At 36.6% G+C, this 70,855-nt stretch overlaps 7 protein-coding genes across 8 annotated transcripts in view; 4 read left to right on the top strand and 3 right to left on the bottom strand.

Annotated features, from left to right (window-relative positions):
• The first annotated feature begins 11,435 nt into the window (after positions 1-11,435).
• Positions 11,436-23,285, top strand: LOC139941484 (E3 ubiquitin-protein ligase Siah1-like). The gene is made up of 5 exons (XM_071938016.1): positions 11,436-11,574; positions 15,550-15,766; positions 16,221-16,460; positions 16,989-17,181; positions 17,702-23,285. The coding sequence occupies exons 2-5, from the start codon at positions 15,571-15,573 to the stop codon at positions 17,877-17,879; spliced, it is 807 nt and encodes a 268-aa protein (XP_071794117.1). The 5' UTR covers positions 11,436-11,574; positions 15,550-15,570; the 3' UTR covers positions 17,880-23,285.
• Positions 22,941-31,024, bottom strand: LOC139941478 (adipocyte plasma membrane-associated protein-like). The gene is made up of 10 exons (XM_071938003.1): positions 30,895-31,024; positions 30,028-30,223; positions 29,392-29,493; positions 28,754-28,869; positions 28,330-28,425; positions 27,294-27,404; positions 26,781-26,964; positions 25,811-25,945; positions 25,144-25,339; positions 22,941-24,048 (listed from the first exon to the last, which is right to left on the bottom strand). The coding sequence occupies exons 2-10, from the start codon at positions 30,168-30,170 to the stop codon at positions 23,812-23,814; spliced, it is 1,320 nt and encodes a 439-aa protein (XP_071794104.1). The 5' UTR covers positions 30,171-30,223; positions 30,895-31,024; the 3' UTR covers positions 22,941-23,811.
• Positions 31,025-32,297: 1,273 nt separating this feature from the next.
• On the top strand, positions 32,298-41,074 carry LOC139941461 (uncharacterized). Its single transcript, XM_071937979.1, has 3 exons — positions 32,298-32,589; positions 34,075-34,221; positions 35,997-41,074. The coding sequence occupies exons 2-3, from the start codon at positions 34,138-34,140 to the stop codon at positions 37,263-37,265; spliced, it is 1,353 nt and encodes a 450-aa protein (XP_071794080.1). The 5' UTR covers positions 32,298-32,589; positions 34,075-34,137; the 3' UTR covers positions 37,266-41,074.
• A 1,210-nt stretch (positions 41,075-42,284) lies between these two features.
• LOC139941455 (uncharacterized) lies at positions 42,285-48,560 on the top strand. The gene is made up of 10 exons (XM_071937965.1): positions 42,285-42,496; positions 43,158-43,472; positions 43,771-43,975; positions 44,417-44,476; positions 44,970-45,013; positions 45,382-45,465; positions 45,824-45,884; positions 46,093-46,254; positions 46,976-47,069; positions 47,546-48,560. Exons 1-10 carry the CDS (start codon positions 42,402-42,404, stop codon positions 47,875-47,877), a joined length of 1,452 nt encoding a protein of 483 aa, XP_071794066.1. The 5' UTR covers positions 42,285-42,401; the 3' UTR covers positions 47,878-48,560.
• Positions 48,561-48,694: 134 nt separating this feature from the next.
• LOC139941449 (uncharacterized) lies at positions 48,695-64,519 on the bottom strand. Its single transcript, XM_071937952.1, has 19 exons — positions 64,324-64,519; positions 63,421-63,534; positions 62,883-62,945; positions 62,455-62,548; positions 62,226-62,305; positions 61,506-61,606; positions 60,890-61,052; positions 60,079-60,161; positions 58,816-58,898; positions 58,425-58,655; positions 57,766-57,958; positions 57,268-57,475; positions 56,507-56,940; positions 56,219-56,318; positions 55,165-55,876; positions 54,877-54,927; positions 52,842-54,419; positions 52,370-52,516; positions 48,695-51,882 (listed from the first exon to the last, which is right to left on the bottom strand). The coding sequence occupies exons 1-19, from the start codon at positions 64,324-64,326 to the stop codon at positions 51,824-51,826; spliced, it is 4,497 nt and encodes a 1,498-aa protein (XP_071794053.1). The 5' UTR covers positions 64,327-64,519; the 3' UTR covers positions 48,695-51,823.
• Positions 64,520-64,774: 255 nt separating this feature from the next.
• LOC139939694 (uncharacterized) lies at positions 64,775-69,044 on the top strand. 2 transcript variants are annotated; one of them, XM_071935771.1, is made up of 7 exons: positions 64,775-64,896; positions 65,183-65,241; positions 65,621-65,743; positions 66,032-66,139; positions 66,632-66,754; positions 67,384-67,518; positions 67,936-69,044. In XM_071935771.1, the coding sequence occupies exons 2-7, from the start codon at positions 65,194-65,196 to the stop codon at positions 68,011-68,013; spliced, it is 615 nt and encodes a 204-aa protein (XP_071791872.1). In that variant the 5' UTR covers positions 64,775-64,896; positions 65,183-65,193; the 3' UTR covers positions 68,014-69,044. The 2 variants fall into 2 exon arrangements, with proteins under 2 accessions (XP_071791872.1, XP_071791880.1); XM_071935779.1 differs by lacking the exon at positions 64,775-64,896 and adding an exon at positions 64,910-64,965.
• A 1,591-nt stretch (positions 69,045-70,635) lies between these two features.
• LOC139941432 (sprouty-related, EVH1 domain-containing protein 2-like) overlaps positions 70,636-70,855 on the bottom strand; it is a 25,809-nt gene continuing 25,589 nt past the window's right edge. Inside the window, exon 5 of the mRNA XM_071937927.1 lies at positions 70,636-70,855. This exon is cut by the window's right edge and continues 8,334 nt beyond it. The gene's annotated coding sequence lies outside the window, so the exon portion shown is untranslated.

The following is a 70,855-nucleotide window of genomic DNA, read 5'->3' as shown; positions in this document are numbered from 1 at the left end:
ATCTGTAAAGAGAGGAAAGATCGAGCTGACCAAGCCTCAGCAGGTCAGATGTTAGTACATTAGCTTCCTTACATCTTACCCACAATTAAGTCCAGATGACACTCTAGTATCTTCATCCAAGAGATAAATCTGTAAAGAGAGAAAAGAGCTGACCAAGCCTCAGATGTTAGTACCTTAGCTTCCTTACATCTTACCCACTATTAAGTCCAGATGACACTCTAGTATCTTCATCCAAGAGATAAATCTGTGAAGAGAGAAAAGTGCTGACCAAGCCTCAGCAGGTCAGATGTTAGTACCTTAGTTTCCTTACATCTTACCCACAATTAAGTCCAGATGACACTCTAGTATCTTCATCCAAGAGATAAATCTGTAAAGAGAGGAAAGATCGAGCTGACCAAGCCTCAGCAGGTCAGATGTTAGTACCTTAGCTACCTTACATCTTACCCACTATTAAGTCCAGATGACACTCTAATATCTTCATCCAAGAGATAAATCTGTAAAGAGAGAGAAGTGCTAACCAAGCCTCAGCAGGTCAGATGTTAGTACCTTAGATACCTTACATCTTACCCACAATTAGGTCCAGATGACACTGTAATATCTTGCATCCAAGAGATAAATCTGTAATGAGAGAAAAGTGCTGACCAAGCTGGTCAGATGTTAGTACCTTAGCTACCTTACATCTTACCCACAATTTAGTCCAGATGACACTGTAATATCTTGAGATAAATCTGTTAAGAGAGAGAAGTGCTGACCAAGCAGGTCAGGTGTTAGTAAGGCCCTACTCATTCTTACCATATACAATCGTAACTCCAATAAAGCTCTGAGGAACACGACTCGATCTGAAAAGAAAACTGATAATCTAGGTCAGTATCATGGCTTTTCTTTCAACCTTACCACATCTTACTTTAATAGTCACTTCTAGATCTACTTAGCACTAGGCCTAAGCTATTACTCATTAAGATTATTAATGAGTAAATTTTGCCTTACCTTTAAAAAGTAGATGTCCTTTATTCAACATTTTACTGTCAACGCATGAAGGACTTTCCCTGATTCAAGGTGTTGTACTGTTCGTTCCAATTCCAAACTCCTTTACCCGTCTTTAACCAAAGGTGGTACACAGCAGCCTTTTAGTCAACATTTTATTGTTGATACAGGTTGGTCTTCACCTGATTTACAAAATTTATTCCAACTTTTCCAGGAAATTTGATTTTAAGCAGTTCTTAATTTTTTTTTGAACAATTAAACAGAACCCCTTCAATCAACATTTACTGTCAACACAGGCGGGACTTTGCAAGATTCACCAATTGTTACAATCCACATTTCAGACTTTTTCATGTAATTCCTGAAGAAAGTGGGGGGATATCTTTAACATTTATACAGAGGAAGCCTTTAGTCAACGTTTTATTGTCAACACAGGTGGGACTTTACCTGATTTACAAATGTCAAATTTAATCAAGTTTCAAACTCCTTTTCCCTCGAAACTGGATACCATTACCATCTATTACAAAACATTGTACACAGCAGCCTTTTAATTAATATCCGATTGTTGATTCATGTGGAACTTAACTCTTTTTAATCCACTCCTTGTTACAGAAAATCAAATAACATTTCCTACTTTTTTATAACCATAACACACAGAAGCCCTTTAGCCGAGACTTTTCCTGATCACAAAATTAATGTTGGAACGTGTTTCAATTTCAATCTACTATTTCCTATTCTTGCATTTAACCTGTACACATATGTCCTTTAAACCAACATTTAATTGTTGTTACAGGTCAAACTTTACCTGTAGTGGTCAGATTTCACTTATGTACTTTCCCCTGGAAACTTCATGTTTCCTATTCTTGCAATAAACATGTACATATATTGGTGATGTACACGTGCAACTCTACTTATTGACTATAGTCAACGCGTGGGAGACTCACAACTTTGACTTATAACCTAACTTCAGATCCATATTATAGTAGTAAATAAATATAAAAAGGGCATGTTTTTAAAGAACATGTACACAGAAGCCTTTTTGTCCATATTTTAATTTCAACACAGATGGAAATCACCTGATTTACAATCTGTTCCAAACTCAATCTCATATTCCCTGGAAATTGCTTCTTTCCTACTTTTACATTAAACCTGTACACAGAAACCCTATGATAAGTATTCCGTGGCATAATTGAACACAAATAAATAAACTTTACACAGAATCCCAATAATTAATCAATCGTCAAATTTATAAGGCGCCAACGCATCGCTCCTTGCTCATAGCACAATACAATCTCATTTACAGTAAAGTTTTTAAGATGGCTACTGCGAGAGATTAAATCAACATGTTATTGTTGATACAGGTGGGACTTCACCTGGTTTACAAGTTGTTTATTTTATTTCAATATCAACGTCCTACAGGCTGAAATTGTTATCTTCTTCACTGTCTGCATACCCTCTTATTGAGAGGGACTTTACTGTTCTCCATGTATTACTTGTTTTTCTTTTCATTGTTAAGTAAATTGTACATGTATTTCTGCAATCAGCATTTTACTGTACATACAGATCAGACTCGACTACCTTGGCCTAAATTCACATTGTTGTTAAGAAGAAAATATCGCTTAGCAAATTCATTTCCCAAGCAAAAATTGACTTGGGCACGAGTTGCGCAATGTAAGTATTTAATAAAATTGGGCTTGTTAGCCATTTCTGCTAAGAAAAAGTGTTCTGAGCTTACCAACTCTTTACCCCGATCGCACATTATCAATATTTCCCTATTAGTACAGGTGTGACTCAACCTGATTTACAAACTTCAGTCAACTAATGTCTTCACGATTCCTTAAAATGGATCAATCCTCTCAAAATAAAATAAAGCCTTATTTATGACATTCTCATTAGACAGTGACATATATGGCTAATTATTCACAGTAACAAAATGAGTTCCCTGAAAAGCAAAATTAAATTGAACATTTGATACACAAAATGACTTTTCCTGAAAAGCAAACAAATAAAAACAAACAAGCACAACATATAAAATGCATCAATATTATTTTTGTATTGGGGAAATAAATGAGACAACACACAACATTAAATAAAACTTTATTCCAGTGGGGGGGGGGGGGGTATTGTTTTCTTTAAAAAGATCATTCCATGGCTGTCACCACAAACTTCATCACCCAGAGGTACCTTTTTTTATTACATTACAAGTTTTACCTCTTAACAAGAAACTAAATTAAAGCCTAGCCGATGTGATAATGAAGTTTCTTATGCCCTACCTTCCCCTTAGGATCCATATATCAAACACAGCTGTCCACCACAAAGTTTCAAATTTCCTTGATATATGCAGCTAGTTTAAATCCAGGACTTGGAGTTTCTGCTTTTGCACTAAATTTACTTTCATAGAGTTCAAGGTGACATTCTCGTTGAGCTCCAGATGCAAAGAGTCTTGAATGTTCATTATCTGTATTTATAAGTTTAGACACTCGCGGTGGATATGAGAAGCCGACTCAGATGAAGATGGTGTTGTTGAAAAATCACCTTGAAATGAAGAAGCTCTATTCATGAACTTGATTTGAAGATCTTTTTGTATGCAAAGGAATCCACCATGTGAAGACGGAGAAATGGGTTGCTATTTTTTAAAGACAGGAAACATTTCTGACCAAACTTGTTGTCTCATGAATGTTGGTGTTTGAAGAAGATGAATGATGCACCCTGGATGCGATTTACTGAGATGCGATTTACTGAAGATGAGCTTCAAGTGATGGAGACATTTTTGAAGAGGACATTTGGCCGATAACGATGAAGACTTTTGATTGTTCCATCCTTTTTAGTAATCTGCATATTAGCAAAAAAGAAACTCTTTGAAAACCAGTGCTATGACATTGCACCGAAGAGTCAAACATCTATGCAACAGACACTTAAAGAGGAGGAGCGACAGAGACGTCAGTTGTTGATTTTTAAGACGGGCATCGAATATTGAAGTAACCGTGGGAAAAGTCGACCCATCAAACCTGTTGTCTCAAGAATGTTGGTGTTTGAAGTAGATGAATGATGCAGACTGGAGATGCGATTTACTGAAGATGAGCTTCAAGTGATGGAGACATTTTTGAAGAAGACATTTGGCCGATAAAGATGAAGACTTTTGATTGTTCCATTCTGTTTAGTAATCTGCTTTTTTGCAAAAGAGGAACTCTTTGAAAACCAGTGCTACAACATTGCAGGGAAGAGTCAAACATCTTTCCAACAGACACTTAAAGAAGAGGAACGACAGAGACGCCAGTTGTTGATTTTTAAGACGGGCATCAAATGATGAGGAAACCGTGGGAAAAGTTGACCCATCAAACTTGTTGTCTCAAGAATGTTGGTGTTTGAAGTAAATGAATGATGCAGACTGGAGATGCGATTTACTGGAGATGCGATTTACTGAAAAAAGCTTCAAGTGATGGAGACATTCTTGAAGAAGACATTTGGCATAAAGATGAAGACTTTTGATTGTTCCATTATATTTAGTAATCTGCTTATTTGCAAAAGAGGAATCTTTAAAAACCAGTGCTACAACATTGCACCGAAGAGTTAAACATCTTTCCAACAGACACTTAAAGAAGAGGAACGATGGAGACGCCAGTTGTTGATTTTTAAGATGGGCATAAAATGATGAAGAAACCAGCGAAAAGTTGACCCATCAAACTTGTTGTCTCAAGAATGTTGGTGTTTGAGGTAGATGAATGCTGCAGACTGGAGATGCGATTTACTGAAGATGAGCTTCAAGTGATGGAGACATTTTTGAAGAAGACATTTGGCCGATAAAGATGAAGACTTTTGATTGTTCCATTCTGTTTAGTAATCTGCTTTTTTGCAAAAGAGGAACTCTTTGAAAACCAGTGCTACAACATTGCACCGAAGAGTCAAACATCTTTCCAACAGACACTTAAAGAAGAGGAACGACGGAGACGCCAGTTGTTGATTTTTAAGATGGGCATCGAATGATGAAGTAAGCGTGGGAAAAGTCAACACATCAAACTTGTTGTCTCAAGAATGTTGGTGTTTGAAGTAGATGAATGATGCAGACTGGAGATGCGATTTACTGAAGATGAGCTTCAAGTGATGGAGACATTTTTGAAGAAGAAATTTGGCCGATAAAGATGAAGACTTTTGATTGTTCCATTCTGTTTAGTAATCTGCTTTTTGGCAAAAGAGGAATTCTTTGAAAACCAGTGCTACAACATTGCACCGAAGAGTCAAACATCTTTCCAACAGACACTTAAAGAAGAAGAACGACGGAGACGCCAGTTGTTGATTTTTAAGACGGGCATCGAATGATGAGGAAACCGTGGGAAAAGTTGACCCATCAAACTTGTTGTCTCAAGAATGTTGGTGTTTGAAGTAAATGAATGATGCAGACTGGAGATGCGATTTACTGGAGATGCGATTTACTGAAAATAGCTTCAAGTGATGGAGACATTCTTGAAGAAGACATTTGGCCGATAAAGATGAAGACTTTTGATTGTTCCATTATATTTAGTAATCTGCTTATTTGCAAAAGAGGAATCTTTAAAAACCAGTGCTACAACATTGCACCGAAGAGTTAAACATCTTTCCAACAGACACTTAAAGAAGAGGAACGACGGAGACGCCAGTTGTTGATTTTTAAGATGGGCATTAAATGATGAAGAAACCAGCGAAAAGTTGACCCATCAAACTTGTTGTCTCAAGAATGTTGGTGTTTGAGGTAGATGAATGCTGCAGACTGGAGATGCGATTTACTGAAGATGAGCTTCAAGTGATGGAGACATTTTTTAAGAAGACATTTGGCCGATAAAGATGAAGACTTTTGATTGTTCCATTATATTTAGTAATCTGCTTATTTGCAAAAGAGGAACTCTTTAAAAACCAGTGCTACAACATTGCACCGAAGAGTTAAACATCTTTCCAACAGACACTTAAAGAAGAGGAACGACGGAGACGCCAGTTGTTGATTTTTAAGATGGGCATCAAATGATGAAGAAACCAGCGGGAAAAGTTGACCCATCAAACTTGTTGTCTCAAGAATGTTGGTGTTTGAGGTAGATGAATGATGCACCCTGGAGATGCGATTTACTGAAGATGAGCTTCAAGTGATGAAGAAATTTTTGAAGAAGACATTTGGCCGATAAAGATGAAGACTTTTGATTGTTCCATTATGTTTAGTATTCTGCTTATTTGCAAAAGAGGAACTCTTTGAAAACCAGTGCTTCAACATTGCATCGGAGAGTCAAACATCTTTCCAACAGACACTTAAAGAAGAGGAACGACGGAGACGCCAGTTGTTGATTTTTAAGCTGGGCATTGAATGATGAAGAAACCGTGGGAAAAGTTGACCCATCAAACTTGTTGTCTCAAGAATGTCGGTGTTTGAAGTAGATGAATGATGCAGACTGGAGATGCGATTAACTGAAGATGAGCTTCAAGTGATGAAGAAATTTTTGAAGAAGACATTTGGCCGATAAAGATGAAGACTTTTGATTGTTCCATTATGTTTAGTATTCTGCTTATTTGCAAAAGAGGAACTCTTTGAAAACCAGTGCTTCAACATTGCATCGGAGAGTCAAACATCTTTGCAACAGACATTTAAAGAGGAGGAGTGACAGAGACGTCAGTTGTTGATTTTTAAGACGGGCATCGAATGATGAAGAAACCGTGGGAAAAGTTGACCCATCAAACTTGTTGTCTCAAGAATGTTGGTGTTTGAAGTAGATGAATGATGCACCCTGGAGATGCAATTTACTGGAGATGCGATTTACTGAAGATGAGCTTCAAGTGATGGAGACATTTTTGAAGAAGAAACTTGGCCGATAAAGATGAAGACTTTTGGTTGTTCCATCCTGTTAGGTAATCTGTTTGTAGCAAAAGAAGAACTCTTTGAAAGTCAGTGCTACGAAACATTGCACCGAAGAGTCAAATATCTATGCAACAGACACTTAAAGAGGAGGAGCGACAGAGACGTCAGTTGTTGATTTTTAAGACGGGCATCGAATGATGAAGAAACCGTGGGAAAAGTTGACCCATCAAACTTGTTGTCTCAAAGAATGTTGGTGTTTGAAGCAAATGAATGATGCAGACTGGAGATGCGATTTACTGAAGATGCGATTTACTGAAGATGAGCTTCAAGAGATGGAGACATTTTTGAAGAAGACATTTGGCCGATAAAGATGAAGACTTTTGATTGTTCCATCCTGTTAGATAATCTTTTTGTAGCAAAAGAGTAACTCTTTGAAAGTCAGTGCTACGAAACATTGCACCGAAGAGTCAAACATCTATGGAACAGACACTTAGCAAGGAGGAGCGACAGAGACGTCAGTTGTTGATTTTGAGACGGGCATTGAATGATGAAGAAACCGTGGGAAAAGTTGACCCATCAAACCTGTTGTCTCAAGAATGTTGGTGTTTGAAGTAAATGAATGATGCAGACTGGAGATGTGATTTACTGGAGATGCGATTTACTGAAGATGAGCTTCAAGTGATGGAGACATTTTTGAAGAAGACATTTGGCCGATAAAGATGAAGACTTTTGATTGTTCCATTCTGTTTAGTAATCTGCTTTTTTGCAAAAGAGGAACTCTTTGAAAACCAGTGCTACAACATTGCAGGGAAGAGTCAAACATCTTTCCAACAGACACTTAAAGAAGAGGAACGACGGAAACGCCAGTTGTTGATTTTTAAGACGGGCATCGAATGATGAAGAAACCGTGGGAAAAGTTGACCCATCAAACTTGTTGTCTCAAGAATGTTGGTGTTTGAAGTAAATGAATGATGCAGACTGGAGATGCGATTTACTGGAGACGCGATTTACTGAAAATAGCTTCAAGTGATGGAGACATTCTTGAAGAAGACATTTGGCCGATAAAGATGAAGACTTTTGATTGTTCCATTATTTTTAGTAATCTGCTTATTTGCAAAAGAGGAACTCTTTAAAAACCAGTGCTACAACATTGCACCGAAGAGTTAAACATCTTTCCAACAGACACTTAAAGAAGAGGAACGACGGAGACGCCAGTTGTTGATTTTTAAGATGGGCATCAAATGATGAAGAAACCAGCGAAAAGTTGACCCATCAAACTTGTTGTCTCAAGAATGTTGGTGTTTGAGGTAGATGAATGCTGCAGACTGGAGATGCGATTTACTGAAGATGAGCTTCAAGTGATGGAGACATTTTTGAAGAAGACATTTGGCCGATAAAGATGAAGACTTTTGATTGTTCCATTCTGTTAGGTAATCTGTAGCAAAAGAGGAACTCTTTGAAAATCAGTGCTATCGCCTTGCACCGAAGAGTGTCACCTCTATGCAACAGACACTTAAAGAGGAGGAACGATGGAGACTACAGCAGCTGTCTGTGGAGAATATTTTCATGTGAATGGTACACTGAAGTAGAAATGATGAGCACATAGATGCAAGATATTGAAGCTATAATTAATTGGAGATCTTTAATCATGGGAAGAAAATTTGCAGACATGAAGTTTGTTTCTTTTCTCAGTTATCCGGTATTTTGATACTTTGTCCCATCAGCAAGCAGTTTAGTTTCCATTAACTTAAGTTTAATTAAAATAAATTAAAAAGATTAGAAAAACCATGCAAACCTGCTTCCCCTAATCCCTGATCACCCTGCTGTTGTGTTGACAGGCCATGGAATGAAACCTCTAAATAGTCTAGCTCTCGACTTGTAAGTTGACAGCCTTTTATCATTTTTAACAAGCTTTCATTGACTGTTACTCGTTGGCCAGAAAATTGGATATGAATACAAAGACGAAAGGTCACAAATAGGTCAACAACAGGTAGTCTATGGTATACAGCCATAACAAAATACCCCATTCCAGAGGGCTTTATAAATACTCTAGGTAGAAGTAAACCACAAAAGGCGTGGTATGCAAACATGTGTGTGGTAATAAGGTGTTGAACAATGCAGGACACGCGCAGCCTAATTGTTCTGACTTCCAGGCTCTTTTTGTAAGATTTTAGACATTCTTTTAGACAGTCAGTTTAATTCTATGAAATTTATCTCTTGGCTTTTTGTACAATGGTAAACCCTCTTTATCTTCGTGGCCTCGTTTATTGAACAATTGGAGATTGAGAATTTTTTCTCTGTAATTTCCCCGGATATGTTTTGTAGGTCTAGACTAATTCAGGAAAAAAGGTAACTTCATAATCTTTTAATTGAACCGAAAGCTTAAGCACTGACAAAAGTGTTTGCGCAGCGTTATGCAATTTTGACTTTGGACAACATAAATGAAATGAAACCAACGTTTACATGAAAAACATTTCACTTTTTGACTCACGAATGACGACCTCTTCAGGGCGGGCCCTTGTGGCCTCCAACCGTCTCAGTCATTGGACAAAAAGATGCAATTTTCAGTCCGCAAAAGTTTAAGACCGAACGTTAAAAGTTTGTGACATGTCTTTTGATACTGCAAGTTTCGGTGCGAGCCTCACAACATCCACTCCAACGCCGTCATTCCATAGAAAATTCTTCATTTTCGGCAGAAAAATTCTCCTCCAAGTCACAAAACAACCGTTTACGTCACTAAGTTAAACAGAAAAACTCTAGAACACATTTTTAGTTAACAAAATGTTGTTTCTAAAATGTGTAAATTGAGTTTTGGTGGAGCAAAACTGGCACAGGTCCTCCCTCGATGAAATTCAGCTAAATTATGGTAAAGGCGGCAGGAAAAAGTGTCCAAATTGTCAACCTCATTGTTTACAGGTGGCGTAGGTATATGTGTGAAGAAAACATAAAAAGTAATGAATTCAAATTAATCCGCGTCCTCAACTTTGTTATATTCCTGACTATATTTGGCAATAATATTGCGACTAATTGTTTAATAATAATAAAAATTATTTAAAAGTAGAATGATCGAGGTTTTTGTCCTGAAATGTGACATTTGAGTGTGTTTCCACCGCTCTATTTTTGTTTCGGTCAGAAAGTAGTGATGCGGTCATTCTGTCAATTTCGTTGAACTTGATTGGTTGAAACTTGTGACGCGTGCCAATGACGTAATAAGAACGGCAATTAGCAGACGATAATATTGTCACTTGGTGGGAAACAGGTTGTCTGCGCAGACGAAGCGGTCGTCTGCGCAGACAAACAGGTTGTCTGCGCAGACAACCTGTTTTAAACAGGCTAGAGATAAGTTTTGTCTAAGATTTTTGTATTTTTTTCTCGATATGATCATACATAATTGAAGCTAAAAGTACTAAGCACAAAACAATTTCCCTTACCGGAATAAAATTAGCAGCCAAAAGCCTGTTAATTAAGAACTTGCTAAGAACGGAATAGTTTTACCAATAATCATTATCAATAGGTTACCAGCCAAAATTACATTAAGTTTACATTGTTGTGACTGGTGCCCCACAGTGAAATTTTACTTAGCAAAGAATTTTGTCAAACAAAATGTAAATGAGGCCCAGGTTGTCTACACTTGTCTCCAGAATAATCTACTTTTCAACCCTTCCCACTCCAACAAAGAAAAGCTGGCAGCAGCAGATTTTTTACCCTGCTTAGCAGCTTTTCAAGTACAAAAAAAAGTAGCTGAGCACAATAATTTCATTATAGTTAATAATTCCGTTATCAGAATAAAAATACCATGTCACACGTCACTTTGTGCGGATTGGCAAGTTCTGCTAAGCTGGCAATTTGTTCTGCTTAGCAGCTCTAAAGTTGACTAATACCATTAAAAAAAAAACGTGTCAGATGAAAGCTTTGGTGAATGTGGTATTTTCTTTAGGCAGAAAATGGTTGAGCTCTATTTTCTTCATAGAGCCAAGTAGTACAAAAACCTGCTAAGCACAGACAAATCTTGCTAAACAGAAATAGGTTACTGGCAACATGCTGGCAACAATTCCATGAAGTTTTCATTGTTGCGACTAATAGTGGCCACTATTTTATTCGCTTAGCAAAGAAATATGCTTAGCAGTATTTTCTGCTTAACAGTTTTGAAAATGGGCCCTGAAAGGAAACAAGTTTAGTTTAAAAGAAAAAAAGCTGCATATTCAACTTTTAATTTTGTCTATCTGTTGTATTTCTTTTGTTTTTTTCTGTTCAGTTTTCCTTATATCAATTCGGAAGCTGTATGCCCCGGGCCGCACCCGGGCCCTTCTTGGCATGTCTCTCTAAGACGGCGCCTGACAAAATTAAGATGCAGCAGGCGGCCCAGACAAAACGCATTCATCGTACATGTACATGTACATTTACATGTACATGTACATGTACTATGTTTATGTACAATACATGTACAGTACATTTGCGTATACTTGTGTATGTTTATGTATGAACCAACAATGTACACGCACACATACCTGGTATGTACATGTACATTACATTCGACACTGTATAATAGCAACAGTGTGATGAACTTCCTTACTTAGCTGGTTCGCGGAAACAGTGCTGTATTGCACACACTCATTGGTACCCAGTGCGTTGTATTATTATTACACACACACAGAGGCTGGTGGTGTGTCTGTCTCCGAGATCTCTCCTCTGGCTCTTGTTCCAACTTTGTTTTTCCACTTTATTTGGCCTACATGAAGCTGTTGTGTTTCTCCGCTTTTTAAAACCGCTTCAGTTTTGTAAGTAGCTTATGTTAGTTCACTCGATCGTCATAATAATGTATGGATTAGTGGTAATGTCGCTTGTAACACTATGGGAATTGTCCTTATTTAACGTGCAATGACTATGGCATTGCGATTTGTGTAGTCTGAAAAACCCATTCAATGTTTATGAGGGTCATGAGCTTTGCTCCTTGGGTACTGGGTGTGCTTGGGTTGCCCATACCCCATGCCGACAGACTGCCGACTGTGATGTAATATTTTAGTAATCATTCCAATATTCATCATGTTATAGCTGCGCTTTTAAATATTTTGTTTACTAAGTAAAGTATGGTAAAGAAACCAAATTAATTACTCTAAGTCTAAGTATAACTAAAAAATGTAATTACTTATCTTTAAATATTACCATGTTTATTCATTTGCATATAATGCCTCAAACATATTTTAAAGGTCTATCGCAACCTTGTTGATTTTGCATGGTCGAAGTTGGGAAGGGAAAATGTGTAGACTGTGTTTCCTTTTGTTCCCACGGCGCCTTTCAAACACTGGTAAAATTAGGCAAGAGGTTTCTGCTATTTAGCGTTTAAGGTGTAGACCTCATTGTTGTTGGTAGACTATTTATTTATCAGTATGCATTTTTGAGAGGTTTATATGATCAGGGATTCTGATTATCATTGAATATTACTTGTATGTTGCTCATTGACAGTGTAGTGTAGTTCAGAACTTTAACTGATGGTTTTTTGGTAAGCAGAAACAAACGGTGACAAGAGAAAACTAGTAGAAGCAGTAGAAAGACAGCTGTCTACAGCAGCCTCTGTTTCATGTTAGTTACAATCTTGTTGTTTACAAGTGAAACTTAGCATGGTGGCATCTTTTTAGTTTTCTTTCACACAATGGCTGACAATGCTCTTAACTCTAAAGCATAGAGGTACAATCCTTTTGCGATAATCATAACCCTCCAAGTCCATCCTCCCAATGGTCGCAGACTGAGTTCTGCGACCATCGGGAGGATGGAGGGTTACGATTATCGCAACTTTTCTACATCTTGCACTTGCACAATGTTTTGATTCAGTTCTATGTCGGGGTTAGTAACCTACATTTCAGAGGTAACAGTAAATACATTCTTTAAATTCATTTCATTTGTTTACTAAGGCAGTGTACACATGTACACTGGGAAAAAAAATCAATTAATCAATCAATCAATACAAAGTATTACGTACAATTGCAGAGGTAGTGAATGCAAACATATGTAGTATTCCAAGGTTTTTTATAACGAAGAAAGCTTGGCATTTCAACAGATTTATTTGTTCTTCATTGATCAAATAAATGGTATGTAAATGATGTCTTAAATACACAACTGCTCTGTGGTAGATGGGTACTCGAACAAAAGATAACAAATAAGTTTGCTGTAAAATATTGATTCAATACTTAAAAATTCTCCCTGAAAATAAGAAAATGGCTCAAACAATTAAATCCCTGATTCAAATGTGTCTCAAAATTTTGTGTTTCAAATAACCAACTTACTTTCAAGTGTTCTTTGCATAGCTTTCAAAATTTAAAAATTGAGAAAGTGATGTATTTTTAAAAGTATGCTTAAACATTTAAGTAAATACATCACTAGCACTCTATAGGGGTAAAACTTTAACATAATTTCAGTTTGTTTCATTAACATCTCAGGGAAATAAATATTATGAGCTTAGATTTTTCCTGTTTGTGTAATTTAACACAGTTTATTTTTAGCTGAGCTTCTTACTTCCTTTTCCTTAACACAATAGTATTTAAACTAAATGGCCTTGTCCGTTTTTTGTTTTGGTTGTAACTAGGTTTATTTGAAACCAAACAAGGCATCATATTTCATTCTTGTTAAAGGCAAAGTAGTGTTTCCTTTGTAAAGAAGCTACATTTGAATTTAAACAGGAAATTTTTTAAGGGCACAAAGGCAATAACATGGGGTACTGGAGGTGCGGGCAATTGCCTTTACTGCCACTGAATCTGCAAACCTGACACAATTAAAACATATTTTATTGGCTTAACTTTAGGAACTATATTAGTTTATTTGTTTCTCTGTCAACTGGGTTCTATTTTATAAAGCTGATTTTAAAAGTACATAGCTAAGCACACAAAGTAGCTACTAAGCACAAAGTAATTTTGCTTACCAAAATAAGATCACTCAGCCACAACACCATCGTAATAATAATACCATCTTTTTCATGCCAAAGTTAGTATCCGAAGCAGAAAATGTTGAAGTTAAGTTTTCTGCTTTAAAGCAGCTTCATGAAATAATTGGGGTCTTTAGGCTAATTCTTAACCATAATCCTGGACACTTTGTGTGGTAGTCATCAAAGTTATTTGTAAAAGATAATGGCTTTTGAGACTGGCTGCTTGACTGCTGAACATAATCTGTTTATGATTTCAGAGTGTGACAGTCTGAGTCATAAAAACCACAATCAGTCAAAGCCATGTTACCCAACTTACACAGCGCATAATGTCATTGTTTATAGCTTACATTTTCTTGAGAATTAATGTCCTGTTGCACATGTGTATGTACTGCATTTAACAGGTTGGGTTAAATAAATAAAATAAATAAATAAATACTTGTAATGCGCACATATCCACCCTGCATGCTGGGTGTAGCGGAGTAAATTAAAAAAGACCACAACAAAATAAGTCCTTGAAAACCTGTGATGTAAGACACGTTTTGAGAAGAGATTTGAATTTTTTGGGTACAAAGACAAGATCTAAGATCAAGTGGCACCATCTTATGAATCAAACATATTGGATTGAATATTTAGTAGCTAGTTAACATACAGTGTGACTCCTGCAGTCAGAAGCTGCATGTTTGTACCTGAATATGATATGCAAATGATTTGTCTTCTGACCCAGTGACCCTTAACGGGTGCACTCCTTAAAAGGTTACTTATTATGGTCAAGGATGCTGACTCAGTGTCGTTACTCACAACTGTCTGAAATTCTGACTTCACTTCACACAATTGCAATATTTGTTCAGGTTTCAAGGTTCTTGTTTTCAATCAGTTTAGGTTTCATATTTCAATGCCAGGTTTTTCATTTGTGTTGAAATGTGACCGTATTACCACACTTTATGGCAAGATTGAAACGGATCTGAAGGCAAGAAGTTGATGTCCTAATTATAAAACCGGAAAGTGTTTTAAAAGATACTATCGTTTAAAACAACCAAAACCATTTGAGTGGACAGTAATGTCATCAGAATGCACTTGTATAGTAAGATTCAAGTAAGACGGAAAAATAAAGTGTTAGGCAGGGATGATGTCACATGTACATGTACCGGGAATTGTACTCAGTGTGTAGCCGTGTCTAGTATTGTATGGATTATATGTGTCATCGGCCATGCTCCACATGTACCAATTACATTTAATGTTTTACTCTCAGCTTGGGTGGTCAATGTTGTGGTTACCTGCTGTCATTTGTCATTGTCACTCCCTGTCTAATGGTTATTTATATCGTACATGCAGTAACTTTGATTCATGTGGCAAAGTTCTTAGAATCACAGGTCATGACTATGTATGCTTTTCACTGAGTATAATTTTACCGGTCTGGAATTTTGTTTTGTTCCATTGGAAAATTTTAAGTCTATAAAAACTATTGAAAAAGCACCAAGTTCAAGACCAGGGCAATGGAGGTCATTGTCTCTTGAGCCTTGCTGTGTGATTATTAAGCATATAGACAGGGTCAGGCCTGTCACTTCATTTTTGAAAGCATAATGGGCAGCAATGCTTTTCTCCTTGGTAAAGGGCACCCTATGAGGAAGTTGTTAATTTGACGCATTTCAAGGGCATCAAGGCAACAACCAGAGGGCATGGAGGCAATCGCCTTTGTTGCCTCTGTGAAGTATCAGGCCTGTAGAGTAGCAATAAGACAGTATGCCATGAACATTTTGCAGTCTTGATCCGATTTTGTCAACAGGATCTCCACAATTACTCTCTGATTAAATATTTCCTACTGTGTTCTCCTTCGTAGACCCAGGCTGAATTGACAACCATGAGTGGTCCAACGACGACCAGTAAAGCCCGTAGCCACACACCCACCACCAACCAGGACCTAGCGGGGCTATTTGAGTGCCCCGTGTGTTTTGACTATGTGTTACCACCAATACTTCAGTGTCAGAGCGGCCATCTTGTCTGCTCAACTTGTAGACCAAAGCTTAACGGCTGCCCGACTTGTAGAGGGCCTCTTGGTAAGTAAAATCTGACTGATTTTCTTTTGAACTATTGGGATTATCTTTCTATAGGCTTGATTCTTTAGGTAATACTTGGGCTAAAGACTACAGTATTTTCTCTTTTGATTTTTTGATTAAGTAGCCTAAAGTGTACAGTTTCTCTCACACCAGACTCTCATCAAATTGAAAACATTTATGGCTTGTATTGGTTGTTTTGTGTAGAAAATACCTTTAGATTCAACATGTTGTATTTGTTTCGAAATGAACTTCTTCACAAATTGCTGTACAAATCAGTTTAAAACAAACATTTCATCTGTTCAGATATTTTCCCACTGTAGTTGATCTTAGTATAATACCTTTAAAGTGTTGTAATATTTTAAACATGTACATCATTTTAAAACTCAAAAGAATTTAATAAAAAAATCTGTCTAACTTGAAGTGAACCAAGCGATCCTTCCATTGACCATTACAGGTAGTATACGAAACCTAGCAATGGAGAAAGTAGCTCAGACAGTGATGTTCCCGTGTAAGTATTCCTCCTCAGGATGCATGGCCACCATGTCCTACACAGATAAACCTGAACATGAAGAGACCTGTGAGTTCCGACCTTACTCCTGTCCATGTCCTGGTGCATCTTGTAAGTGGCAAGGAGCGCTGGAGCGTGTCATGCCGCACCTTAACCACGCCCACAAGAGTATCACTACACTACAGGGTGAGTCACATTCACCATTTATCCTCAAGTGTTTCAATATTTTCAAAATGTGATCAGAAATAAATTTTTTTTATATAAAACTAATTTTGTTTGAATAGTGGTTAGCTATGACAACCTTCACTTCACATGATAGCTATCTTTCAAAACCACAGTGGATGAAATCAAATGGTCAGACAGTAGGAGGGTTGACTGTGTATTGTGTGCATGCATTCACCACAGGTTATATTGCAGGCTGGCAAAGTTTATCATTCAAAACCATAATGGATGATATTGAATGGTCAAACAGTAGAAGGGTTGACTGTGTACTGTAGACGCATTCACCACACGATGTAATATTGCAGGCTGGCATAGTGTATCATTCAAAACCACAGTAGATGTTATCAAATGGTCAGACATGTGATTTACCAACAGGCAAAATGAGAAAGATAGCGTCAAATCATGGAACATCCTCTGCAGAGTTATCAATCCTTTTTCCATTGTTTCAAAAATCTAACTTCTTGCATTTCTGTCCTACATCTTTGCCAACAGGTGAAGATATAGTATTCCTAGCAACTGATATAAACCTTCCAGGCGCTGTCGACTGGGTGATGATGCAAAGCTGCTTCGGAAACCACTTCATGTTGGTCTTAGAGAAGCAAGAGAAGTTTGACGGCCTTCAACAATTCTTTGCTATCGTTCAACTCATTGGAACTCGTAAACAGGCTGAAAGCTTTGCATACAGGTATGTCGGATATAACTTACTCGGTTTATTGAATTAAACAGTAGTTTATAGGTTGCTTGCAACTCAGCAAGAATTTATTGAGTGTGAAAACATGTAATTTGAATCGTCAGCAGAACATCTTCCAAAGAAAATCATTTCCAGTCAATTGATAAGTTGTAAAAGTAATGTGGCACCATTCCAACAGTTGGTAACTCAAATCTACATTGTACATCAAGCTCTGATAAGAGGTTGCCATAAAGTTCACTTTAGAATGCAAACTGTAAAAAAAAAGCTCTTTATGCAATTCAAATAAATGAACCGATTTCATTGGCCACTTTTTGATGCTAATCTGAATGATTAGGTGAAGTTTGCAATAAAGCCATGTGAAAATCTCTTTTAAGTAATGTTGGTTCTGAAAAGAACCAGTGGTTGACAACTCAACGCTTCGATAGTATGCTCTGATCATCTTCACCTAATTATACTTCCACCATGCAAAGTTTCAAATCCTGCTAAACTAAATGATGTTCTGTTTTATATTTAGACTTGAACTGAATGGCCACAGAAGAAGACTGTCTTGGGAGGCCACACCCCGCTCCATCCATGAAGGCGTGGCAGCAGCAATTATGAACAGTGACTGTCTAGTCTTTGACTCAAGCATTGCCCAACTCTTTGCTGAAAATGGCAACCTTGGCATCAATGTAACCATCTCTATGTGTTAAGTGATGCTAACGAGATAGACTCATTCAATGAGACGGATTATGGGATGTATTCTTTCTGGACCATCCAAAGCTCATGTGAAAGGCAGTTCAATCTTTCTCATACTGCATGCATCTCTTGTAAATGCAAAACTGGAGTCTACAACCTCAAATCTCCTACTGGATCAATGCATGTAAAGGAAAGTGTTCGGTCTCCATGTTGGAATATTGTTGCTTCAGTGTTCTGCAATCAACTCACTCAGCAGTGACAGAAACTTCTCAACAAGAGCTATGACGATATAGTTGAATATGGATATAGCTGTTGAATTGAAATGAGAAATACATGTGTGGAATACCATGATGGAGTGCAAGCTATTCAGACATTTTTAGAGATGTCTGGGGCGATTGCAGCTACCTCTGCTTTCTGTGTTTGGATTCAGACTGGGTGTATCCACAGCCTGTGCTGTTTTGCAAAGCCAAACAAGGTTGGCTGACGACAAGCAACCAACAACAATGTGGCCTTTATGATAATGAGGAACTGGCCATGACCCATACTTCTTCTGAAAACCACAGCGTGGTTTCAGTCACACATGAAGGAATGTTCACCTAGAGTGAACATTGACGGTAACAACATTGACATGGGGTGTGAATATTTGTACAGAAACCCACCAAGACTAATGACAAGGAGATTGTCAATGTGAATACGGAAGCACATTATCAAAGATTTGCGTACTTCTTCTTGGTAAATAAAGTAATTAAAGTGAAAATATAGTCGTCACAAAACTGCACTGTTTTTTTTTTCAATGAATCCAAACAAAAGGATTTTTTAATTTAATATTAGGCCCTAAACATGCAATGTCCCAACCAACATTGCAATTGTGACATTCATGTAGTTCAGCTTAGAGTTGTTCTTCAGATACACACGATATGGAATGGGCTTTCATGGCTGATCTAATCCAATTTGATTACAATTATATGTGAAATTTCCAAGAAAAATCTCAGGTTCAGTTTGACATAGGGAAGATACAAATTAGATTCAGATAGAGTTGTACATGCAAGGTCAAAGGTCAAAATTTATATAAGAGGCTATACATATGGATCACACTAGTCTTGTGCTGGCATATTCAAACAGTTCCAGGAACCATGGGTTTCACAAACAAAATTATACTCCCGAGTATTGAGTAGAAGTGTAGGACTTGGGCAAGTCTATTGATAGCTTTGGTTGTGGCTGTGGCTAGGCTGCTGCTTCTTTCAGTACTTTTGCATTGCTAGTAAAGCCAGTAGTCCTAACCATTGCCTTAGGCCGTGTCCGAATTAGCGGCTACTGCTACGGCTACGGCTACATTTACGCATCACCATGCATTGAGGTACAGGACGTCCTCAGCAACACACTTAACAACAGTCGTAGCCGTAGCAGCCAATTCGGGTACTGCATAAGATGTCGTTTGCTACAATGGAGATAGATGCAGTAATCTAGCCACCACACAGCTTGAGCCAATGTTTACAAAATGGTTGACCAAGAATCTATTTCTGTCCCATTGAGCTGGTGAGCTATGATCATCATTCCAATACAAACTGACAGATCAAACCTGCATGGTGCTACCCATCTTGATATGTACAAATGTATACAGCTAGCTCACTATTCATACATGGTGACAAGAGTGCTTGTGATTATTTGTACAGCGTATTTGCATAATGTAAGGATGTGACATCAAGGGGCACCAGGGCAAGGGAGGCAATGATCAGGGGCACCACGCTTGACAATACCGCGGGCACCATGCATGGCAATGACCAGGGGCACCAAGGCAGTGACCAGGGCAACAGACGCAGTTGCCTCCGTGAAGTATCCGGCCTGGTATTATGCAACTCTTCTACAAATAAAAACTCTTCACAATATAGTTATGATATAGGTTAGTGACAGGGTCAGATCCTTGTGAATATAGCACTATTCAACACACATTGTTTTCAATTTCATTGCAAGCTTTATATACAAAGCAGCGGTGGTCTACAACACGCCAGCATTGGCAAGTTTTTGTTTTTTTACTGAAAATGTCAGATGTATACAATTTGAATGAATGGACATTTTTGTTTTGAATGGTGTACAAAGTTGACAACTCTGTACTCTTTTATAGCATGCTGCCATTTTATATTTGGCCTGTGAACTGTGTCCCAGTTTCTCTCTTGTTATAGAGAGGGAGGTAGGGCACCAGACATTACCATTTACAAGATGAATATTTACTTATTAATTATGCAAGAAGAAATGTCACTCAAGTTGTATGACCTTTGAACCTCATTTATGTAACAGCCAATTCATTTCCAAGTTTGCGTTGAATCTGTGAAGTTGAATTCTTCCGCAGTGGTTTTTATGTTGTTTGGAACCAATTAAGTGCACGGTTCAAAATGTGGTAAATAATTATGTCCACATGTCCTTTGTTTGTAAATGAACCTTGAAATTATGAGAATAATTAGTGTTAAAAACATGTGATGTTGCAATGTATTCAAGGTATAATAAAAGCTATATAGCTTAGACTGTGGGTCTCTTGTTTAATTTGTTAACCTCTAAAATAATCTAAAATCTAAAACAATCTAAAATAAATTTGAAAACTATGAAACTGTTTGCTTCATAACCAAAAAGGAAACACTCCCATAAAATAATAAATGATTTATTTTGATCATCATAACATATTCTAGTATTGTCTGTAAGCAATTATTGTGTAATAAACAATGTCTGACATTGTTTTCCTGAAGGTATAAAACCCTGTTACCAGAAAATGTTGTGTTATCATCAAAACATTCATATTCATGAAGTGTATAAACTGTGAATGTGTTACAGTCATTACATTCTTATTTTCTTCCAATTAATTGCAATTTATTTTTTAATCCGTCTGGACAACCTAGATTCTTTTTAGTCAAAACCTATTTCTGTTTATGCGTGGAGTAGCAGCAGACGGGCATTCAAGTTGTTGGGTTTGATCAACCAGAATGAGACAAACAAATGCATAAAAAATACGAAGTGGTTCAAGTGGTACACATTACTGCCATTATGGTTACAAGTTCAAACCATTAAATGTGTTTACTTTCATGTTGGATGGTGAATAGTGATGTTAATAGACTGTTTAAGATTCAGATAAACTCAAATATTTGGTGATTTGGATTTCTTCACTTGCTAATACAAAGTACAAGTTTTGGATGTGTTTAACTACACACCGGACTTGTGCAGACAGTAGACCTCAGCTTAAAGGCCGTAGATTTTTCTCAAAACACCCGACTGTCATATTAAACCAGCGTCATTGACACGACACGCCAAACTGCACTAGAAGTAAAGTCAGTATACAGAAATAAACATCAAATTTGGACATAATCTGCGCATATGTTAGTGAAACTTGACACTCTTGTCTGAGATCCAGGAACAAACTCTTCTATTTTTAGCTATATCTCAGTGCGGAGTGCAACTACTACAGTGTGATATTGTGTGTATAGCAGTCATCAGTTGTATGTATCATTTCAAGGCCATCTATTGAAGGGTTTATGCTTAATGTTTGTTTGTTTTCATTTCAATCATTTCTGTTATTTCATTCCTTTGCTTTTTGCAATCAATACATGTAGGAACTGATTCCTGCCTGGGGTTTGCTTGTTGATGAAACTAAACTTGGATCAATTATTCAATAGTTTTATTAAGTATTATATTCAATAAGCCAAGCATATAACATTGTTCTGTTTTTTTGTTTGTTTTACACTTAATATGTAAACATAGTCACTCACGGAAATGTTCCCCTACATGTTCGTATACACTGCATAGTTTATTTAATGTCTGAAGAAATTCCATTTTTGAAATGACTTGCTCACGATTGAATCATTCGTATGGAGGAAAAATGTTTGCACCTATTTATTTCAATTTTCCCATGGAATGTAATGGTTCCTTAGTGAATTATAAATGTAAATTGTATCATAGAAATGCTTGAGTTAGAGCAAAATTATATTTTGCCTGTTTTGACAAAAAATAAAAATCAGTAAATTGAGTCAGCTTTGTCACATGTCATTTTGTTTGTCATCTAAAATGTGTGGTTTACATTGTTGGATTATGGAAGAGTCTATAGTTTCAGAGCAAGGATGCTGATTTCAAAAGATACACACTGCAAGAGTGTAAACTCTGAAAACGATGTTTTGGGATGTTTGTATAATAAGGTTTTTCTTGGATTGGAAATACACAAGATCTACAACCTTGGATAATTGCATTTTGGAAGGAGAAAAAAAAACAAATTATAATATTATTTGTCATAATCACAAAACGTCATTGGAAAGAAGTCACTCCCTGTTCAAATGTGTGACCATTACACTTCAAACAGATAGTTATATAACACAGGATTCATTCCATTAGTTGATGAGCGATACATAAATTAAAGGCCCTCGGGTCTTAATTGAAAGCTTCTATTTCCTATCAATTTGTTGAGCAAATAAAGTGAGTTATGACAGAGAGTGACTAAAGGTTTGCCATCCAAGTTGGAACCTAGATCTGAATTCTTATGACCTTAACAACCTTAACAAGACTATGGGCAATTTCAATGGCTGGTTCATCACATCTTGATGTCAACTCCATCTGTTACTATGTCCACAATCTATCCAAGCTAGCATTAATATGCCCCAGAGCTATAGAGTGATGATTTACATCTGACAAGTAATGATGTTATAAAGAACATGTTGAAATGGCTGCGGCCAAACTGATGATTGAACTACATGAACTCACTGGTACTCTCTGGACAACACATTCCAGTCATCTCATAAATTAAAGCTTGAGCAAAACCAGGACAGTTCTTTTCAGAACTAAAGAAGTCTACTTCATGGTAGTAGAATATAAAGCAAGACACGTTCTCAAAAGATTACGATCTACCTAAACAAGTAGATACACACATGGTCTTAACGAAACAAAATATACAAAAACAAAAGAAAAACACAAGTGCATGAAAAAGCCTGTTGGAAAAGAAATGTTTTAAGTTGCCGCTGAAGGAGTGAGATATTGTTTGTTTCTCTGATGTGATCGGGGAATACAATTGGAAAACAATTATGACCTATCAATCGTGGATAATACTTAACAATCACTTATTTCAACTTAAATTCATTTTTATTCAGAGAAAAAATACACACAAAGTACTGAGGGAAATAAGGAAATCAAGTCACTCTAAATGGGGCGAATTCCACTGTTCAACAAGGGAAACTTCGATTTTTTGTAAAATTATTTTACAATTGTCGTTCTTTAAACATGAAACTTTTTAATTATAAAACAATAAGAAAACACTTTGGACATAATATTGTCCAAGTGTTTTTCTGCCGCACCGACAAATTCAGGAAAGAGAGGAAATCAGCTAATCTGCTAGAAGTTCAGGAAGTTGCATGCCTGCTTAAACTCATTATTCTTAATACTAATAGTAGTACTACACTAAAATGATTCTGAACTTTTTCTAAAACAAAAATAACAAACTTGTTAAATAAAAATATAAAGCACTGTTAGTGTTAACCATTATTGCAATATTTAGTACAAAAAGTTGGTTATTCAAGACCCACTTTATCTTCATGAAAAACTTGTTTAACAAGACGTCTTGCTTTCAAAAATATATAATTCATGTAGAAAAAAATTAGTACAAAATATGATAATATTTAAGTCACAATATTCACTTTTATTCAATTAAGCTTTTCACCAAAATAGATTTTGTCTTTTCATATAAAAGTCCTTCCATATAAAATGTTGTGTATCAAAGCGAAAAGACAAACTGATTTCAAAATAATTATTTCAACAAAAAGAAATTGTACACACAAGGAAAATTGTTCATACACTGTATATAGATTTTGGTAGGCATTTTCGGTGTTTGTGTTCTATGGGAAATCCCATAATTTAACACTCAAACTAACATGGCCAGATTGATATAAAAGAAACTACAAACTTAGAAGACTTGATTAAAGACTACGCTTTTGTAGACTTGCCCATCTCCTTTCTATCTTTCATCCCTATTTTCAAAATGTAGTTCTTATCCTCTGAGCCAAGATACAATGCATCACCTGTATCAAGTACACTGCTGATGGAAGAAACCATTTCACCAGTAGGGTCGTGCAAACTCTGTACTATTTTACCCTTCTGGTCGAGTTCTATGATCATTCCATAATTTGGAATCCATTTGGTGAGGGTAACAGGATCAACAAACTAGAAAAACAATCAATAAATATCATATTAGTCAATGCATAGAACTGCAATAAAATTAACTTTGGCCAAACTGTTTTACTGTTATAAAAAAATCAAAATGAAACACACATTTTTGTTTATAATGGTAGATTGATGTTACATTTTTTATGCCTACTCTAATGACAACCTAACAGAAGTAAATGATTTAGTAAGCTCTGTGCACAGTTAGCTTTATGCACAGTTAGTTCTGTGCACAGTTAGCTCTGTGCACAGTTAGCTCTGCGCACATTTAGCTCTGCGCAGTTAGCTCTGTGCACAGTTAGCTCTGTGCACAGTTAGCTCTGTGCACAGTTAGCTCTGTGCACAGTTAGCTCTGTGCACAGTTAGTTCTGCGCACAGTTAGCTTTGTGCACAGTTAGCTCTGCGCACATATAACTCTGCGCAGTTAGCTCTGTGCACAGTTAGCTCTGTGCACAGTTAGCTCTGTGCACAGTTAGCTCTGTGCACAGTTAGTTCTACGCACAGTTAGCTTTGTGCACAGTTAGCTCTGCTAAGTTAGCTCTGTGCAGTTAGCTCTGTGCACAGTTAGTTCTGCGCACAGTTAGCTTTGTGCACAGTTAGCTCTGCGCACATTTAGCTCTGCACAGTTAGCTCTGTGCACAGTTAGCTCTGCGAACAGTTAGCTCTGTGCACAGTTAGCTCTGTGCACAGTTAGCTCTGTGCACAGTTAGGTCTGTGCACAGTTAGCTCTGTGCACAGTTAGCTCTGTGCACAGTTAGGTCTGTGCACAGTTAGGTCTGTGCACAGTTAGGTCTGTGCACAGTTAGGTCTGTGCACAGTTAGCTCTGTGCACAGTTAGGTCTGTGCACAGTTAGTTCGATGCAGTTATTTCTGTAAAGTCCACCTGCAGAATTGAATGGTTGGAAATGGTAGTCAAAAATCAAGAGAAACATATGAAATATTAGTACATCATTGACAGTATGGTTCTACACCCACAGTGCCACCATACACAACTTGTGTAAATGGAACGTTTCTTTTACTAAGAGATGAGCCAAGTCTAGCGAACTTAGCTGGTAAAGTCCTACTCTATAAGACCAGAATGTCTCTATATCTCACCTTAGTTATAAGACTCCTCAGCCATGGTCTTGCATAGAGAATATCTATGATTGGCAATGACCCCATACGACCTCCGACATGAGATAAACCGACCCAGTAACCTCCACTTGCACTAGGACGAATCTTCATAGGTGCACCGGGTAGGTTCTTAGCGAAGATTGTAAAATCACCGCTCAGAGGGCCCTTAAAATAGTACCTGGTGAGATATAAGAGTTGATAAGGAAGTTGAAGGAGTGGTTAGGATTGCTGATACCACTAGGGCCACTTTGTATGTTCAGGGATCAATTTCATAGGGCTGCTTAAGCACATAATATTGCTTAATATTGCTTAACAAATTTCTACTAAGCAGATATAAGCAGGATACCATTTATAGATTGTGGATGTGACACGGTAGTTTGGCTGGTAACCACATTTTGGTAAATTTGTAAGCAATATTTTCTGCTTAAGCAGCTCTATGAAATTGGGCCCTAAATAAACAAAAGTGCACTGTGACTGTAAAGAGTAATAAGTACAACAAAAATCTGAGTTGACCAATAATAAGATAAAGTTTATACTATTAATAAAATGAAATGAAAGGTTTATATTTCTAAATGCACTGACGGGAGATACTACACAGTTTCAAATGAGATACAATGACATGATGAACTGATGTTAAAGACGATCTTACTTGAGGATACGGAAGCGAGTTGCCTCTGAGATAAGCAAGAAGTCTTCATCGGGTGAGAATTGTATTCCAGTTGGATAAAACAGCATCTTGATAGCAATGTTACTCATCTTACTAACTGGGTTATACCACATTAATCTGAAAGCAACAAATCAGAAAATAAGGAGAAAATAGTAAGTTTCTCTTTTGTACTATGGTTAAAATATTAAATAATACATAATAGATAGTAAACTTGGTTTCTTTAGCGCACATCTTCCGTGCTCATGACACTTTACAAATAAACAAACAGGCCTGTATTAGAACCAAAATTAGAAAATTATAACAATAATAATAATGAAATAATAAACTTCTTTTGTATAGCCACAACTCCTTTACTCATGGTGCTTGATAAATACACCACTAGGCCTATATAAAAATAAAATTAACAAGAAGCACATTTTCAACAAATATGATAAGCAAAATTGTGATTACATAACACCTTGAGATGATTATACTTGCTTATCTATAAAACAGAATCTATTGACACAATCTGACAAACTCACAAACTCAAACACTGCCCTCATTGAGGTAATTTAAGCTCAGCAATGGTGGCACATTGTTCGAATGTTTTATTTGCGGACTCACAAAGGCCGGACAGCCACTTCAACTGATTTGGGCTTTTGACCCAAATCAACTGTCACCAGGGACACGCTGCCACCTACTCCTGGGGCTGAAACAGGGCTACCCCATTCACAGTCCATAAGGATGTAGGCTTAGGTGTCATCCACTAGGAGCCTGGCTGGAAGAGCACAATGCTCTATCTTACAAACTTTTAACGAAGCAATATGGTTAAGTGCTTTGCTTTAAAGGGCACAAATATCATGACCAGGATTAGAACCCACTCTGCTGCTGACCACATCAGAGCTTGGGTCCGGTGAACTATACCGCTTGGCCACGAGATATATCCCCAGAGCAAGAACTACGTCTATCTTACCTTCCACAGCCTTCTGCTTCCCATAAGATGTAATCTTGCTGACGATAATCTCGATTCTTACAGGAATCAATGAAAAATAAATCTTTACTTCCTCCAGGGTTTTTTAATTTCTCCATGTCACTCCCATACTTGATTGGGAATTGTTCATATGTACGATCACTGGGAACAAGGTTGTCAACTTTTCCTGATGATGAAAGTCAAGTTCAAAGTCAGTCAAAAGATCATAACTAATGTCATCACATTCCATTTAAAAAGTCAATGTAACACAATTTGAATGTAGAATTTGAAACTTTGCATGGTGGAAGTATAATTAGATGAGGTTTGTGGTAGCAACTGGAGCATAATGGCCAAAGCATTTAGTTATCAACCAACGGTTCTTTTCAGAACCAACACTTCTCCATCAAAAGAGATTTTCACATGGTGTTACCGCAAACCTCACTAAAACCTAAAATGCTAGTTTTTAAATCTTGTCATCTATGTTTGTCCCTGAGGTCATCGAACCCTTGAACTCACCTCTAGTTGATATCTGGAATAGTCCCTTGTACCCATCCATGACGTAGATTTCATTACCAATAACACGGAGCCCTAGAGGGCGCCCACAGCTTGGCTCATTCACTGGAGAACCTTGTAAATAAACACAGAAACAAAATATACTTTATTTTCACTTCAAAGTGAGGGGTACATTTAACTGATTTTGGCTGTCAACCAAATCAACTGTCACCAGGGGCACGTTGCCACCTACTCCTGGGGCTGAAACAGGGCTACCCCCTTCACAGTCTGTAAGGATGTAAGCATGGGTATCATCCACTAGGAGCCACCTACTCCTGGGACTGAAACAGGGTTACCCCCTTCACAGTCTGTAATGATGTAAGCATGGGTATCATCCACTAGGAGCCACCTACTCCTAGGGCTGAAACAGGGTTACCCCCTTCACAGTCTGTAAGGATGTAAGCATGGGTATCATCCACTAGGAGCCACCTACTCCTGGGACTGAAACAGGGTTACCCCCTTCACAGTCTGTAATGATGTAAGCATGGGTATCATCCACTAGGAGCCACCTACTCCTGGGACTGAAACAGGGTTACCCCCTTCATAGTCTGTAAGGATGTAAGTGTGGGTATCATCCACTAGGAGCCACCTACTCCTGGGGCTGAAACAGGGTTACCTCCTTCATAGTCTGTGAGTCCACTGTAGTAGAGCAGAATGCACTACCTTCACAACTCTTTATGAAGCATTTATGGTTAAGTGCCTTGCTCAAGAACACAAGTGTCATGACCAGGAATCGAACCCACACTCTGCTGCTGACAACACCAGAACGCCATGGTCTGGTGCCCTAGAACGCTCAGCCACAACTCCCTACAATGGTCTGTGGACACTTGCTGATCGTGCCTGCTCAGTGTCTAAGGGCCGCAAAACAGTTGTACAAATGCACTGGACTTCAAATACCAACTACCACAAGAAACAAAAATCAATACATTGGTAGTAAGTGTTATTTTGAGTTGACAATAAACAGCTACAAGGGGGGGGGGGGGTGGGTTTATATTCTTACCACATGGTCTGGATCCAAGTCTAGCCACACTCGTCATTTTGGTTTCATTTGTTATTCTAACTATTGCACCATCATATGTCCCTGTGTAAAGTTTCCCTGTAATAAAAACAAACAAAGAGTTATTACAATCTGAAATGAGCTATAATAAATATTATTAAATATAAATAAATATTATCATTATTAACTGAGCCATGAAATTTTGCCAAAGTCTTGAACTGTGGTCTCAAGCTTCAAATTCAAATGATGCAAGGCAAACCAAAGTTAACACTCAAACACAAGTTACAAAAATAACATCAACAAAAATGTCTTGCTCCAGTATAGCAAGAACCTTATTACATTTGATATTTGATATTTCATCCGCAATGTCTGACCTTTGACCTGTTGTCTGATAGACTTCATTGACCCTCGTATTGTTGAAACTCACCTTTATACTCAGCTAGACATTCAGGACCTCGGATCTTTCCTTCCAGAATCTTAACACCATCTAGAAGCCTTGTGTTTGGTTCAAGAGCGCCCTCTAGTGGTCTAGGACTTGGAAGACTGCAACAATAAAACAAATTGTAATATTTATTTTAATATTAAAATAAATTTCTGCAGTTTGGACTTCGGGTTTAGAAGATTGGAGTAACCCATGGTTTGGTTACAGTTCAGGCCTGATACTCCACACAGGCAACAAAGGCTATTTCCCCCATGACTCCTGGTCATTGCCTTGGTGCCCTTCATATGCTCCAGTAGAAATTTACAATTTCCTTTACCAATGAGAAAATGCCTTGGTGCCTATGCCGTTTTAAAAATGAAGCATACAGGCCTGACAGTCGACTGGTTTATTTATTTATATCAAGCAAACAGTGAGTGGCAGCAGGAGCAGCCATGTTATCACAACTCATTTCTCCTGAAGACGAGCAGAGTATACTGTTCGAAACGTCAAGACCAAACCCGTTCTTTTCAGAGCCACAACTCCTTCAAAAGAGATTCTACTCATGGTTGTACCTGCAAGTTTACTATTCATATTTATATTTATAGTTACTCTTACAAATCATTATGCAATTATCTCATATTTACCTGACTACATGAGGGGTTATTGGCGATTCCATGTTATAAATAATTACTCCAGTAATTATGCCCAACACAATCAGTATCTTGATGACAAATTTTATCCATTGCCTGTTGAAAGAAACAAATAAGAGTGTTTTTAAATGCTATGTTATGAGAGGCTATCATTTAAGACTCAATCTAGAACAGAGTTGTATGACTTTTGACTTAGTCTTGCCTTGCAATTTGATTTAGAATCAACACTAAGGACTCGGACTCATACTCAGACTCGACACTATTGGTAATTACTCAAAATAAATGTAAGTATAATAACTTACTTTGGTAGCGAGCAATTGAGAGGTGTTGATAGTACAAAACATTTGGAGACACGGCTCCCTCTGAAGTAACATAGTTTTAGGAACGAGGTAATTGCTCACGCAAATATTAAAAGACTTCTTTTAGGCATTTGTGCAACAAGGGTGTTTTTCCTTTCATTATTCTTTTGCAACTTCAATGACAAATTGAGTCCAAATTTCCACAGATTTGTTATTTTATGCATCCATTGGGATACATGCACAACAAGTAAAAATACTGGTCTTTGACAATTACCAAACGTGTCCAGTGCCAAAGATTGAGGGCACAGATACAGAGCTGGAAAATAATTACCATAATGTAGGTGGCTTAAGTTTAGGCGTACGCCTGGTTGGCACCTTATCCTTTTTGGTATCAATATCTTCAACCCTTTGGGATTCTGTTGGTGCTTTAACATTCCTCTTTTTGACTGTCGTACTTGTTGAAAGATCTGACATCTTTACCACTTTAGCTTGTATGCTCAAAATGAGCTAAAGAAAAGGGTTGGATCCTGCAATGTGATAATAGAAACGGAATTAAGATTTGAATCAGACAGTCTCGCGCCTACAAAAAAGCAAATGTGTAAGGTCTACCAGTGTATATTGAAAGTAAAACAAGTTAGTGATCCTTAAAAAAACCCTCCATCCTTCCTGGTGATTTTCAAGCTATTTTGTTTGAACTTTTTGTCATTTTAGGTCCCGGAAAAACACAGCAAATTAACAACCACATCATCTTAAAAGGTATCAGAGATAATTACTTTTTTTTCATAAAAGACAGCACCATAGTTATTGGTTCTAAAAGACTAATATAATACTATTTAAGAAATAGGTTTGAGTTGACTTGTTAGAGTTTGACAACTTTTGTTGTCTTGGACTCTTGCTTGTGATGTGGACTCATGCATGGTTCAAATGCACACAATTGGAGTGTTGCATTTTATTTGGAGACTATGGAGCAGGAAGGAAATACTAAAATTATGCAAGATACCCTAAATTTAAGTAAGTTATAAAATTAATTTATAAATGATGAAAGTAGGCCTACATACATGTACACTGTCACCACAGCAAACAAACTCATCCCAAAGCTTAAAATTCAGTTTAAAAAGTAACTTTTGGGGTTACATTTAACTCTTTTAAACGCCATGCATCCAATGAAACAAAGCTACTTTAGTTTAACCAAACTTACCGTTGTTTCCTCAAGCTTGGACTTGCGTTTTCCACTTCCTTGTACGTTGGGAAACTACGCATAAATGATACGTTTTTTAACTCGTTTTTAGTGTTTGTTGTTAGTTTCGTACAGCCGGCATGTGTATATCCGGGTAGTCAGGCGCCACTTCCTGCTTCAATGCCTGGTCAATTTCGCCCACACTCAAATATTACACGTTTTGGAGCCTAGGTACCAGACAGTAGTAAAAGGGTGGGCGGGGAGGGGCGTGTCTAATTATACGGGGCGGGGGGGGGGGTAGAAGGGGGAGGGGGTCGTTGCGGCCAATACGAAGATATATCGAAAGGAAAATAAAAGTTCTATTTTAAGGATATTTACTATAAACCGAACTTTGACGTAATTAATCCTTTTGTTGTTTTGTTTTTCTCTCCTTTCTCGCTTTGTTCTTGTTTTATTCACTGTTCAGCGCTTTGATCTTCTGTATAGCACTATATAAATTCCTATATTATTATTATTATTATTATAAAAGATTGAATTTAATTTACACAATTTGCCGAATTTAATATAATGTTTTGCATAAAAAGACCATATACAAATGCACAAATAAAATGCATGACCCATATGACCCGTATAATCATTGGGATGGGTTCCGCTTCAATGACGGGGCCAGGCCAGTTTGTCCGAAGCAAGGATCATCGAGGCAGTCCTGTGAACTTGAACAAGCTCTGACCGTCCAACCACTGTCTGCCTTGAACTTTTTAGAATTTCTTAATTACCAAGCCATCTTTTTATGTTGAATAATAGTATTTTGGAATCTTTGTAATTCTCAAATACTTAACTAGTTTTCTCTTTACTTCATTCGAAGCTGTGAAGGAGGAAGGCCAGTCGATCCGATGTCCCGCCCGTCCCCACCCCCCCCCCCCCCCCTCCATGGTTGGCCTGTCCCATATTTTGTGAGCTTGTCCTACAAAGTTTTTTATATAAATCAGATGGCTGTTGACAGACGGAAGTGATGAACCTTGGATCATCAAAACTCTGTTCTCACTGGGACCCCCCCCCCCCCCCCAGCTCCCGAGCCTGGGATTGACCAACCCTAGTAGAGCCCCTGGGCAGCCATCAAAAGATGGGCGTCACCCATTTGAGACTGTCATAAAGACTGTCTTGTCAAAACTACACACGGTAAGAGCTTTCAAAGTAGTCAGTTTTGTCTAACCATGACCTAACTAATCGAGATTTAACACACACACCCATCTCTCTTTTTGTTTTATTTGAATGTTTTGTGTTTTTTAGTTTTGTTTGTTGTCGGCCTCGCCTTTGAATTCATCATCATCCACCTTGGGCATTATCATACGTCACCAATGAGACAATCCAGCCTGGTATCCTGCTACATGCGCACAAAATCGACTGATGATGCATGAGTACCAGCTCTAAGAATTCAATGTGGAAACAAGTGCATCAGAGCAAATCGTCATATATCGGCGACACACAGGGTCTGGCAATACAATGAATGAATGAACATTCCTTCAAACCATTTACCCTTCACTGATTTCTACTGTGAAAGAAGGACAACTGGGAAAATAAATAACCTCAAAACTAGTGAATGGTGTCATTCTGTGGAAGTGATTATTAGCGGCTCTTTCTGCTAACCAAACATGTAGGTTTCGATCGAAAGGTGAACGCCTCGATATTTCTGTGGTCAGCTGGTTGTTTGTTAAGGTAAGTCCGTGTATTTCCGACACAATATTATATAAAATTATATCGGTGTGAAATTGTTTGTAAATTCAACTTGCAGCTCTTACACAGTACAAAATCTGACCGAACAAGAAATAAATAATATTTAACAAGACACGGACATTATATTAACACGTTTTTGTTTTGTTTTTAGTTACATTTTATAATAAACATTGATTGAATAATTATGTTGATCTTGAACATGCTGAAATCAATTTTTATTCTGTTTTAAAGGCTTTATAAAAATAAAAAAAAATTATGACAAGTCGTTCTCAGGGAATCAGGGTAAAATTGTTTCTTGTTTTGTCATAATTAATGTCATACATTAATTGATTAATTGGTTTGCCATAACTTATTAATTAAAATCAGTGGTATTGATTTTGATATTGGTTCACAAATAATGTGTTGTCAATAATTTTAAAACAAGATTTTTATGGGAAACCGATTGATCATGTTGATTTTGTGATAGTATATATTTTATAATGATTGACGGGGTGTATCTGTTTTGTTTTGTTAATTGTGTTGTGAGTTTTACGGTTTTATCTACAGTTTGTTGTCATGTATGTAATCTGATCTGATCAGTGACTGGACTTTAGTCATAATTGACTGTCAGTGTATAGGTTGTTTGAGTTAATTAAACAAACTACGTAGATTTTTATATTTACAACTTGTTATCTCATTTACCTAAGTGTTTATGATTGATGGTGAGAGGATGCCCAAGACATACCCCTGTAAAAGAATACACAACTATGGTGTGTTTAGCAGATCTTGTAACCAAGAAATGGGATGTCAAAATTTACTTGAAGTTTAAAAACTGGGTCCACTTTATTCGTTCCCGACTTTTCCTATACATTACAAAGGTCAAAAACAGGGGTACTTACTTGTACAGAAGACGTACTACTAGTAAGCAGGCAAGCTGCAGTGACACCCCTCTGACTAACTAACAACTTATAAATCTGATTATGTTCCAAGAGACTTTATTTAGGAAAGGTGTGGTACATTGTACCTGGTAATACTTACGAAACTAGTTATTGATTTAAGTGTAGACTGCAACATTTTGTTTTAGATTGTTAGTAGTGTGACGTCATTTTGTTGTAGGTTTTCTCTGATTGATTAATTATGATAGTAGTGGCAATGTCAATTTTTCTTCAAATACAAACCGTTTTGGTTATTCAAACAACTCTGTGCGTTAGTTTATAACTTTGCCACATTTTGTTTTACTTCAACAAGATAAAAATGTCCACGTACTAAAGCCTAAATGTACCCATATAATAGACATTGTATGTCTATTTGTAGGAAGGTTTAAAGCTCTTAATAATAACACAAGAAGCTCAAACTGTAACATACTAATCAAGCATTAATTAGTTCCCTCCAGAAGGATTTTGTTTTAAATGTTTTTGTCAAGTGTTGCAGATTCAGGGAGTGGGAACCGTTAAAATTTAACCAGATTTATTTCTTCAATTTCCACAGGTTCAGACGATGATTTGCTTGACGGAATATTAGATCTGTGAACTTGCCAGCAGTACATGCAGTATGGGTGGCACCCATTCTAGGTCTGAGGACCTAAGAAAGAAGACATTCATGAACTCTACCCACTATATTGATTCTCTTCATGAGGTATGAATCCATTGATTATATATAATCTAAGTTACAGCTTGTAAAAACAAACTTGGGACCAGTCAAAATTATCTCCAAATCGTCTGGGTTGCTAGTTTATTTTTGAAATGAAATATGGACAAGTAAAATGGTTTGTAAGAGTACGGTAGTACATTTTTCAGATGTGAAATAAACAGCTATGTGGTCCTGCTGTCTAGTCACTGAAAAAGGGGGCAACCCTGGATGTCCTATTGCTTTTTTCCTCTAAACTTTTGAGTGATCTGTGTATCACAGTGTACATTTTCTTTAAATCATCCACAGTATAAGTTAGCAACGGTCAAAACTTTATGATTCAGCAGCCTGTTGAATTCTAATCTTGACGCGTCTTCACATATGCTGAGGTACAAAGTACAAATATCATACATGATTTCCTGTGAAAAGTTGACAGATGGCAGACCGATCAATTTGAGGGTGGTCAGCCTTGAACTTTATTTTCTTGTAGGAATTGTGTAACTTGATTCTGCCTGCACCAGTGTAGATACAACTTTAACTCTATCTGTTGTTTGGGGTGCGGTTTGGTGGTCGTAACCAGTAACTGTTTCTGTTGAATTTGCTATTGGTTTATCACTGGCTAATGACTAAAACAGTTATTGGTTACACGACCAACAAAACACACCCATTGCATTGTCCTAAAGATTTACTTCTGCATAAGTATGCACTCTACTCTTTTTCTTAAACATAAATGGTTACATTTAAACAGCAATTATGTACTTTATTGATGATTGGTTTTTAAAATATGGCTCAGTGATTCAACAATACTTTGCTGTATTTTTTTAAAATGACGATTTTATGGCGTGTTGAAAAAGGTACACACACAAAGTGGAGGGAAGGATCTATACTCTACATGTAAGTGATATTTGACAAGCCGAAATACTTAAAGGGTACTTGTTTATGACAAAAAAGTCCTGATCTGTAACTGGTACAGGTCACATAGTTCCATAAATACCCTCAGTGGTTTGTGACAGAGAGAATGAGCGGTGATCATTTCTTTAGACAGACAAACAGTGGACAATAGTTTTCAAAAGCACTCAGTTCCCTTGAGAAGACTAGGAACAGAATAGCAAAGTAGCTTTAAGGCCACACTCCAAGGCTCACTCACAAACTTAACCAAGTATGAAATACAATCAATTTAGGAGATACGATCTAACTGGATTTTTGTATGGAAATTGAGTGAACCAAGAGAGTGAATTGTGCCCACTCTCTTGAACGTATTTTCTGAATTCGATTTGTCTCCATATGGTACGCTAAATAGCATTTACTATTGAAGCCTCTGACGTCATTGCTCAACTTCTATACAATCATATTCAACGAACCATATAATGCAATAAAAACGATAATTGAATGAATATTTAATTGATTCTGATTATATTAGAGAACGAGAAATTATTTTAATGAATCTGTCTAATAGATGTAAATGACTTGCAGGAATTTTAAATCCCACTCAAGTAGTATGTCATGTGGATCTTTGTCTGTTTTTTTACACTTGGGTTAAATAACACGTCTGTTTTGGGTAAACCAAAGTAAAAAATGAAATAAGTGGCTACTAACAACTTAATAGAAGAATTCACAGCAATTGCTAGGGTGCCCTGTGGTTTTGCTGTGGTGCCCTCTGCAAAATTCCAATACAAATTTACATTCTCCTTATAGAAGTGCCCCTTTCAAGGACATAATTCATGGCCTGGAAAATTGTCAACACTGAATTAACTTGTCATTTATACTGTTTCTTTTGATGCAAGGTCCCGGGTTACTTTTCAAGAACTCAAGATGTTACAGATTTCCTTGGGGAGGACTTCCCATCTGAGAGGAGGACAGAGATGTCTTATACAGGTCCTCCCTCTCACCTAAGTCTCTCACAAGATGTCCATCCATTCCTTGATCGAGTCGGATCGGATTTTCAAGCCTCGGAGAGATTTGTGAATCGAAGCCAAGTGGAGGAAGATGTACCGTCAAGTTTATTACCATCTGCGGATACAGCGGAAGATTATCGAGATATTGAGGTTCGGGAAACAATGGCTACCCTTAAGGAACAGGTTAAAGAAGCTCTGGCTAAAAAGAGGGACGTTCAAGTAGAGACTGTGCCCTCAGGACCCCCTGAGGAATCACCCGAACTTGAATTGCCAACAGATGAGAAGAGCACCTTAGACTTTTTAGACTCAATAATCAATGAGAGTATGGATTTAGACATTGGTGGGGATAGCCCCGAGGTTGAGTCGCACTCTGAAGCTAATTGGATTATGAGAGATAAAAGCAAGACACCTTTACCTGGACTTATGCACAGCACTGTACCCGATTTACCAATGAGCCCATCACAGCCACCTTCAAGACCTTCTAGTGGATTCTTCAGCAATAGTATGTACCTTCCAGACTCCGATACCATCCATTCCTTAGGTCGGAGTAAACCTAAACCTCCACCACCACCAACTAAACCCAAACCAACCAAACGACATTCACGCCATATTCCAGATGAGATTGTATTCAGAAATAACATTGATGTACGATATGTGACATCTCCACCACCCATTAGACCAATTCAATCTGTAGACATCCTCGGTGCCATAGACACAATGGACAGTAAAAACAGCAGTAATGCCAGTACTGAAGACATGGGAATTGTCCTTGATGATGTCACAAGTGATGAAGGCAGTAGAAGCGGCGAGATGGGGAACATATACGACACCAAATCGCGTGTGAAGGGGGTCCGTGCTTTAGTCAGTATGTATTCTGAGGAAGGGGATTCCCCAACGGACCGCCTCTCAGGTTATGACTTCTCACCTAATGATAGCATGGTGGGTTTACATTACCCAGAACGAGACTACTCGTTTGGAAATAATAACAACAGTAACTCAGCAAGGTTCTTCAGTGAGAAGGATAATAAGACAGACACATCTACGACGTATGGAACAATATCATCTGAGGATTCAGCATTAGGAGATGGTAGGGAAGTTGTGGACGATGCGGTTCTGGGAATCATACATTCTGAGCTTGAAAAGCTTAGAATAAATTGAATTGTAACATTCCATTTATAATTATTCATAATTCATTTTTAAGCTAAGTGTAAGTTTAGTGGGTATTCAGATATTTTATCACAATATTTTATTCGGTATTATAGTAAATAAGGAAAATAGGTTTTTAAATTGAAGTATTTTGTTATATTCCTGCGCAAGTCGTTTAAAACTGACAGTCGTGAAGCACTTTAAATGGACTGTTAGTATAAAAAAAAAAAATACATGTGTCACAAATGGTTACTGAGGGGGGAAAGTCACTGTCCCATCCAAGCTAAATCTGAAAAAAAAATTCAACATTGGTTTCATTTTGACAACACTGAAATCCCTACACTCTGATTATTTCTCATCGTTTTTATTTCTGTTTGTTATGCTATCATTTTACACTTAAGTGGCTTACAGCATTATATTCAATGGCAATTTGAAAACTTATAAGAAACAAAATACAGTCCTTTTCCTAAATTTAAGAAATTAGGATTTAGCCCTCATTTTTTGTCCTATCATGAACTTCATTCACTGTTTTATATTTCCAATTTTCATTCACAACACAGGTCAAGTTTTTAACCTTCTTTTTACACAAAACTCCATTTTTATTTGGTCTTTGGGATTGTGGATTAACATTAATAATAATTTATAATTTACCTTTTGTTCTTAAAAAGCAAGTTTTTTTTTACTGTTTTTATACTTTGTGACTACATGTAGATGGTATTAAAGGGTTTCAGGTGTGCTACTGTAAGTTCTTCCACAAATTTAAAGTAGAAAACAGTAAAAATGTGTTGGGGAAATAGTGTCCAAGTGTTTGTGTTGGTTACAGTACATCATCTTTTCTATAAAAACCTGCACAAATAAAAAAAATGTCTGAGGTGTAAAAAAGGCTGAAGTTTTGTATCTTTGTTATCAGAAAAACTTGAAACCTAGTAATTGTAGTGGAGTAACATTTGATAAACCTTGGAATGGGAGTCAATTCCATTATTGCACATGTACGCAGTAACATTATGATCAACAGGATCAGGTCAATTCCAGCTTAGCTTATTTATTGTGTACTCTTAGGCTTCACTAAACCAATCCAATATTTAATTGATCATTTTAGACTTATTCAATGGGATTTTATTACCTATGTAGAAACATTCACTTACATGTATTTGGGAACAAGTATCAAAAGGAACTTGGCACTTTTCTGTTTTATATCGTACTACATCTTATTACAACATTTGCCAATTCAGACCAAAGATAATTGCGTGCCAATGGCACAAGATGTGAAATGTTCACTGGACGCCATTTCAGTAAGCATCTCTTTTTACACAATTGATCAGCATAGACAATTAACAATGACCATTGCTATCAATGATATAAAAAACATTTGCTTGCTGAAATGGTGCCTATCTACGTACATGTTATTTCATGTTCCAATAACAGAGTGTGCCTTTTGTGCCTCTAGTAGCACTCTATAATCTTTGATTCAGACTCAACCGTATCGGTCTTTTGTATTCTTTTATAATTAAACCCTGTATGCTAGACTCTACCTCTGCTATAAGATCCACATTATAATCTACTGACGTACTCAACTAAACCTGTTTACCTCATTATAAATAATATTCCATAACCTGATAAACTGTCTGTTGGAACAAAAGAATGACATTGCATTTAATAACTCCACCCACTGTTTACTAAGTGGCGTGAAGTGTAGATTTAACGCACACTTGACGTCAGTTTTGTTGGTTGTGTATGCAGCGAGTTCAGGGTCTTCACTACAGTGAAGTGAACTTAATTAACATCTACATGAAGCCACGTCATATTGCTCTGATCTATTTATTATGGGCGTATTGGTGTGTTTAATTTACACAAACTGGAGGGCTAGAATGCCAGCACTTTATTCAGGTTTAATATCCTTCTCAAATATTTGATAATTGTTCGTACTATCATGTCCAACTGTTTTGCCTTTTGGTCTGGTGTGCTATTACGTTCCGTACTGCAATTGGATGTTTACCGCTACAGTGTGCCAGTATTCATGCTTCATGTGTTTTTATTTCATTGTATCAAAGAAAGAAATGGCGCTTTATGCGCATGGGAAATGAAACTTCCGTCTGTTAATGTGATTTGTTGTAAATTTATTGAATGGCGTTGTACTGAGCTTGCAAACAGGTGATTTTGTAAGCAAGGACAAAGTGGCTTGCCTTGGTGTATCTATGATGGTTAAGGTTGATGTATTCAGAAAAAGACAAATTAGAAATCAGGTCACATAAAGTTTGAGGGAGTTATTCATTTCAACTGTATTCTTTTTGGGAATGTTTTTGCATGCATGGTTGTCATTATTGTCAGGTAGCTGAAAGAAATCTTTCAAAGCTTGATCTATAGGCACAGTGTACATTCAATATCAGGAATTTGTTCATGTCACACACACCACATCGATTCATCATTACACAACATGGGATGGTTTTGTCATACAGGAAATTCCTACACGTAGGCAACTTGGAGGTAACCAATGCACACAAGATGCTAGTTTTTCTAACTGTCTTAGTTTAGAAACCCTAATATTCATTACTTTTAATATAACTGTATCCAATCCTTTATTTCCAACCAAACCAGTCGCGTGTGTTTCAAGTACATTGTCAAAGCATTGCAGTCTGCACCCAAACAGTGTCTACGCTTTAAAGTCTTCTTTATGGCCTTTGAGAGTTTAATGTCCCACTAAATTCTGTTGTGAAATGGTTTTACTATTTTACTACATGTAGTTTACGGAGTTTTGATGCCCAAATACAATCACAGAAACCTTTTTGTAGAATGAAGTGTCTGTTAATGGCCAAACAAATCGGCAAAATTAAAGGTTTTATGAGGTATTGCACAATCAAAGAAATAATTTATATTCAGGAATGTTATTCCAGCTTTAATCTGCCGCTTTTTCCAAAGAATTCATTCTACAATATCTAAAGTAACTTTGTTGTGAGTTTAAGGGAGGCTATTTTAGCAGGTGGTATAGTTTTTACAGGCAGTTTTATAAAGCATGTGAAAACGTGTTTTGGAAATGAGTTGGCTCTCTAATAGAGATTGGGTTGAAGTTGCAGCCTTTCTTTGTGTGGAACTTTACCTTCAGAGCTTACTGTATAAAGTAAAATAATGTAATGTTTTCGGAACAGACTGGAATTTCATCTAGACTGAAATGTTGTCACTATTGAAAACCCCAGTGGTATTTATACAGAGTTGAAGAAGTTGTTTTATTTTCTGGAAAATGTGTGGAATTAAGCTGAAAGCTTTGACTGTTATTTGTATATCTTGATGCTTGTGAATTATGGCTGTGTGTGTGTTTTTAAACGTTTTTGATAATCTAGGAGAGAGTTTCAGAAGTTGTGACAGTTTTGTGACGTCGGTGTTTGTCTACTTCTTTATATTATAGTCTTATTATTACATATTTTTTATTTTAGTATCAGTCTTGTATCATTCCATGGAGTGTGCTTTGTAGATTTACAGGGAGTAATATCACAAGAGATCTATTTTCTTTTTACTATTCTGAAGTAGATAATTTCCTCACTTAACAAAGAGTGTATGAAACTACATATTATTTGATCACCATTTTATCTTTATTTCAAAGTTTATTTTTAATAGTTTTTAAATGAAATTCTTTTAAAAAAAAATTCTTTTTTTTCCATTGTGACATTTTGGGATTTTATATTTATTGCCAATGTGTCCCGTGTAAAATGTGGCACAGAATAGAAATGACTTGATCTTGTAAAAACACATTTAAAATCATAACACTTAACTGAAAGTTTTTGTCATGTTAATCTTATAAAATTCATGTAAATAAAAAATGCATGTTATTGAAAGGTCAACTGAAACATTTCTGTCTTCTTTATGTCATTATTGAATTGTGTAAAAAATTCCAACAGTTTTTTTATTTTCACTGTTAAATTTTCACTTCTTGTTTTCATTAGTCCTTTGAAAGCTTATTCTCATCCATTTGTCAATCCAACTACGAAATTCCAGTCCTATTTTCACGGCAAGGATTTAAAGTTACTTTAAGTAAAGGGGTTGAACAAAATGTCAAGCCTGATTTGCCTGCAACTACAGGATCAACACAAAGAGGTTTTGACAGAAAATACTGCGGAAAGCCTACCATTGTTCCCTTTGTCAAGTGGAATAGTTCAATTTTTTTCTGGAGCACTTGCTATGGATAAATACCAAGTATTTCAACACAATAGTTCCATGCAATTATGTTTAGGTTCACCCTGTGGTGACTTGAAATCATTTACCTTCCGTTTTGAAGTTTGACAAACGTGTTCAATCATGGGTTACCTTCCCCAAGGTTAAACCCAGACAATGACATGTTAACAAGAAAACTTCTAAATAATTTGCCTTTTGTGGATACAACCACCCAGATCCAAATAATAGGTAACTTTGGTTAAAAGCCTGAAGTCTCATTGCTCTTCTAAGGCTAGGTCATACAGAAAGGTTATTATGAAGAGATGGGTTTTATATTGTGAGAATGGTTCCTCCAAAATTATATCTTTAATTGCACTCATGAGGGCCTAGCTTCATAACATTACTTTATAACTTCCCGCTTAGCAGCTAGCTTCATAACATTACTTTAAAACTTCCCGCTTAGCAGAAATGAGCAGGACACCAGTTATAAAATTGTACATGTCACATGCTATTTGACTGGTAACCATATTCTGGTAAGCATTAAAGTTTTCTGGTAAGCATTAATTTTTTCTGCTTACTTAGCTTACTGTGCTTTACTGACTCTATGATGAGATTGAGCCCTGATAAAGAAAAAAACACTCAAAAACTCTGTCAAGTACAGTATAAGTGGAATATATACACATGAGGTTTAGCAGTAATTGAGTTTGTCATTGAGTTATTGATCAGAAACAAAAGGAAGTTCAAATTGATATGTAACAGAATTCTTTAAGAGATTTGCAAACCACGAGGGGGCGCACTTCAAAAAAACACCCAAGGAAATAAAAAATAATAGCCGAATATTTAAAGAGATTTGCACACCAACAGAGGGCGCACTTCTTAAATGCCAACTTGACAAAACACGTGTGTGTGGTAACAACCAATATCAGAACACACGGTTTAGAGCCTTGACCAGTTACAGTATTACTTTTTGTAATACTATATCGAGGAGAAATAAAGCCAAGAAAGATGGGAAAGATGAAAACTATCACCATAGATCAACCTCAACTAGCAGTTGAAATGATTAACAAGACGAAGAAGAAAAAGAAGAAACCAAGGGCCAGGTAAGACCTAAAACATATAAATGTTACGAGAAAAAAAATGTGTACTGTGTGTGTCATGTGTGTAATATTGCATACTGTACAGTGTATCTTCTACTAGCTATGCCTAGGTAGCGACATGGACCCTGAACACATGGTACTACTATTACTAATATACAAGTAAAGTAGTAGGCCTACTAATAAGAGCTGAATGGCATTCTAACTAACTGACATATAATTCATGTAATTAGAATGAGATCATTCCATTGATTGTTGGGAAAAGAGAAAACTAGTTGCGATACAACGACTAACGTAACCCTCCTCCCGACGGAATCCCAATCATGACGATACAGGACAGTCTGACAGTACTATGAATGAACAGCTGTAGTTGATTTGCTCAAATTCTGGAGCTGTGGTGTGAATGATTCTATGTTTTGCTACCCAACATTTTCTGGCTATTGACCTGAGCTACATTGTGTGACTCTACAAGCCAAACTACAAACTGTAACTGAAAATGTCTTATAATTCTCCAGACCTCTTCTCATTTCAAGCATTTCAGTTGTTTATGTCCACAGGTCCGACAACAAAACTCATTACATTATTTTACATAATCCTTCGTTACTTAGCCAAAGTGAGAAATTGAAATTATCAATAATAATGTTTGCTTTCTCCAAATTTATTACAGGAATCAAACTGCCAAGACATCTGCAGAAGAAAAGGGCAGCTCTCTGCAAACAACTGCTCCAGATAGCAGTGGGAATGACCCGTACGCCATCGGTCAGATTGCTGGTTTGCTGACCAGTCAAAAGGGTCAATCGGACACAAAGCATCTTAAAGAGAAGGATGCATTGTTTTCAATGTTTGGTTCAGTTGGCTCAACTAGTGGTCCAACCTGCAGGACCAGACCAGCCTTTGTTCCTCTTACTGCTGCTGGGTTGCCAAAGACACAGAAAACACAAGGACAAGCAAAAGATAAAGTTCCTCCAAAGCAAACAGTCAGGTGTGTTAAATTCAACATTTTCATTTAGGGAGCAAGTGGGGCCAAAGAAATAAACTGGGTGGGGTGGGGGGGGGGGGGCAGGCGGAGCCAGATATATCAATTGAGAGGCTAATTGACGTATCAGACCATTCATTTGTACATCTCTTTTTGAGTGGGGGCAAAGGTTAGCCTGTGTAATTTCAGGACCGGTGTCAGAAATTAATCACTTGTACATAAACATTTGATGAGATGAATTGGATTTGCCTTTTGAAACATTTGTTATTGTTTACTCTCAATTTGAAAATCTAATTTCTTGCAGTACAAATCAAAAGCAGCAGCCAAAGCAGGAAGAACAGCAGCCACCTCCAAAGGCAGTCAAAAAACCATCCCCACAAGAGAAGCCTGCAGAGAAGTCTAAAGACACCGGTAAAGAAGAGTCCACACCGAAACGACATAAACCCAATCCAGAAGAACTAAAGAAGACTGTCTTTGTTGGGAACCTTCCCATTTCATTTGACAAAAAGGTACTTAAATGTCTCAGTCTTTGATTGTACTAGGTAATAAACCGCAAAGGAAACTGACTGGGTAAATTGTTAATCAATTGGGGTTGAACAAAGAAAAATTGACTATAGCAGGGTCTGAACCAACGATCTCTGGATAAACGTCTCGGCTCTCTACCAAAAAGACATTGTTATTAAAGGAGTTTAGATGATTGTTATTAACATTGTAGTAAAAGATCATTTGAAGTAATCTTCATCTATGTTGTTACTTTTGACCTACATGTACACATTCCGAGCAAAGATAACCAATTGCTGTAATTTCTTGAGCTGCAAAATATGAAACGTTTTACAGCGACACACCGTGCTCAAACCGTTCTTTAGCTCAATTGTCATTCTATATATATATGTACCGTATACATGATTTAATTTGTTTTTTTACTTTTCATTTGTAATCATGAATTCTAGAAACTACAGAAGCTATTCAGGAAGTTTGGAGAGATTAAGACTATGCGGTTTCGTTCAGTGGTAAGTGAAATATGATAACTCTCTCTAGTCAGTGTGTAGGGGATAGATGTAGGATCTAATGATGTTAAATTTGCATCGAGGATAAAGAATATTAATTTTGGTTTTTACCCATACACCTGTATACTCAGTTTTCCCCCCGAGTTCTGTGAAAAATATCACAGGCATATTACTCGGGTGGGATTCGAACCCACAACTCTTGACGTAGGATCTTATATAATTCATGGCTTAGAAATATGGAGAGTCACAAGGGAACTGGTTGCTACATAAAACTAATATGAAAACGCTACAATGTACTGTAGGTTGTACATATAGAACTGTATGGAAATGAAACAAACTATCCACTAAAATACAACAACCTCATCTGAGACTACCAGGGCACTGGTAAGTATAAGCATCAAAGCTCAGCTAAACAGATGTAGTTGCCAGGGACAAGGGTTATTGTGTATTTTTTCCCCATTAGTTAACTTCTTTTGGATGTTTGTTTCTTCTTCAGGCTCCATCTGACCCAGATCTTCCTAAGAGAGTTATTGCTCATACGTAAGTTGTGTTTACTTCTGTTATTTTACTCTCTAACTTTCAATAGAATATTGAATAAATTCATGTTAGTTTGATTCATTGCAAAAGAATTGGCTGTTGCAATCTGTTTTATATAGCACTTTATCTACAGGCTTTATCTAATGGTTTACACGATGCCTTTTCACAATCTGCAGCCAACAACACCTGAAAATATTGGGGGTGGGGGACCACCAAACAAAGTGTCAAGACTGGGACTCCAACCCACAATCTGCTGATTAGAAACACCAGAGCTTGAGTCTGATGCATTTGACTGCTCAACCACTTGTTATTTTATGAACTTTAAAGTAGTGTATTAATGTTAAATATAAATCTCACATTCATTCAAACAGGAAGAAGTTTCATCCAGATCGTAAATCTGTGAATAGTTATATCTTATTCACTACTGAAGAAGCTGCACAGAAAGCACTCAAAAGGTTTGTTTCTTTGAAATCAAATTAAATATCCCAAATGGTTACAATTGTAGCTTTGCATTTTGATTTAGTTTCATTAGTTAGCGCTTACCATCCTAAATTATTACATCCTCTTTGTATACCCTGTATCTTCAACATATGCTAGCTTGGGACTATGTCATTTGAAGCAATATGAACAATTTGTGGTTTACGTGCAGCATTGGCAAGCAATCAACTTGCCAGCCGGACTAGCTGGATGGAATTCTGACTGGTCCTTTTGTGTGTTTTAACTGGCATTTGGTCAGTGAATCACTGTTATAAGGGGATAGATGTACAGGTACACATGTTCCATTCATTACTTGTTTTTTTCTTGTGTTTTTAGGAATGGGAAGCTGGTTGAGAATCACACTATTCGAGTAGATCTTGCCGGTAACAGCAGAGAGGTGAGAACTTTACATTGGAATCTTTGATACCAGTGACATTGTTCAATATTTCTCATAACATAGTATTTGCATCTCTTTCTAATTGAACAAATTTTCTGGTTTTATCTTGCCAAAGTACATGTACGAACAAGTAGTCTCTGTCCTTGATCATTATTATCACTTTGCTATCAAGTCTCAATTATAATTTATCTTCCTTTGCCCCACACAGCATGATACCAAACACTCAATATTCCTTGGCAATCTGCCGTTCGATGTCAAAGATGACATAGTAAGAGAACATTTTGAAGAATGCGGCACCGTTGAGAATGTTCGCATCATACGAGACGCTAAGACTGGGTTGGGGAAAGGATTTGGATATGTCCTCTTTACTGTAAGTATTTAGATTGACCTTGCTTATGTCAGAGAGTTGCTTAAGCACAAAAAGTAGCTAAGCGCTAAATTGTGCTTACCGGAATAAGGTTACCTGACAGAATACCATGTCACATGTACCATCCTTTACTGGTAACCTATCAATTTTTGCTTAGCTAAAGAAAATTCTGCTTTAAAAGCAGCTGTGTGAAACTTGGCCTAGCTGCTCACATAGCATCAGAAGAAAATCACAAAGTACATGTATTATGAGAACAATGACTGTGCTAAGCAAAGTTTAAGATGATTGTTAATTGTTGCTAACTACAAGTAATCATTTAGGACCATTGCTTCACTGGTTCTGCAGGCCATGTGCTTCCTTTTGAAAGGACAAGGTTACTAAGGCACTATTAGAAAGTAAAAGGCACTTCCACTAGGACATTTCTATGAAAAAACTGCAAGGGGCACCAAGGCAATGACCAGGGGAAACAGATGTAATTGCCTCCCTTGCATCCAAAGGCCTGGTTCTCATCACTGGCTTCATTTTAAATTGACCCCACAGCACAGTGGGAATCCATCAAGATAAAATAGTTGTGGCAGAGATTGGATTCGAGTCCCTGTCTTGACTCTTGTGTCCTTAAAGCTAAACTCTCAACCATCATTGCATCTCCTTTTATGTAGTGTCTTTCCTTGATATTTTGAGTGATTATTATTAAGTTCTTTTAATCTTCCATGTGCCTGAGCAGGATGATGTGTCTGTTGAGTTTGCAATCAAGCTAGATGGCAGTAGAATGGCAGGACGTGACATACGAGTACAGAGAGCAACCAAACAGAAACAGATATCCTTTAGAAATATACTCCCAACATATTTCATCAAAGATTTGATCAGTTTCAATTATTTCATCTGGAACTTTTGGGAAATGTATCTTTCACTTCACTAATGTTTAAACGTTTGTGTTCTATTGAGACTGCCAACAATTTTCTATTTCAAGTAAATTTGTACCGTTATGTGGGTAATTCTACTTGTTCAAAAAATCTGAATACATCAACTTTAGTTGATTTGGCTCTACATAAATTCCCTCTGATTGATTGATTGGTTGATTGATTGATTGATTGATTGATTGATTGATTGATTGATTGATTGATTGATTGATTGATTGATTGATTGATTGATACTGGTTACAAAATGCAACAAATTGTCAACAAAACTTTGGGAGGAGGCAGGATGGGGAGGAGGGGGTTTTTCATTTCACTGTGATTCAAAAAGACACAAGTCTGTGAATAAAACAAATTGTAGTCCTTAACTTCAGCGCACAGAGCTGTGAATGCAGTGAAAAGATTACAGAAGAAATCTGATGTGAAAGGCAAGCCAGAGGTTGGAAGGAGGAGCCATGGTAAACCAGTTGGGGTCAAACCAGGTCAGGTCAAGCCAGGTCGGGGCCAGCCAGGACGGGGTCAGCCAGGACGGGGCCAGCCAGGACGGGGCCAGCCAGGTCAGGGCAAGCCAGGTCGGGCCAAGCCAGCACAAGGGAAGTTGACTAGGCCTAAATCAGGACAACCAAGATCCGGTAAAGGTGGCAGAGGATCCATGAAGAAAGGAAAGGCATCCGGTGGTATCAAGAAGTTTGCAAAAAGCAAGAGAAAATGAGAGGGGAACTAACTCTCGCATGATATAACCTTTGATCCCTCTGAATACCATTAGTGAAGATGGCGTTCAATCCACAGAATGATCCCCTGCGTCTGTTTCATACGTAATTATTAACTCTCCACTCACAAGTTTGCAAAATGCAAAAGAAAATGAGAAGAAAATAACTTTGACTTGGTATAACCCTTGACCCCTCTAGATATTTATAATGAGTGAAAGATGGTGTTAGCATTAATCAACAGAATGATCCCAGTCTGTTTCACATGTAATTATGTTATGAACAGTACAATGACATTAAACATTTATTTTTTAATATTTCCTATTCCCCCCCCCCCCCCCAAGTTAGTTGGATACACTTTAACATTAAAGATTTGTGTTCTGTTTTCAATATGTTTTAAATGATCAAGTCCAAATATTGAAACTGTTATTTAAAGGTTGATATGTTGTCCAGTCAGAAACTCAGCATATGGACAAATGAAGAAAAAAAGCCTAAGATGTTTTCAAAGTTTTCAAACATGTGTCACTGTTTTACGATTCTTAACAACTATAGAATTTCAAGCCGAAATACTTCAAGGGAAATATTTCCACCATGAACACAGTGAACACTTTAAACCTAATGTGTAAATCTGTGAATAATTATATTTTCACTCTTACCAATGTTATGAGAATAAAAACCTATAAACAAAACATACACTTTGAAAGTTTCAATCATTCATTGGTTTCTGGTTCACATCCTGTCTTAGTTTACTAAATAAAGACCACCTGTTCCCTACACATATGTTTTTCATCATTTGTACTCAGGATAAAAAGTTGAGGTTGCAAAGATTTCCTGAGTCAAGGCAAGATGGTTTATTCGCAGACAATGTGTACATGTATAACAAATACTTGATTCTGAATAATAAACGCCCCCTACCTCATGTCTGTACAGCTCCTTATCAGCGAGTCAAAACAATTACACAAATCTCTTATTCTTATTAAGTAAGCTAAATTAAAATGCACACAGTTTTGATTTCATTTGTATCTCTGAAATTGTAATCATTACTAATTTCTAAAAAACTATTTCTACTTTTTTCACAGGTTTCAAATTGTTCCCACAAATATATATATCCAATGATCAACAATTGTCCAAATTGGTTAATCCATTTGTAAAAAAAAATCAATTATTTGAAGCAAATTTAATTGAGAAACAATGATACAATTATTCCTTTTTTGAAATTTGTTCCATGGCATTTGCTAAACCTTCCAGACAAAATAGTGCACCAAGCTCTTAACAACTTTCTTATAACACTTCCTTTATGAATGGATTGATAACGGTCAGTTATTTTAATATTTATCCCTCCTACTGTGTGACCATTCAATATCAACTACGTGTACTATGATTTTTGAGCATAAGATAAACTATGCCGGCCTGCAATATCATATCACGTGGAGACTATTTACACAGTACACAGTCAACCCTCCTACTATGTGACCTTTCAGTATAATTCACTCTGGTTTTGAATGATAAACTATGTAAGTCTGCAATGTATGTTATCAAGTGGTGAATGCATCTACATGTACATGATACACAGTCAACCCTCCTACTATGTGACCATTCAATATCATCCACTTTGGTTTGAATGACATAAACTGAATGTTGTGCCACCATATACAGCACATGCAGTTGAATGATAGCAAATGGTCAGTCAAATCACTGGAAATGGTAACAATGGTAGGAGGGTTGATGGACATATTTTCAGTAAATCTTTGTAGGACCATTTTTAAATAAAAGCCAACTATTATTTTAAGCTTCACTTATATTATTTACAGTCCAGCAAATACAAGCAAGTCACATTGTACATCACAGCTGAATAAAAATGCAGACGAGCTGAATATTCAAACGATAAATTCATCATTTTTGGTATAAATATGTCTTCTTTTTAAACTCATTTCCTTGCGGAGCCTTCAAACATATTGTCATATCAAACAAAACTTATTAAAAATGTTTGACTATATGATATAAGAGCTGCAACCATTACTTCACGTCAACTACACTAATGTACATTACATGCAGATCTGTTCAAATAAAACAACCAGAATTTATTTGGCAGTTGTTTAAAATCTTTGTACATGTATCAACGGTATTAATGCATGTAATAATTCAAGTCAAACTACCTTGTCATATTCTTAAATAAAAATGATATGTACAATTTGGTGAAGTATTTCATATGTTTATTTTTACTACCTGTAAATACTTTGATAAAAACTCTGCACTATCTCTTCTTTAAGTTTAAGTTTTTACTTCGACCTGGTTTTGCCGAAAAAGGTTTCTTAAAAAAAAAAAAAAGACAAGATTTCAGGAAACCATACGATTTTTAGAGTAGAAGAAATGGGAGAATTGTCTCGGACACTGGAATGACTTTAAATAACAACAATTAATGCACCAATCGTGCACAATTCAATCTCTAAAAACAGCCCACAAAGCATCAGTAAAAGTTATTGCTAAGGTATCTATCAGAAAACATTGACATTATTTAAACGACTCTGACCATAAAGCTTCCAAATCATGCCTGTTTGCCACAATTCATTCACTAACTATACATAGAACTAAACATTAAACCGGACTAAATATACTAAATCAGTGTAAACAACACAACACTGTTTACTACTGATATGGTGCTAGATTAATGGAAGTTTGGGAACAAGACATGAGCTACTGTATAAATATGCAGCAAAATGATCGTTGAGTGGACAGACTACATGTACTTTGAAAGTCGCATTGGGTTTGTTGACTTTACCATCATGCAAAACAAAATGAGGGAGATATTGAAAAATGACTAGTAAAGTGGCACTGCTTTTGTAAATCACAACAAAAATTTTAGCCAAGTAGTCGGCCATGTTTGTGAGCTTATGCCATTCTCAAAGGGTGTTAGGGCTAAATACTTCGCATCGCTATCATGGGCAGCGCGCTGTACCAATACCTCTCATCAATGAACCAATCAAATGTGCTGAAAAACAACATTGATTGATTCCCAAAAGTGACCACTCTATGCACCCACTTTTTAAAAACTCCCAAGCCGGTGCTTTTAGGTCATTTATACACACGTGTTAAAACTCAAAGTAATGTTTACACAATTTCATTTCAAATTCATTATGGTGTTACTTGGTAACCCAAGGCCTACAGTTAACCATGTCAAAGATCAAAGAATGAGTGGGAACCAGTTGCTCTTTGCCTTGCAGCCTATTATACTCGGGTCATGCATGGAGAGGCCCAATGTGCAACATTAATCAATACAATGCAGTGACCCCTGGAAATGAGGTTGCTGAACAGCAACCACTTCCATCTCTTTCCGTAGTTTATCAGAAACTATCTTTCCAGAACCCACTCCCCCCATACCAACTGATCCGCCACAGAAGTTCTGATCCTCTGACAATCATCATGAACAAATAGCATTCCTAAGATTTCATTGTTACATTGAAGTTATTGCAGTTTTGCTCGCCCCATTCTACCATAACATCGATGAGTCAGCACAAAGATGCTATTACACAAATGTGTGAGACACCATTTGGTAGACAATATTATTGTTATTTGTTTACACAACATCGGTGTGCTAATTCATCTCACTCCTATGAAAAGCAAATCCAAAGATATCCTATTCCATCTTTATAGTGGATCAATAAATACATGTATAATGGAATATGAGTCACTAAATGTCAGATGATGTGCATATCTGCCAAATTCATCTAGACTGGCTTAGAGCGGACGGTTTATTGTGGCATCGATATTTTCAAAGGAAAACGATTACTCAAGAAGCTCCAAAAAACTTTTTAATAAATTTCAGAATACTGAACCTAAGCGGTTAAAACGTTGTCTTTGCAATGACCAGGAAATAATCTTAAGTGGTTTGTTGAGCACTGGAGTTCATTAGTTGCACATCTCTAGCATTCATTAAAATACAGACGTCTCCATCTAGGTGCTATCAACCGACTTCTTTTCAGGTTGTTTTTGACTGGCTAAGGCTTGTGCAGCTGCAAAAAAGAAAAGTATATACAATCAGAATGGTTTATTGCAAAGAAACTATGGCTATGTCAAAATCAGCCGTAGCTGAAAACATACAATGAAGCAAAGGGTGCCATCAGCCACACCTTAAGCAAATGCCGTAGCCAGGTTATAAGATTGTTTTTAATTAAAGACAAGCACTTGATTATTAAAGAGGAAGCGAAGTGTACAATTAAATTTTGTGATGTACTCTTTTTCAAATAGAAAGAGTCCTCGTGTGAGTGGGGAAAAAATTACAAGTCTTTATCCACCCATTAAAGTGGTACAAAATGCCATTGTATTCGATACTATTCCAGTGCAAATTTTGTCAACATCCAAAACATTTGATGACATCATTCTGAGAAAAATGGTTTATACTATCAACACCTGCAGTGCTTCTCACCAAGTAAGTTTTTATGGCCATTATTTTTTTGAGAATTCTGAGTGAAAAAGGTAATAATCCGAGGTTACACTCACCTTCTCGTTCTTTCCTGCGGAACTTTTTTCGTCGTCTATCGATGGTTGCTACCTCCGTCTTGAGTTGCATGTAGATCTTACGAAGGTCATTCAACTGCCTCTGGATTAGAGATATTCTCTCTTCAGGATCATTGATGTGACTTACATCTACAAAGAGACAAGAATCAATAAATCAATCAATCAATTAAACAAGAATTTTAGAAGAAACTGAGTGAGAAACAAAACACTCAAAGTAGTATTGGCTTCAAATTAAAGAAGGAACTATGTAAAGAGTAAGAGGAATTCAAAACAAATATATCTTCATTAAAAATATATATAGAACTCAAGTGCTCTTTACAAAGTAACTTTTAAGGGTCACTTTGTAGAGTAAAAGTACACTCTGCCTTTAGACAATGTTTCAGAGATAAAGCTTTTTCATCAAGCAAGAAAAAGTGTTTTTTTCTTCTAGACTGAGGGTTTGAACTTGACTCACCTATTAGGAAGTTCCACTTGCGTGGGATTGGAGGTCCTTCTACCCTGTGATGGCTACTATTACTGACTTCTGACGTCTTCTTTTCACTTTCTCGTTTCTCTGATTTATGGCTAGAACGATGGTGTTTAAGATCAGACTGAGTTTCATCGGTATCGCTGCTACTATGACGGGGTGCTTCCCTTGCTGCTGACCGCCTCCTCTCAGCTACGGCCGACGCAACAGACGTCTGACGTCGGTTTCTCTTACGAGATCGTTTGTGAGATGATTCCGACTCGGATGTGTTTCTCCTCCGTTTCTTTGGAGATGGGGTTTCAGCAGCGACATCATGTTTAACAGTTCTGATATCAGTGCTTGTGGTTGGGGTGGGCATGTGAATATCTGCACTGCTGTTTGAGGAGCTTGTATCGTGATGAGGTGATTGCCGCCTCTGAGCGTGACTTGATTCACCGAGACTTGCTACCTCAATCATAGCATCGCTGTCTGATTTCCCACTGACATGTTCATCATCGGCTTCATGGTGGGAGCCTTTGGCTGCGTCGTTACTCGCTGGAGAGGAAGGCTGCGCTGGAGAGTTCTCTGGTGATGTTGGTGGGGTTGATAACAATGGTCGGTTCTTGTTGAAGGCAAATGGTTTCCCAAGAACTGAACTGCTACTTGGTTCTGCTGGTAACGGTCTAGAGCTTTCAAAAGACTCGGTCTCCATTTTCCCATCTTTAGCACTTTTATCCTGTTTAGTTTCCAAGTCCATCGCAGCTTTCTTATCATGCTTAGGATCAGCCTCTTTCCTTTTCTTCTCCTCAGGTTCACTGGTTGTATCGTCCTTAGCACCCTCTTCTTTATTCTTTGCCTTGCCGTCTAAACTCTTACGACTCGCACGTTTTCTTCCCTTTCTCTTCTTAGTGTCCTCCCCTTGTTCTGGTTTCAGAATCACCGTTTCTTCCTTAACTTCCTTCTCCTTCTTTTCCTTCTCTTGTTCCTTGACTTTCTCCTTTGCCGCTTCCGTTTTTGCTTGTGATGACTTCTTATTAGTCTCTTTCTTCCCTTTTGTTTCTTTCTTGGCGTCTCCAGAGCTCTGTCGAGACTGATCTTTCTTGGCTTTGCTCTCTTTCTTGGATTTACTCTTCGTCTCCTTCTTCTTTTCCTTCTTGTCCTTCTTCTTTGGGGTTTCTACGGGTTGTGCTATCGGTTCCTCCTGCGGAATCAAACCATCTTGTTTCTTCTCCGATGGTGGCTTGATTTCCTCCACCTCCACGACCTTATCTTTCTTTTTGGTTTCCTCTTCTTTTACTTCTTCCTCCTTCTCCGCAGGAATATCTTTCAAATCTTCAACATCTTTTGGAGGTTCTACAACATCTTCTTTTTCGACTACAGCCTCGGCTTCCTTGACGACTTTTAAAGCCAGATTCTCTTCTGTCAGCTTCTCTAAGATGAGTTCAGGTTGAGCCTCTGCACTCCTGGTGTCCTCCACAATCTTTTCCTCTACTGCGGGACTTTCTTTGTCGTCTTTTGTTTCTGGAAGATTGGAAATGCTGTCTTGGGAACTATTGTCTTCAACATCTTCACTTTCACTGTCAGACCCTGTATTAACAAACATGATGAAAAGAACAGTAATCAATAAAGGATTTGCATAACTCCTTTACTCATAATTTATTTAGAGACCACCAATACAATTAGGTCAAGGTAAAGGTCATATCCTGAAATTTAAAAAGTTCACAAGGCTCAATTTCACAAAGCACTAACATTCATCTTCAGATGAGTTGTCAGTATTGCTAAAAGGATTTGCACACTCTGCTTAGCAAAGGTTGATAAACAGTCAAGACCAATCTTAAAACCATCAACACTTCTAAAACAGATCAAACTTTCTGAAAATCGTTTTCCTGGAAATTGGGTGTAAAATATTAACAATATTTCCATGTTGATGGCTATACAGAATTGAATGGTCTCCTAATAGGTGAAAAACCTATGACTACCCCCGCCCCAACAAAAACATTTGTCCATTTGTTAAATGTAGGAATGAGGTCTCAGTGACACTCACCTCTTGTAACACTCTCAGAGTGTCCGGAACTCCTTCTTGGTCTTGGTTTGGCTGTTGAGCAAAATCATTCATATCGGACTATTTAGCTTCATGTACAATTTGAGAAATTAAATGGCAAAAAAACCAGTTCAAATTACAACAGTATTTCAATAAACAAAAAACATATGACAAAGTCAACACTTAAGCAATGTTTCACTCAATGTGACATCATATTCAAGGGGTCTATTCAACAAACAATTTGCCCAAATACCCTAAACCCAGCACTAAGTATTTGTATTTTCCACTCACCTGGAAGACCAGAAGCAAATGGTGAATCGGATAAACTCTTCCTGTCCGATCTCATGACGCGTGTTGCATAAGATCGACTTGGAGTCGGTGATTTACTGGAGCTACTCTGTTCCTGTGGAGACGTAGACCTCCCTGGCGTAGATGGAGTTACAACAACAGTAGATACACTGGCCACTGGAGATGGTGTAGGTGTCTTAGTTATGGAAGGTCGTCCTCGCTTTCCTGAGATCTTCCCAGGTGTCTTCTCTTTCTCCGATTTCTCTTCGGCGAGTTTTTTCAGCTCCCGTTCCTTTTCTGCTTCCTTTTCCGCCTTTTTCCGTTTGGATTCTAGTTCAGCCTTCTCCCGCTCTTCTTTCTCTTTCCTTTCTTTTTCCTCCTTGAGCTCTCGGTCGCGTTTCTCTTTTTCCTTCTTTTCCTTTTCTTTCCTCTCTTTTTCCTTCTGCTCCCTCTCTCTAGCCTTCTCCAATTCCTGTTTGGCTTTTTCTCTCTTCTCCCGTTCTTTTTCTTCCTTTTCCTTCTCCTTACGTTCCCTTTCTGCTTCCATCTCTTTCTCCTTCCTTTCCTTTTCCCGGTCTTTCTGTTGTCTCTCTCGTTTCTTCTCAGCCCATCCCAGGATGCGGTCAGCCGTGATGACCTCATCAAAGCGAACATTCCATCCCATGTAATGAATGGTATACACCACTTGACCATCCTCTACTTCATAATCAACAATCTGTAAACAAAAAATCAAACCATGTCATCATTTCTCAATCAAGTAAATAACCCGATTCAAAAGGAAACACTAACATGAATGTTGTTCAATTTGGGCAGATAGTTTGAAATGATTCATAACTTTTACCCATTCTGATTTTCAATAAATCATACAATGATAACAAATGTTCAATAATTTTGGCTGGTCAGGTTGGCTAAGTAGTATCTTCACTTGCCATCCACTTCTAGGACCCCGGTTCGAAATCTCCCTGGGTTCTTGGCTAGTACAGTAATTAAGTTCGCTTTTCTGAGAGTCCTTGGTTTTAAGACCAATTTTCATAAATAAAACAAATGAAATCTTTACCTTGGCTTCGTAAATCTTCTGTGTTCTGCCTCGACCGTATTGAACTTTGATCTTCTCACCGATGTCAAAGTCAGCTTGGATGGACGGGTCATGCTCTTGTCTGAAGTAGGGAAACAAAAATAACAAATTTAATATTTTAATCTACATGAGTCAGCAAAACATCGTTGAATGTCATGGCCAAGAGTTATTAAGAGAATTTAAAATTTAAATCAAGCATATGAAAAAATTATGTAATTAATCAGGCATATAAGAAAGCAAGAAAGCTGAATAAAATAATTTCAGACGTACTTTTGTTCTGGTTGCTCAGTTCCTGAATCTTCCTCTTCTTCTTTATCAGCTTTACTCCCAGGACCTTCCAAGGTACGAGGATCTCTCCTTCTTCTTGCCTCTTTCTCTTTCTCCTTCTGACGTTTCTGTCTCAGATTTTCCAACTCCTTTTCTTTTTCTTCTCTCTCTTTCCTCTCTCGTTCCTTCTTGTCCCTTAACGCTTCTTTTTCTTTCTCAGCTTTTTCTTTCTTTTCTCTTTCTATGCGTTCCTTTTCCTGCTTGGCTTTCTCCTTCTTCTCCTCTTCAGCTTTCTCCTTTTTCTCTTTCTCTAGGCGTTCTTTTTCTCTTTTCTCTCGTTGTTTCTTCTCTTCTTCCCTTCGTTCCTTCTCTTTAGCCTTGGAGTCTTTCTTATCTGGAGTTTCCTTCTCAGCTTTGGTTTCTGTTTTCTTATTGCCCTGCAAACCAATGAGATTGAGGAGTTGATGCTATGGATTCAAATTCTAATTTAAATATTCAAATTCAATTGGGCTCACAAATTGTGAAAGTCCTAGCACTCTTCTGGGTCGAACACGCGCAAACTTTGTCAAGTTCATAATTATTAAGATTTTTACCAACCTTTTATCAAACTAATTGATTTAAATTCTAGTAAAGAAGTTACTAATAAATTTGGGGTAGAAAAACAAAAAGTTGATTGAGCTTTGAACTAGCGATCCCTGTTCCAGGTGTTATGTAATGCTTAGTATTATGTTGTCAGTCTCCCTATTTAACATTTGTTATGTTACCTTCTTCTTATTCCTTGGTGAGACTTCTTCCTCACTTTCAGACTCTTCCATCTTACGTAGCTCCTTGGGAGATGGAGACTTCTCTACTTTAGGGGAAATGGTCATTGGCCAACGCTCACTGTATGAAGACCTACGACGTGTCCTAGGTAAGGAACGTGTGATGCCAGGGCCAAGCTTGCGATTATACTCTTCAAATGCGTACAGATACCTATTAATTCAAATAAAAAATGTACTAATGGTTTAAAAATTATTATTTAACATTTGATCTTCTTTTGAGATAATACAGGCTTCCATTATAAAGTGTTAAATTTTATTTTAAAAAGTTTCATGGTATTTGCTCCTGCACTGTCGACACACATTGCTACAGCCTGTCAATGCTCGGTCATTGTGGAAGGAAACATTGCATGTAAAGATATTGTGTGCATCTCACCAATTTGCTGTTTTACAGCAAACTTAACTAGGTTGTAACTCCTCAATGCAGTCTTAAATCTGACTTACTTGTTATATGCAGCTTTGATGTTATAAGGCTGCGCTGTGGTAACAGAAGGAATACCCATCTTGGTGGAGACGTGGCGCCATTTCTGTTTATCGGTTACTTTACGACATCCTCCAATATCTTGAACCAACTTGTAGAGTTTGTAGAGATTCAAGTCTCGGAAACCAAGCACTGGTGGCTTGTTGATTGGAGTACCTGCCAAGAAAATATTTATTAAAACCTTCTTCTCTCTGGTAGATTGTGGAGACTATTGTTTCACTATTCAAAACTATTTGTGATCATGTTGCTGTGCACCGTTTTGTTTGTTTGTTTGTATGTTAAGCTGATCTTCCAGTCAAGGGAAAATCCCACACGGGGATATGGCAACAGCCAATCTCTCTCATACAAACAATGAGTTTAACATCTATGATTATGAATTGCATAAATCAAGAAATTGTGATGCAGTAACTAGACAACATAGTCATTGCGAATCAGTGGTTAGCTTGGTAGGATTTGAACCCACAACCTTGTCCTGCTTTTCTAACCACTTCCGATATGGAAAAGCTATAGTGGGTTTACAACATAGTCACTGAGATCCCAGCTCCAGCAAGTTCGCCAAGGAAAACTAATCACAATGTGTTTTTATCCCAAATGCAAGAACAACAACATCTCATCTTCCTACCTCTTTCTTCCATGAATTTATGAAGTGAAGCGAGCCAAGCATCTTTCTCTTCATCATATTCATCATCAGTATCATCTTCACTTTCTTCTTCCTCTTCTTCAGCGTCTGCTTTATCCGTATCATTCTTATTCTTCTTGTTTCCACTATTCCCGCGATTCTTTTTGAGCATATCAGGATCCCAGTTGCTAGGGAGTTGTCCCGTCTCAACAAAATTAACAGCTTTTTCAACCGCTGGAAAGACAAATCAAATTTAGTTTTATTCGACTGTGAAATCACAGACATCAATTCTTTTAACTCAGGAAAATACACAAATTTCAATAAATACAAATAAATAATAACTGATAATGAACAATATATACATAGGTAAGGTCAAAGGTGAGGCGAGACTGACCTAGTTTTAAGCTGGAGAGATCTCCTTTGTAGTTATGATCTTTAGATGCAAAAGCTCGACGACTCTGCTTGTCAATGCTATAGCTGTTTGAATAAATCACATGTTAACTTCTATTAATAACATCTAGTGGTAAATATTTCTTATCAGTCATACAATGATACAGCAAGTGAATGATAAGTTGATGTCAATTTGTTTATATTATTGTATTATAACTAATCCTAACTATTAGTATTTATGAGGCTAACTAAAAAAATAAGTATTAAATGGCAATCAATGAGAAAAGTTAATGTGTTCCAAATTTTCACATATAAATGGTATGTGTTAGACGGTAAAATAAAAGCCAACTAATATCACAAATGCTATTGTGTCAAAACCCTCCTAATATGTGACCAATTAATATCACCTACTGTGGTTTTGAATCATAAACAAACTGTGTCAGCATACTATGTAATTTAATTTAGTGAATACATCTACACAGCACACAGTCAACCCTCCTACTGTGTTAACATTCAATATCATCCACTGTCCTTTTGAATGATAAACTATACCAGCCTACAATATGAAAACATCTAGTGAATGCACATCAACCGTACACACTAAACCCTCCTATTATCTGACCATTAACAGCACTGTACCCAATACCAGTGTGGTTTTGAATGATATATTAACTGTACCAGCCTACAGTATGTAATCATCCTGCGAATGCATCTACACATAAGCTGGTTTTGTGTACAATCACTATACACAACCCTTTCATTATCAATAATAAGAAAAAGTTTGTCAAGCCAATGGCAAATATTAAGAAGAGTTAACACGATTATGCAGAATAGAAAATTCAAAGATATCAAAACAATTTATATCGAGTTAAATGACCACCAAGGCAGTTCACAAAAATACAGTTTAAAACCAAGACCGAATATGATTATTTAAAAAATATAGCCACAATCAATTACATAATAGAACACATTTTCAGAATCAATTTAGTATTAATTATAATAATTAAATCACATTCACAAGTTTGAATGTAATAGTTTTGCAATATTTTGACTACAAAAGAAGGTATGTGCACACAAATTACAGTATGCGAAACAAGTAAAACAAATTTCTTCTTTTTCTTTGTTGTTATTGTTATAATTATTATTTATTTGGCAGTTTATACTTTTAAACAAAATTCAGACAGATAAAAGTGTAATGTTGTCATGCAAAATCAATTCAATACAACTTTCCAAAAGAGATTAAGAAATATCTGAGAAAGATTCTTACTATCGATTGTCCTTAAATGACCTCGCCACAACATGATCCTTGGACTTGGGCTGAATATCTTTAGCTGTCGTTGGATCTACAACCTGAAAGTTCAATAGAATGAAATGAAATCAACAAATTTCATCTTTGAGGGGGCAAGGCAATTTTTGAACGAGGCACTTCAATTGGAATATCTTTAAGTCTATGGAGACCTTTTGAGTTGGCAACATGGCCAAGACTGGGGCAACATAAATAATTGCCTCTGTGCAAATCCAGTCCCGCTCATTTTTCAAAAGGCATGAGTAAAGCTGGGAAGAAGTACTGATATTAACTTTCTTTGGGTTGAATTTACACAATTGAAACAGTAAAAACAATTTATTATTTATTTAAATGCAGTTTTATTTGGACAGGGTAGAATAGCCTTGGTGTTACAACTGCTATAGGAACCTGTACACAGCAGTAAAATAGTCAAATACACAGCAATAAAAAACAAGCAATAAAACAAAGCCAGAAAGTTGAATGCATAAATAATGTACCATGGTAAAGGTTGTGTGATAATCAGTAGTAAATTTAAGCAATGTAAGACATGGTAATAAGCGTCAAGCTTAAAAAGTCAAATGCATTATTGGGAGACACAAAATAAACATAAAAATAAATGTGCACCACTAGAGGAATTCATCTTATCAACTACAGTAAAACCAAAGAGGCAACACATTCAAGTAAATATATAAAACCATTCAAACATACATATGTAAATATACTCAATTCAAGTAAATAGTGCAAAGTAAAAGGTTCATTGTCACCAATTGAAATATTTAATCTTTGTACATACCAAAGCAGGGAACCATTGGTTCTTGCGTTTGTCGTTGGTTTCCACGACGATGACCTTTCCGATGCTATCATCTCGGTCATCTTTCTTAGATTTCCTGCCGGTTGATGAGTCATCATCGCTATCATCATCATCATCATCATCTTCATCATCATCCCCATCACCACTAAAAAAAGTCATAGAAAGAAAAATTATTTTTGTGATTTCAAAAGCAAAATTTATACAACAGACCTAAAGCACCCCAACAAATGAATTAATTGTTGTGATTTGAAAAGTACAATAGTTCTTTACTGTTACTAGCCTGATGATTTGACTCGAGCAAAGTGTTTCCCTAATCCTTTGAGAAAGACGCTGCTAGGGTCGAAACATAAGGCAGAACATTTTGTAACAAATAATTCCTATTTTTCATCTTCAGTTAGGCTAAGTTGGTAGAGTGCCTGCACGTTAATCCGGAGGCCTTTGGTTCAAATACCGCTCCAGTCAATGTTTCTCTGTCCAACAGGAACGATTTAAAAATCGACCCAGTCAGCTTCTCTTATGGTTTATTATTTGATAGGTAAAGTCTCAATTGCACAAATAACAAATGTTGTCAATTTTGTGTGTGTTGTACACCTCTTACCGTGATCGTGTGCTAAGTCGGCGTTTTCTCTTGTTCTTATTCTCACGCATGACCGGAGTACCAAAGTTCTCAGGATCAGTCAGTGGTAAATGGTCCAAGGTCTGGTAGGGAAATTAATATTGTACAAAATGAGTTCAAAATCTTCTCCTTCAATCAAATAATTTTGTATAAGTTTCTTTTGATTAAAAAGTGGGATAAAATATGAGATAAGAGAAGAGGACATGTAATCTGGGATTGCTCTCTTGGTTCAGCCTGTAGACAGACAAGAAGCAAACATCAACTGAGACATTTACACTAATGACAATGTCAATATGCAATCATAACACAAACAATAAAAATGCAAAAATATTTCACAGAAAATACATCACACGACTGAATCAGTATTCATACATTTTTTGACAAAACGACAATGAATGCTATAATAAAGCAGAAGATACATTGAATTAAAATTAAAGAAAGAATCTACATCTTAAAAAGCATTCAAAATCACAGGCATGAACATCAAAAGCTTTACACAACAAACATAAAGAATTAAAACGACTTTGTTGGGAAGAAAATACATTGAATCAACATTTATAACAATATGAATGAATAAATAATTGTAGAGAACAAAAAATATCAAAATTACACAGAAGCAATACAAGTAAATCACTGAACAATATACAAAACACTTTCTACACTCGTTTACAATTTTTTGATATGATATTTAGATTTTCTTACCTCACTCTCGTTGAAGTGTCTTTCACCTTGAAGACACAGGGAAGTTCTTCTTAACGTTTTTTCATCTCCATCATCAAAAACTGAAAGAATAATTCAAGTATGCAGGTTTCAAATCTATACTGCCATCAGTTTTGGTCGTGTTGCAAAGTTAGATTATTTTTCTGCTGTACAAAAATCAACTTACCATGACATTGAAAACATATATGAACAGATGACCAGAGTTACTTACCAACAGTGTATGTACTGGCATCAGTTAATTTCATAATAGTCCCTTTTGTCCAATTCTCTGTCTCTAAATGTTTGGCTTCAACCGGCTGTCCAACCTAAAGAGTGATAAATGAATCAGATAAAACATATAAGTAACCGTACTGCTCTTAAATATTGACATCAGACCTGATGCTCCTTTCTTGAAAGGGCAAGGACACCAAGGTGTTTTCTCCTTTGTTAAAGGCACCTCTGTGAGGAAAATAACTTTCTATCTGAACATTTCATGAAGTATCAGACCCCTGACTTCAACAGTAAAATTCAATTAAAATAAGCAACAAATAAATTCAATAAACTGCACAACAGCTGAAGAACTTGCTCAAAAAATGAAGAAGAAAAAAAAAATTGAAATTTTTCCAGACAATTGTAGTTAAGCATTTGATCATGACTTACTTTCAGGTTTCCTTTGACTAGCTCATCTGGAATCACTCCATTCGTCCCATCACTGAAGTGCACCTATTATAAAGAAATAAAGGAACTATTTTATCAACTTGAACCACCCTTAAAAAAAAAACATATATGTTTACTTACTGTGACCACCACATTCACATTTATAAGGATGTATAAAACAAGGAAATAATCCAAGACATTTATAAATAATTGTCATGGCTTCCTTATCCCTAACATTAACTTAGCCCGATTTCACATTTGAAGCACTAAGATTCATATTAATATAACAGTTCTGGGCCGATTTCACAAAGAGTAAAATTTACCTTTTTGTTGAAATGTTGACTTTCACTCTGATAAATATCTCTTAATTGTGTTGATTATCGAAAAACTCTTACTCATAAACAAATAAGATAATTCAGTGCTTGCTATCAATTTAACAGTTCAAATGTTAAACTGTGTAGGTATTATATTTGCTCAATCACTATATGGTTGTAACTGCAAACCCTGCAAATTGAAGCACTGACGATGAATCGCAACTCACCTTGCATTTTACAAACTTCTTCACAATTTTCACTTTAGCTTCACAGAAAGCACCTCGATACTTTGCACTAACATCGGTTCCTACTGTGAGGTATGCTGGCTCTTCCCCACTGGCCTGAAATAACAAAATGAATAAAAAGAACAAACTGTAAATAACAATCAACACAGCTATTTTGAATCAAAGTTATGAACCACATTCCATTTTACAGGTCATTTATTTCAAAATCACATCATATACCAAGAATAAAAAATGTTAGACATGAAAGAATAAAAACAAAGTAAGCAGAGAATATTGTTAAAAAACAAAGAATAGAGTTTTTAAACAGTAAATGAAAACCATAAAGGTTTAGTGGGATTGTGTGCATAATTACTAATTCGCCCTGATTCTGTGTGGGTTTTCAAATGTTATTTTTGTAAAATTTCAATCAGGCCAGACAGTTGGCAGGCAGTGCCAAGAAATGTAAATGCAATAAGAGTTGATCAATCTAGAGTCATGAAAATAGCACCTAATTAAACTTAGTGAAACAAGTTAATTTCAGACTGACGTTGGGTGTAATCTGTTCTGTACATCTTGTGTATTTTCCAGACAACTGAAATCGAATGGCAGTCAGTTGAAAATAGATGTCAGATTTTGCATTGTCTCTTGACTTAAAACATTTGTTCTGAACTTACATTTTCTGAATATGACGATATCAAAAATTGGGCGAGGGGGTGAAAAATGCAACCCTAATCAAAATATTCCAAAATATTCGCTAGATACGGGAAATTTTTTCATTCTGCCTGACTGTAAAAACGTAAAGTTGTCGGCGTTTCGCCGGTGTCGTCTGCGCCTCTGAAAAGCGTTTGACTGCTTGAATTTGCAGCAAATAAAAAAATTAATAAATCTCCACAAAATATACGTTACCATTGTTTAATTCATTCAGTTCCACTTCAGCATGTGAAGAATTAATTTATCTCTACAACCTATAAGTTGTATCAGTCAATTTGGGTGGAATTACGTCGCAAAAGATTTACTCATTTTGTCAATTTCTTCATTCTGTAGTCCGTCTGTTTGAAGGAGACATAAGTTTAGCATCAGTTTGTGTTGTGCGTACGTGATGTGTATTGCATTAACGTACAGTACATGGTGAATCATGTCACAACAACATATCATGGGGGGTCCCTCGCTCTGATTGGTCACTTATCACGTGTGACGAAACGTTTCAGGTCACAGTTAGTCTGGCTTCATTCTTTAATGCTGTGTATAAACATATAAAAGGGATAGGTTACAAGACATTGCAAAAGGTAAATCCCCGGTAGCTGGTTCCCCGAAAAACCAGTTAAAATATAGTCTGGTGCTTATCACCACGTTGGTAATTTTTGAGTATAAATCAAAGGTGAATGTGTGTAATTAAGTCGCGGTGCAGACGAACTGAGCTAATTTTGGGCAATCATAAACAAATGGCAGCTAGACTCCGCGCTTGACCGACTTCTGAAGGTTAGAAAGCTGTCTTTATCGTCTGCTAAATATTGGGTTCTTTTGCACATATTTGTGCGCAGTAATTGTGTAGGGATTGTCCACAATTTGTAATTTGTAATTAAGTGGATAATGCTCGTCTTTTCTAGTTATTCAATTCATTGTTGTAAATTACAATGTAATTTTATATAATTTGATTATTAATAATTTATTCAAGAATATTATTATTATATAAATTTCCATTCATATTTTATTTACATCACATTAATAATCATGAATATTTGTCTCTTGAATGTTGCTTTAATAGTTTGGAGTAAGATGAATGAAACCTGCAGTATGACAGAACATTCAGCTTCAACTGATAAGGTAAATTGAATCAATATCAATTTTTGTTATATCATTTATAGACAATAACTTTATTATTTTATTAATTGATTGTTGTTGCTTGAAATGAAAGTTGAATGGTATTGTCGGATTTGCTTCAAGTTCATGGCTTCAAGTTCAAACTCACAAACACCTGGATAAAATTGTTGTTTTCAAAGACTTTATTGTTGGGTTGTTAATAATTGTATTAACCTTCAGTGTCGCAGTGACCAGTTCGTAACTAATAAAGTTTTGTAATAACATTAATAATAATATTTTGATATAAATTATAATAAATAATATGTTCTTTCTATATCCAATGCATTAAGCACATGGCTATTGCATCTTGATGTGGTTTGTAATTGTTTTGTTCTTTCTAAAGATTTTAAAGACAAGAGAAGAAATTACAAGACAGTCCATCTGTAACATTTCTGATGCAATCTCTACAGTGGTAAGCCACAGCACCAATGATGAATTCAGGAAGACTTGTTTCTCACTCCTAGAGGTATGTATATTCTTCTTATTAATAACTTAACACAATCAACAACCACAGGAAAATATCAATACAACAAGCTTTGAAGTTGAAAGGTCCATACATATAAGCACTTATATTTAAAACCATAATTATTTTGATTTGATTTTATAAGTTCAGCAACTGTGGCATATGTAAAAAACAAAAGTCTAACAATTTTGACAATCGATTGTGAGTAAAGGAAAGTTTGAAAGACTGTTCGAGCTGGATAGAAGAGATACAAACTGTGTTGTTTAATTTATTGTTTTGTTTGATCCTTAGGTACCTAACTCATCTAGTCTAGCGGCAGCAGTTTCTTCCAAACTCACATCTATATCATCTTATCGTTATGAAGTTTCTTTGCCATCTGAAACACCAACAACACAACAGGTAAAAAACAGGATCAGTCAATAGAGGGCGCTCTTTAGGTTCACTGTTAAGTTGCTTGGTATGGGAAAAAAAAGTTATTTCCAATCCACACAGACCCTTGTAGTTTCGAGATTGCATTGAATCTGTTTTATATCTAAAGCAGTTGGTATTTTAATGGTATGAAACATAACATTATTTCCGTTGATTTGATTGGGCTATGCAATGATTTAAATGGGTTTATATTGTTTTAGTAAAGTAAGGTTGTCAAGATGTTGGAAATTGAAACTATTTTTCAGTACAGTAAGAATGAGACGCCTAGGCAATAATGAGGGGCAATAATTAATGTACAAAGTATTCTATGTAAATATACAGATGAAAAAAGATAGTTGATTCATTTCATTTATTGACAGATATTTAATATGTGTTTTTACCTTTTAGGCATGAGCATCAAAATGATAGATAGAATTGTGACTTCCTAATAATTTGTGTTTCTTTTTCTGAACTGATAAGCAGAAGCCTCCTGTGGTGCAATGGGGTCAGATGAATTCACAGCAGTCATCAATGGAGTCAAGTCTGCAGAAAGATCAAGAAATATCAGAACTCCAACCTACAGATAACTTTAATGAAGCCTTTGATGTAAGTAGAAAGAAACAAGAAAAAAGACGGAAGTAAACTACTGAGCCAGCATAATAGTTATTATTATTATTATTATTTTTACTGGTTTATTGTAAAAAACATCTGTTTGTCGCAGTCCAAAGACTCAATTATAATACGGATTAAAATGATCTCCAGATAAATTTGTTTTGTTGTTATCCACCATGGAGTTTAGGAAACAACAGCCTTTTCAGTTTACAAGATCATTGATTAATTCTAGTTCATAAAAATTACATCACAGTGGAGAAAAGATATTCAAAAGGAAGAATTCTATACTTGTTATCTGAGCTTTACACTGAAAATGATTATCATATTTCTTGACAAGAACCGTTGTTAGAGTTTATCTTTGAGCATCATGAAAGCACCTGGAAGTTAGAAGTGGTTGTCACTTTCACATCCTTGTTTTGTAAGCTGATACATTCAGGAGATTCCAAAAGTCATTTTGTTTTGTCAAAAAGGATAATTGAGTGGCGTGGAAACGTGTTTCAATGACAGGATCATATGAAAACATGAATTCCCATATGACAGAAAGACTGTTTAGAGCCTAGTCTCAGATTGGTTGATGAAAGATGAAGTTAAGCAGATTACTGGGTTTTATTTTATTTCCATAGTTGGATTTTAATGATGATGACTTCTTCGATGAGATCAAGTCAACTGTGGTATCAGAAACTAAAACGCAAATCCCACCACAATTGGACAGTAATGTAGCAACATCATCCAGCATCAAAACTTCCAATTCTCCTGAGGTAACTCAATAAATAGCTTGTGGTATTTTACCTGTGGAAATGATCTTGTGAAAATAGCTAATCTCATCAATTAAACATGTTTAAAATAAGATCTTTACAAATACATTCAATATGAGGATTATCAAATATTAAGCAGTTTAAAGTTGAAGAGTGTTAAATCTTGGCATTTTTGAAACAAAAGCATTTCAAGGCTTCTGCTTGAAAAATATCGAGACATTGAATTTTAATCAAAAAAAAAAAAACCCCAATGAAATTTGTTTTGAACTTTGTTTATGGTGTTTCATTTGAAGGTCCCAAGTTACATATCTTTTCCTTGTTTACATTAAATAATCTCCAATACTGAATAGATTTTGTTTAAGTATAAAGTTTAACTGAGCAGTTAGTGTCCACTGTGATATGTTTTGATCTTGTACTCAGGTTCCTAGTTCACCAATCATCAAAGGGGACTGGTTTGATGAAGTCTTAGACACCGATCTGTTCTTCAATGAAAGCTGAGATGATGTCATACCCAAAAATAGATTGCCCTGTGAGCAGCAACAGTGGTCATCTATTTATAGGTATGACATCACTACCTCCATATAGCAGTAGCTACCGACCACCGTGATATCCAAGCTTCCTACGCCAGTAATTGAGTTCACTTTGATAAAATCTGCTTCTCACACAAAAAGTTAGCCAGTGGTTTGCCTTGAATGTTTTTCATTTCTGAGTTCTCTCAAATGTAAATGTTTAGTCTCTGGGCCCAAATTCTGTAGAGCTGCTTGAGCAGACGATTTTTCTAAGCAGAAATGAGCAGGATACCAATCACAAACTGTACATGGTTCATGGTATTTTGGCAGGTAACCTTACTGTGGTAAGCATAAAGATTCGGGCTCACTTTCATAATGCTGCTGGGTGCTTGCCACAGAATCTGACTTTAAACTGAAAATGATAACCCTGTTCTTGACAAGTTGTTGTTAGAGTTTGTCTTTGAACCTCATGAATTGAAATGAAAGGAAGAAGTTGTTCTCACTTTCACATCCTTGTTGTGTAAGCTGATAGGACATTCTGAAAGACTTATCGTTTTGTTTTGTCAAATAGGATATTTGAGTTATTTATACGTTATAAAATATTGGCTTTATAGTGACCGGGCAAACCCGTTTCAGAATTGCTGCACTGATGTTTTTTTGAAAACTTAAAAGATTGGCATTTTGACTGATAAGCTGAGATTTTTAGCTCAAAGCTGCAAAGCTGTGTTTCTGAAATATGTGAATAATAATGATAATGAAGACAACTCAATGTTTGAGGCCATTTCTCAGGTTATTGTTGCTGACCTAAATTTGTTTAAAACATAATGTCTTCACAGATCTTTTCTAGATCTTGATTTGCTAATTATATGCCAATTTATTAATTTCTTGCCATTTGTTGTTTATAGAAGGTTCATCTAAGTTAAAAGTTCTACAAGGTGTACTATTGACAAACAATTTTCTCAGGTATTATAATGTAATTTTTTAATATTCGTTATTATATTCGGTTAGGATATAACAAATGACTGATTTCTTATTAAACATTTAAAATGCAGAAATGCATTTTGAGAACTGAAATGATGCGTAAAAGAGTTGCTCATTTGATATTAGCTTGAATTCATTAGGATCCCAGCAACACTACACAGCCCCATTACATACAGGAAACCAACATGCTATGCCGACAATGATAAACCAGGCTTTAAAGCTTGAACTTAACTCGTTCTCACAGAAAGATTAACTACTTTGTATTTGATAGCTTTCACTCGGGCACTGTGAAAGTATGATCTGTAAATCTCATAAGTAGATGTTAGGTCTGATTTGACAGAAAAATTCCAGCTATTATGGTTCTCAATGATAATTAAATACTCTGAGAGATAAAAATCACTTAGAAATAAAACCCTCCTCGTAATATGGTTTATTCACTGAGTGCCCCTTTCAAAGCTGACTTCAACAGGGCTCGGTTTCATAGAGAAAATATTGCTTACCAATTTTCTGATGAGCAGGATACAAGTTACGAACTGTACTGTGACATTGTAGCTACGCTAGTCACCTTATTCTGGTAAGCATATTCTTGTTATGCTCAGCTACTTTTAGTGCTTAAGCAGCTCTATGATATTGGACCGAGAGCTCAACATGAATATTGTTCTCATGAGTGATGGGTCATGACCTGGTTACATCAGCAATATCCATTGTTTACTCCCTAATGTATTGTGACGGAACTCGAGAATGTGTGTATTTCCGCCCATTACATCCTGCAAGAAATGTTAACAGATTTTAACACCAAGTAGAAGTCATCGATCTAGCATTAAGGACAAGTATTCACTTGTATTATTGTGTCATAGTTGACTTTCTATATGTAGAATAACAGATGTTAAAAACTGCTTCACAAAGTCATTGTGGTGTGACAAGCGGCCAGGGTAGTATTTGACCGATATCCATTACCAAACTTCCTCACTTTCCCAACCCCTTTGCTGTTTTCAAGTCGGCCTCAACATCATTTTGTTTCAAGCTTTTTTTGTAGAAGTTTCAGAAGTACCAATGAGTGGGTTTCAATGAACTTCCATATCGAAATTAGTTTACCCATGACAAGAAATCAGAAGCCTTGAATGGCAGTAGATAGACAGGGCAGAGAAACGGCTAGTCAGTCCGACAACTAAACCAGTAAGCCATCCTTTGTATTAAAGTTTTGGAAGGCAGCTAGGTTCAAGTTCACACAAGGACCAATGGTTATCTAGTGATTGTACGGTGACATCAGTTGAAGTGTGAAGGACTCTAGGCACGTTATGTCAAAACGAATGGCGGCATAACGTACTCTATCATTTTCAGATAACTGGTTCACTCTGCACTGTGCTATGAAAACAGCTATTGATAACCAGCGATGCGACCATGCCCAGTAGGCTGGTACGAAATAGTCGACTAGCGTATTCAAACTGTCGTTGACTAGACAGATATCAGGCTAACGTAGTCCAACAATGGTCAAGGATGATTCTTGCATGAACTTGGCCAGGGTAGCAACTGATTGTATTGACTACTTCTAATGAAGTCTATTTAAAGACAGTTATTCAAAGATAACACAAAGAACTCGACACAAGACCTTTTTACATGTATATGGCTGTTCCATGCATGTTACTTTTTATTATTAAATAAAAGTTGTACAAACACTTTCTGTAAACTTCAAATGTTCATGTTTATTTTTCCTTGAGATTACAATACAATTTAACAGTGCACATTTGTCATGGGACATAATGAATTTTGTTTGCTTATTTCAAAAGGAAAAACAAGCCTGCCAAGTAAACGGATAGATTTGTTTTGATTTGTTACTTATATGAAATGAA

This window comes from Asterias amurensis, chromosome 1, assembly GCF_032118995.1.
Source record: "Asterias amurensis chromosome 1, ASM3211899v1".
In the NCBI taxonomy this organism is placed as follows: Eukaryota; Metazoa; Echinodermata; class Asteroidea; order Forcipulatida; family Asteriidae; genus Asterias; species Asterias amurensis.
Note: the sequence above shows the minus strand (reverse complement) of the source record. Positions and strands in the feature narration are given on the sequence as shown.

Bases quoted from the DNA above. Each gene is read 5' to 3' on its own strand.
- LOC139941484 (XM_071938016.1), top strand. From the start codon at position 15,571: ATGAGTGGTCCAACGACGACCAGTAAAGCCCGTAGCCACACACCCACC. The intron at 15,767-16,220 runs GTAAGTAAAATC...TGACCATTACAG, and splicing joins GACTTGTAGAGGGCCTCTTG to GTAGTATACGAAACCTAGCA. The intron at 16,461-16,988 runs GTGAGTCACATT...CTTTGCCAACAG, and splicing joins GAGTATCACTACACTACAGG to GTGAAGATATAGTATTCCTA.
- LOC139941478 (XM_071938003.1), bottom strand. From the start codon at position 30,170: ATGTCAGATCTTTCAACAAGTACGACAGTCAAAAAGAGGAATGTTAAA. The intron at 29,494-30,027 runs GTAATTATTTTC...TTCTTTCAACAG, and splicing joins CTTAAGCCACCTACATTATG to GCAATGGATAAAATTTGTCA. The intron at 27,405-28,329 runs GTAAGAATATAA...TTTATTTACAAG, and splicing joins ACTTGGATCCAGACCATGTG to GTTCTCCAGTGAATGAGCCA.
- LOC139941461 (XM_071937979.1), top strand. From the start codon at position 34,138: ATGGGTGGCACCCATTCTAGGTCTGAGGACCTAAGAAAGAAGACATTC. The intron at 34,222-35,996 runs GTATGAATCCAT...TTTTGATGCAAG, and splicing joins ATATTGATTCTCTTCATGAG to GTCCCGGGTTACTTTTCAAG.
- LOC139941455 (XM_071937965.1), top strand. From the start codon at position 42,402: ATGGGAAAGATGAAAACTATCACCATAGATCAACCTCAACTAGCAGTT. The intron at 43,473-43,770 runs GTGTGTTAAATT...AATTTCTTGCAG, and splicing joins CCTCCAAAGCAAACAGTCAG to TACAAATCAAAAGCAGCAGC. The intron at 44,477-44,969 runs GTAAGTGAAATA...TTTCTTCTTCAG, and splicing joins CTATGCGGTTTCGTTCAGTG to GCTCCATCTGACCCAGATCT.
- LOC139941449 (XM_071937952.1), bottom strand. The intron at 54,420-54,876 runs GTGAGTGTCACT...TTGTTAATACAG, and splicing joins CTCTGAGAGTGTTACAAGAG to GGTCTGACAGTGAAAGTGAA. The intron at 52,517-52,841 runs GTGAGTCAAGTT...GTCTCTTTGTAG, and splicing joins CAAGTGGAACTTCCTAATAG to ATGTAAGTCACATCAATGAT.
- LOC139939694 (XM_071935771.1), top strand. From the start codon at position 65,194: ATGAATGAAACCTGCAGTATGACAGAACATTCAGCTTCAACTGATAAG. The intron at 66,140-66,631 runs GTAAAAAACAGG...ACTGATAAGCAG, and splicing joins AAACACCAACAACACAACAG to AAGCCTCCTGTGGTGCAATG. The intron at 67,519-67,935 runs GTAACTCAATAA...TCTTGTACTCAG, and splicing joins AAACTTCCAATTCTCCTGAG to GTTCCTAGTTCACCAATCAT.